Raw genomic sequence first — 70,279 nt, 5'->3', positions numbered from 1 at the left:
GAAAAGGTCATTTGGGGCTAAAAACATACGTTATACCGAAACATGAAAGAACGTATACCTCTAGTAGAATATGCACAGTACAGCGTGTATTTCCCATGAGCTTATTTCTGATGGCCAATAGAAACGACATCTGACGTGCAAGAGAACTAAGTGTCAAATCGTAACGGGCAAGTTTGGCTGTAAAGGCTTTGCACATTTTCAAAATCTAGCATTTCCCTAACGTTATTCAGTTCTAAACATGTTTTGCAGAATTCCTTGCAACATCAAGGTTCCTTTACAAACCTAAACGTATGTCTACAAAGAGATATCTGAAATAGCGTAACACATAAGCACGCAAAGCTCTTTGCTCCGTGTCTTGATTACAGAACTGATGAAGTTAGAGAAGTCATGGCATTACAGCAGCTAAAGCTCTGTCGAGAGGTATTATTATCCGTAGGCACACCACTAGAGCGAAAATGCATCTCTCTCTAGTAGCTATGAGAACTTCTTCCTGGTTAACGATCTTCTTTCAAACCGCGTAAGCTCTTACCAGCTCCTCCTCTAATCTTGCCAGAGACTAATGGGTGAAATATCCCTCAGCTCCTCCACCAAGCACAGCCAACAGCAAAAGCAGAACACAGAGGGGACGTGGGATGCACATGGGCAACGCGTTTAGGATCACAAATTACTACAGAGTCAGCAAACTACTTTGAGATATACAGAAACTCCAGCAGGGTTGTGTTGAACCTCCGATACCACCATTTTCTAAGTAAGCATTAACTGAAATACTGTCTTTCCAAATACAGCATACATTCAAACTGTCTACAATGCAACACATGAATTGTGTGTGTTGTGGACAAACAGCAGCTCTACAATTAAAAAAACCCAACAAGCAAACCACCAAACAAAATCAAAAACCAACAAAAAAACACCACCAAACAAAAACCAACCAAAAATCCATCGTACCGCATTCGACCCAAGTTTCCTAAACTTTCAGAGCTCTAAAATGAACTGGCACGACACAACGCATTCTCATATGATTTGATGTGATACCTCCAATTCACCTAATCTGAGAAGAGACAAGCTTTCTCTCAACCGTTCTAGGAAATGCTACCTATAAATATCGAGACTGGCTTTAAAAAAAAAAAAAAATTCTGACATGACTAAAAAGAAAAATGCTAAATTTTGCTCTGAAGCATGCACAGTTCATTCTATTTTATCAAGTACCTTTGGACATAACAGACACGTGCAGAGTAGATAAGAAAAATCTAAACCGCCTCTTTGAAAAACTAGCATGAAGCCCAAGCAAAGAACCTCATTTTTATTGTAGAAGGAATAATCACTAAAGCCAATTTTAATAAAAGTTGTCCTGAACAAGTCCACCATTCGAAAGACCGCTTCATCAGATGAAGTACTAAAACTCCATAAACCTGTTAGAGGTGAATTTTCACTGCTAGAAATTTCAACTTTTATTCACATAGAAATGTTGGGGGGGAGCCAGTCCCCCCAAGAGCTGGGGCGGAGGGGAAGGGGGAAATAATATCAAACAAGTCCTGCCTAAGACAGCTTCTAAAGCAAACCAGTATAGTTCACATTTTCCACGCGGGGGCAAGCAAATCTCAGTTAAGGAACCCCACTGTATGGAAGATGTTCAGTAACGACTTTATTGACCAGTAAAATACGAAGACACTTCGCAAATGAGGTGCACTGGTCAGACTCTGATACGAAAGTAGGGGCTGTACACTCTGTCCATCCGCAAGCATTGTGTAGGACAAAGGTAAAGATGTGCTCCGTGACCATGACTGGATGCACGAGATTTAGCAGCTGCCGAGGTGGTATAAAAAAGATCTTTGAAAGCACAACTTAAACACACCCTTAGGTTGATTTCTTGAGCACAGACTTAAACCAGCCTTGAAGGCAATGGAGACAGAAGTTTGAGGCTCATTTACAAAAAGACAGTGCCACATGTTCCAAAAGTCCTATTTGTGACCTTTTACCACGACACAAAGTCAAAGATGCGCTGTTTCATAGCCTCAAGTCTGATTCCTGGAAAGTAAAGCACTGCTGTAGTAGAAAAGTCTTTCAAGCTCCCATGAACTCTATTCAATGAACGAGGGTCAACAGTAGTCCTCCTTGTTTACTCAGACTTGGCCTGGCAATTGGGAACACCTCTTAAATTTTCTGCCACGGAAGACAGACAAGAAACTTGACTCAGCCAGTCATGCAGGCAGACAGCCACGTAGTACTGAGCAATCTGTGACTACAAGCAAGTATTCTGAGACCAAAAGTGTCCGCTGTGGAGCACAGATCCTGTCCTAATGCACCTTTTGGGGGTTTGGGGGGGCTGGGAGTTAGTTTTGGGGGTTTTTGGCAGTAGGTGTTATCAGGTCTTGGTATGAAGCTACATGTGTAAGTGGCTCATCCGGAAGCGAGCTGAAGAGCCCGTCTTTTTGCCCCAGAGGGTCCAGCTGTTTAGTTCTCTCTTCAACTACCTCGTAAGATTGGTTCCTGTTTCAGTCTTCCACAACACTCATCACAGGGAAGCAGAAACAGCAGGGGAGTGAAATAGCTCAAATCCAGAGACTGGTGCCTGACACCTCTTATAAGCCTGTGAATGCATTACTGGTTGCATAGTCTGTAGAGGGTTAAAAGCCTCACATTAACTACACCACAGCTTTCTCAGGCCACAAACACAACAACAACAACAGTATTTAATCACTTTGTGTGCTTTTTTAAAAGAGTGGCAACGGGAATTTCTAGGAGATGCATGTTTAGAAGCTGCTTTTAAACATTTCAGCCTTCTGAGGTGGAAGCTGACACTCGTCACATCTTACTCAGGAAAATAAGATGACCAAGAATTGCTGCATAGTAGAAGGTCCCCCATTTTAACATTAAAGTGTTGAGACAGAACAAAGCAGCCACGAGAGAAACGGCTATAGACCAATGGGGTTTTTTCCAAAGAAGCACACAGTACAAGGTACGGTCTTTGCCGCTGCTAAGGCTGTAGCTACAAGTAACTTTAAAAGAGGATAGCCCCGTCTTCTCTTCCTACGTGCCATTAATTTGGTGTTTAAATGAAGAATAATTTTATTTGTAAAAGCTGCTTCCTCTTCAGGAATTGAATTCAGTTGGGCTCTTTGCAGGTGAATCCAGTTGGAACACTCAACACTGCAGTATGAAATTGTACGACTTGTTTTCAAAACCTATGGACAAAGGCCATGCCCAAGAAGACTCAGCAAGAGATTACTTCCTTTTCATTCATCTGTGAATTTTGATGGTAAATATTACCCCTGCCAGCTTAACTGATACTCACTTCGAGAAAATTTAGTACTAGTTTCATCCTTCCACACACATGCACGTCTTACCTCGTACATGACTTGTCCTGATGCCAAGCGTTTTCTGTCACCAAATGCTAACTGCAACAGATGTAAACTCACAACATCACCTTCACTGAAAAAGGTGTAAATTATGACATTTGATTACAAAGCTGCTTTATAGTCCTCATTACCATTTTATTAGATCGAGACTGAAGTTTTCCTAATAGCATGCTCTTGCTGAAAAGAAAAACAGCACTTCCCAAAACATGGCAGTCGGTCACATTTGGACGCTAAAACATAGAGGAGGAAATTTTGACACTAACAGCTTCAGGGGCAAATGCTAACCATACAGTTTGAAAGCTTTTAGATGTTGCATGGACTAAACCTTGTTGGAAAGAGCTCTGCACAGTGAAGAGTTCTCGATCAAAGCTGCTTTAAGGTCAAACCTAAAAAGATTGCCACGCTGTGAACAGCTGAGCTGATGAAATAGCTTGCTGATGCTGAAGGAGGGAGATCTTTCTCCCCTTCCCTTACCACCAAAGTCCCAGTCCCTCTCTTGCATACGCTGCACCCTTCCACACGCTCATGTGATTCATTAGCCCAGCAGGAAACCATTGACTTTTCTGCTGAACAGCGATCGTGCTCTGCCACGTGAGCTGAACTGGCTCATGAAGGCTCCAAAGACTGCTAAAGTTGGCACAAGGTAATCGGCAATACCCTCACCTCCCTCCTTTAGGGGCAGGTTGGCAGGCTGTCACATTGGCACGTCTAGTGTGTCTAGATCTGCAGCCTCAACTACTTTTAATGGTATTTTAATACCACGGTACGAACAGCAAACAAATCGTGAAGCAGTCATCAAGAAACAAGAAGTCATTTAAGAAGACAAGCACAAAACTACAGCCACTGTTGCTTTGCCTTCTGTCAGAAGGTAGGAACTAGGAGGTCCCTCTTCACGTCTGTTAAATCCTGTAAAAAACGGCATCGTAGGCTTAACACCTTCCGTACCCGAGAGAATCTCCTGCACAGCTAAATAAACAAAACAAATACACATGTATTAACTGTATGGGAACAAGTATATATAAAAAAGAAGAATTCAGTGGCTTATACAAAGTTTTTATTCACCTTTCTTGCGTAGACTGGACAGCCCACAAGTAGCAACAATTGCGAGGATCATTCTCAGGCTCTTGAAAAGTAACAGCATAGACAGGAATCCGTCCTCCTTCAAGCTGAGAGTGGTGCCTACGGGTTTAAAAAAGAAAAAGAAAAAAGGTGAGCCTACTGGCCCTAACTGTTTGTAGACGGGTAGAAGCATCTTCTGAGAAAAGAGCACCTTACATGCTTATCCTCAAAGTACAGAAGGTCATACTTGCATCTCAAACAAGTGAGTCAAGGAAGCGACTACTTCTTACGCAACAGTCAAGAGGTGAGGAAATTACTGACCGTCAAATGCAATAACCTGGGCTTATGCCCTCCTCTGCCGGAGGAGGAGGAGGAGAAACATAAACGATCACTTCAGCTGCCAGGCAAAAGATTGTCCAAACTGTTGTAGCCTACTCCAATATCGAACTTAAAATGCAGCATATCTTCTGTGCACAAAGTTAAACCAGCGCCAAACAGAAGTAGTTTCTCGTTGCTTTACTTGGACTATGTAAAGCATTTTTCTTCCAGACTTCTGAACCTTATTTGTACCTTCACAATCTATTCTTGCCACCTAATTACTGCTCCACTCTCTCTCTTTATGCATCCAATAGTTTCTGGAGAGTCACTGCAGATTTGCTCAAGTGAATCCCTATCTCAATTTGGTCAAATATTTCAAGTGAGATTGCTCTTTGGCAGATTTAAAATCATCTCTTAGTTTTTCTGCTGCTTACAAATTCACATGTCCCTTGTGCTCATCTCCAAGTGTCCCAAGCAAACTTTCATTCACATGCATCGTTGCCTGAAACGTAGGAAAGAATATATTTTCCGGCACACATCAGCTATTGATTTTTCATGTCTCACTAGTTTCATCCTGGACACTTTAGAGAATATTGTCACCAAAATCACGTTATTGGCATACTTAAGCCTTCCAATGTATGCCCTAATTGCAGGAACTGGTCCTGAAAAATAGTTTTTAAAACCGGTTTCATCGAAATACGCACATTGCCTGCTTTCACTGAATACCACGGGTAGAACAAACGGTCTCATACAAATCAGCTCTGTCACATCCTCGCTGCTTGACACAACCCAAAGCAGCATGCTTTCCACAATTCCTCAATCCACAGGCACACTAAGGAAAACAGTCCTAGTCCACTGGGGAGAAGGCGGTCCACTTAATCCATGTGTGACTTAATAGTTGTTCCACAAGAGGATTTCTAAACATTCCAAGATTATACTCAAAATTCCAGTCCCTGAAAAAGTTCTCTTGACATTAACATGCTTCCTTAGGCAAAAAATTGAGACGCCGGCACCTCCAGGCATGGCCAAGTGTAAAGGCCTACTTACTCCCTCTCCAAAGTTTTCATATCCCATAGTGACAGGTAGCCGTCCGAAAAACCCACAACGAGCTGATTGCTTCTGCTTATGTAGCACAGGGTTGATATCGCTGTTCCTGAAGGATTTTGTAATTGAAAACAGAGATGTCTCCCTTCTCTGGTCACCGTTTCTCTTCTTTGTGGAACTTCAGCAGGAATTCTGGTGACAACTTCTAGACCTACACACACAAAACCACGCAATAAATGAACGTGTTATGCCATTTAGGTTGCATTTTAAACGTGATAACACGCATAAATTTATGCAACACTTTTTTTCCTATCTCCATTCTGTATGTATTCAAAGAACATAAGAACTCTCCGACTGGACAGGTATTCTCACTCGTCTTTCAAAACCAGGTAAAAGTGTAACCTTCACAGGCAAATTCTTCTTGGACTCTGTAAGTCAGGACTTTGGGCCTCATGACGAAGCTCTCTGAAGTGGCATCAGCTCCTGAAGCCACTGTTGTAATGGCCAAAACAGCGTATGCAAGCTGAATACACAAATTAGAGATCTCATTCACCCGAATGCATGACTTTTGGTAAGTCGGATTTATTTCAAAAAACAAGACTAAAATTTGCCCCGAGCCAATTAACAGAAGCAGAAGAACATTCCCAAGAAATAGGGCACCTCTGACACAACTTCCTATCAGGCAGCTGCACGGACTCAGACGGTAAAATTCCCACACCTCACTGGCAAGAATCAGAGTGACACAGGGATCTTGGTGGCAGGGGGGCATTTCCAGCATTAGAAGGAGTATTAAGCCACTCCCATTTTTAGTCAGTTCAGGACTGTAAGGTGTCAAACCACCACCTGCAATCAGGGGTCATAAATGTCTGCACACTCGTATCTTCAAGGTGGGGGGCATATTGTTTATTTACAAGACACAAGTTTTCTTACTTCTAAATTCAAGTTGAAAAACTGCAGGCTTACCCGATGCTTCTGTTTCATTCTGACTGCAAGCTAAATCATCCAAACAAAGGTCAACCAGAAGTAGGTGACCAACATCTGTAGCCACTGCTGCCACTCCAAAGAGCCATCGCAGACTCTGATGTAGGTGCTGAGTGCTCACACTGGGTCCTCCGTGATTAGTTATGGGTTCTATAGCAGTTACCTACAGGAAAACTACAAGTTACTGTTTAAGCTGCTTGACAAGCCAAAGAGAAATCACTCAAGAGTGGAGCCAGAATTAGCACATCGGAAACAAGAAAGTACATACAGGATCATAAGACATAAAAACAAAGCATTGTTCCCAATTGTATCGAGGCGGGGGCGGGGGCGGGAGGGAAGCCCTGCACAAAAATCTGTTACTGCCTTCCATTTACTAGATTTCCTACAGTTATTTAACTGAACTAACTTCAACTTCAATGGTGCATTCTAGTATTACAGCTTACCAATTTCCATTTCCTACCTAGAAACAATTAGCTCTAAGAAACTTAGAAAACCAGTTATATGCCAGAAACTTTACCATATTTAAGGGACTTAAGTTTAAGAAAGACAAAACTACATCTAGTTCTCCCACTGCTCACAGCCCACCAGCACTGTGATGCAGTCTATGCCTTCTTTGCCAAACAGGTATTAGGATGCGTGGTGGCGGTAAGTCAGGCGGGACAGCGGCCAAGTCGCACGGTAGACACACCACTTCCACGGGGACGAAACATTTTCAGAAAGTGTTGAAGGGACACGCTGCCCTAGTGAAATTTACACTCGTCCTCATTTAGAAGAAAAATAACCACCAGAGAAAGTAAAAAAGGTTTTAAATGCGCACCAGCACTTTTATGAATGTGAACAAAAATTTAAAAAGCCAGCCTAAAACAACCTGTGTCCTGTCTATGCTGATCTAACTAATCTAATAGGAAAAAGATAGGAAGCAAAACGAAAGCAACAGACCAAACGTGCTTGGAATCAAGAGCATTCAGGGCAGAAGAGCAGAAATTCAGGTAAGCTTTGGCTTTATTCCAATATTCATAACCTTTACCACACAACAGCCAACTTCCCCCACCCACCCCCAAGGCTTCTTCATATTTTCTCCTGAACCATCTTTTTGTGGCGTAGAGAAACTCCCCAACACAAGTGATAGTTATAACCACGTTCTATTCCAAATCACTGCTGTAGACACAGATCCAATATGTGACGTGATCCTTCTTAACCTTTCCTTTTCCTATTCCCAGCTTACTTAGATTTAAGAAAGAAAACCTAACAAAGCTATGTCATTTTTCACAGCCACAATTTACTTACTGATTATAGGCTTATGTCAGCACACAGCTTGCCTCTCCGTCTGAAACGCCCAGATTTACCCAGATGATAGGCAAACTAACACAGAGGAGCACCAACCCGGCTCCTATCTTCAGAAATTACCACCGTACAAATGCTTACTACTGGTAACCGCACTGTAGCATTACAAACAAACAAAACTCCACCTGTATGCTAGCAAGTCAAACCAAATCACGTTAGGGAAAGCTGAGTAATAAGTAAGTATTTATTTGTTGCCGATGCTGAGAGGATAAGGATGGAGTGAATCTTGATGTTCTATTAACTTACGCTGGTTCTTGTTTACATGAAGATAATGAGACTAGGGGACATTACATCATTGGAGTTTACGGGTTATAGAAGACAGAAAAAATTAGTAACGTCACACCAGTGTATCCCACCTACACAAACACAGTCGTCAATAAGCAGAGATTCAAGGACTGCAGACTGAAAGTCGATCTTTCAACAGTCTGTCGGATAACTCTCTAAAGGCTCTTTTTTCCTACCCGAACTCAACAGAAAAATGTGTTCTGCTCTCAAGTCACCTGCTTGCTAGCCTGAGATTCATGGGAATGTGTCTAAGTCACGCACAGCTCAGCTACGGAGGTTTGAGATATTTTAAAGAAAGACGGTATTTCCGACAGAAATTAACCGTTTAGGAAAAGTATGTTACAGGCTCTTTAAAGAGTGGGGTCTTCTTCTTTTCACTCTGGCCCAAAAAAGGTATCTTTCAATGCCTTTTTGTGGAAGTGGAGAATTAGGTAACTACGTGCTCTACCACAAAACCAGAAAACTTCTTTTACGATCAGTAAGCTCAAAAGACAATGGTGCCGTTAAGGCCGAGATTTTACATCAAGGCTCTCTTGACTGGATCCTCTGAAGTGGCAGTATGTTAGTGCAATATAGAAAAAATACCTCCTACAAAGAGACGCTCCAAAGCTTTTCCCGAAACAGGATTATGCAGCGCCTAACAACATAAAGGCTTCGTTTCTCCAATTAAAAAGGACGTACCCTTCCTGGAAGAACAACTGCTTTAGCCACTCTTGATATTCCAAGGTCGTACAGACAGAGAACACTTCCCTCTGCTTCTTCCAACCCAACCAGCAGTCCAGTTCTCTTCTGCCAGGAAAACTCCTTTACCACACGAACAGTGGGAGGCTGTTCATTTACTCCACTGAAACGATATGCAGAGCGCCGCTCTCCTGTCACAGAGTTCACTACCTCGAGTTGAGGACCACACGCCAGCCATGCTAGGCCATTTCTCCCTGTAAGAGAAAAGAAAGCTGACTAAAGCAAATTTCCAACAGAAGATGGAAACAACTGAAAAAATCACAGTCACCGCCCCTTCCCTTCAATAAAAGTACCTAACAGAGGAAGACCGACTTACCTAATTCTGGTCCATTATTTAAAATCACCCATTGAAATCCTCAAGCAATACATCTTAAAATTAACAACCTTATTACTTTGCATCTCTACTTGTCATTCCTGCACTGAAGAACTGTGGTGGTTTGGGATAAAGATTACAATACCTTGATCTCTACTCTTATACCGTTATACTCTTATACTCTTATACCGTTTTCGGCTTGTTTTTGCTGGAAATCCTCTCAATCCCTACGGGAATACAAGCATATTTCAAAGCATACTTCAGATATAACCAATCTAAGCCAATTCATTTCTAGTGTATTAATTTTACTTGACACATGCCGACTTTGGGCAGGGATTTGGACTTCAACAGGAAATTATCTTAAAATGGGCACCGTGTTAGTAAATTTAAACTCTTACACGTGCTGATTACAGAAAGAAATTAACACATTTTGTTCCACTGACCTACTTCAAACTCAAAGGAAGTATTAACTCGATCACTGCCCTTACAGTCAGGCAGAGAGACTCTACCTGGTCTCAACAGAAGCCTAGACATCCCGGTAGGCACCCAGCTCTACTTTCAGGTCACCCAGAAAGTCAACTCCCTAACCTGCTTAGCCACCTTCAGCAACTCTCACTGGGTACTCATCTGCATCCTGTCAAATACTTTGGAAATATGGCTGCAGCGCTTAACAGTGCTATCCTCTTCCTTCTGTTTTTAGTCAGACTCAAAAGGAAAAACCAGGGGGGGTTGCCTCTGTAACACTGTAGAAGAACTATTCCTGCGTGCGATGGCATGACGGTCACAGAGCTTGAGCTGGTGCAAATAAATAGGGCCCAAAGCAACGCTTTTACCTTTTTGAAAACTGCCTTTTGTTTCTTTAGAAATTGAGGAGGGCTCACTGACTCAGCATGTTTAAGTAAACTATTTTCATAGCACAAGATTGGTGCGGGTGGTTGTAATTTCAAAGTTCAACTCTACTAACGTTTTAATATTAGCATTTTTAATAGTTAAAACATCCTTTTTGTTCTCTCGATACCTGATGCATCTTAACAGCACCACCCGGACACAGCTGATACTATGACCCTATGCTTCAGGTAACCTCCGGGCAATAACAACTTCATACCAAGACCGAAGTTAAAGGAAAATGCTCACCTCCAGAAAACTTCCCGCGCAGCACAGAGTCGAGGCTTATCTCATCTTCCCCAAGTGCCTGAATAGTCCCCTCTGGAAACCGCAGCAGACTGCTCGTTACCTGCGCCGTTAGGTCTCGCATTCTTCACTGTAAGTAAGGAAACAAATGCAAAAATAGACTCCTGCCAGCCACAAGTATTTCTGAGATTGACAGACGTTCCATCAGTCTGCAGTGAATAATCTCCTATCCATCTCCTGTAGCTCTTTTCCTTAAAAAAGTGGCACTCAGGACGGTTTTTGATCTCACAGCAGAGCAAAAGGAGAATCCTTGGCTTTTCTGATGCCTATGAGATCACCAACAAGAAGTGATGCAGAGGTATCGACAAGACAAATAACAGGGGAAAATAACCCCAATAGACTGGGTTCAAGTCGACTCACATAGGTTAGTAAGAGGCGATCTGAGAAAAACCGTATTTTAAAAAGCTTCTCGGCAACAGGTATAAGTCTCCATTTGTGCTTTCCCTTGATTTTATACTTCATTATTTATTGTCAATTGTCTTCTAGCAGATTTCACACATCATTTACGTCTTGTCCGCTTTTTGCGTGTTTATTTTGCACATTAAGGAATACCGAGTTCTTAACTACCTGCATTCTCAAATTCTTCCAGAAAATGTACTCTTGAGATGTTCACGTTACAAGCAATACAGACTTTCACAGCTCATCAAGCAGAGAGTAGTTTTCCATACACTTATGACGTAAACACCACACAAGCACTTTAAAACACTGATTTTCTTCTATACTTAAACCCTCCTATTCCTTACTCCAGTCCTTTCCTTCCTATTGCCTGTCCTTATCACATCTCTGCAGTCTTCTGCAAAAATTTCTAGGCCTTTCAGCCAGTTTCCACACTTCTGTAGGTGCTCCACAAAGAGGTCACCTTTCAGCATGTCAAGAGAGATGCTTTTTGTGGAAAAACTTAAAAGCTGAAGTGATTTGCAAGACTAAAGAGGTGGCTAAATAAGAGATATTCCATACGCATGGAAATACAAACCACTTTAAGTAGCAGTGTTTTGCAAGTTCTGTGGGTTATTGAAAAAGCCTCTGGAAGACAAGACAGATTTAATTATCTTGTTCAAACAGCACCGCTTTCGTCATGAAGCCTCAAAAGGAAGATAGTAGACGTAGTTCGCTGTTCCTGGGTGTTAGGCATGCCGACCAGCTCAGGCATCAAACAGAACCCTTACCCTGTGCTACAAACCAGTACAGCCAGCCACTTCAATGTGCACACAAAGCCTACTGCATTAACTGTACCATACATGTTCTCCTGCAAAGAAAGTTTTATGATTGTTTCTTCCAGCGTGCACTAATTGGAATTGGCATTGGGATCTGCTGTACTTCAAGTCACAAGCACTCCATTTGAGACTCTGTTCAGTAACTTCTGCCAGCATGGAAACAACGAGCGCGTGAAACGCAGGAAGAGTAAGTCAGGGTCCGCGCTAAGCACAAGTCAACATTTGGAAAAAACTGTTGCCGATGGCAAAGCCAGTATTGCAGGACGCGGCTGCAGCCGGCCAGCCTGACCACTGCCAGCAGCCACAGCTGGCACAGGTCAAGTTCCAAGCGGGACAACTTCTTTGCAGTAGTTTTGCTGGGTTTGCTTTTTGGTACTTGTCATCATTTCAAAGCGACAGCGGGACGAACTTTTGCACTGCCTCTAGGGGCTCCAGAGAGTAAAAAGCCCCACAATTTGACCAGCATGCTGGCTTAGCTTAGTTGGAATGCTTTAATGAATATGTTTTACGAGTAACCCTTAGTACCAAATACTAATACAGATCTATCGGGTTGGTGAAGAGCGTCTTTTAAATGTTTCCGCTTGTGCCCATTGCCTCTGGTCCTGTCACTGGGCACCCCTGGAAAGTACTTGGCTCCGTCTTCTTTACCCCCTCCCTTCGGGTATTTAGATGCATTGATGAGATCCGCCCTGAGCCTCCTCTTCTCCAGGCTGAATAGTCCCAGCTCTCCCAGCCTTTCATCACAGGAGAGATGCTCCAGTCCCCTCTAACCATCTTTGTAGCCCTTCGCTGGGCCCTCTCCAGGACCTCCATCTCTCTCTTGTGAGACTGGGGAGCCCAGGCCTGGACACAGCACTTCAGGTGTGGCCTCACCAGTGCTGACGGGAGGAAGGGTCACCTCCCTCCACCTGCTGGCAACGCTCCTCCTCAGGCAGCCCGGGATACCGTCAGCCGCCTTTGCCGCAAGGGCACGTTGCTGCCTCACGGTCAACTTGGTGTCCACCAGGACGCCCAGGGGCTTTTCTGCCAAGCTGCTTTCCAGCTGGGCAGCCCCCGGCATATACTGGTGCATGGGCTTGTTCTTCCCCAGGTGCAGGACTTTGCACTTCCCCTTGTTGAACTGCACGAGGCTCCCGTCAGCCCGTTTCTCCAGCCTGCCGAAGCCCCTCTGGATGGCAGCACGACCCACTGGTGTACCGCCACTCTTCCCGGTTTCCTATCATCAGCCAGCTTGCTGCGGGTACACTCTGCCCCATCATCCAGATCGTCAATGAAAGCATTGAACAATTAACGCCCCCTCCCTGCCCCCGCCAAAGTAGCCTACTTTCAAATATTCGGTTCGTCAGTCCGGCTTTAAGGGAGAACACTGACTATGACAACGTACATGAAGGAATTTTAGGCAACAGCACAAAATTCCAAAAGGAGCACCTATGATTGCAGTGAATTAAAAACAAATGAACCTTTTTTGTAAATAAGCACGGAGATGTCTGAAAAACAAGTCTGTGTGGTAAGTACTTCATGAGTGCTACTGTAATATATTACAGTAGAAGCAAGAGAGTTTTAAGAAAAAGAGTGAACAAGTATCTTCCCGTAGGGCAGGTCATAGCATTCCCGGAAACTTCTCATCCGCATGCTCCCCAGGAGTCACCCCGAGTCACCCTGCCTTTGCCACTGCCTACCTCAACAGGCCAGGAGCACAGAACTTTGTGTGGCCAAATTGGAAATCAAATTTTAAGACACTCTACTGGGGAGATTTGAGTTTAAAACCAAACCACTCACCACCCCAAAACTCCCCACCAAAGCAGAAGGAATTCTTCTCTGGCGGATTCTGGTTTACAGAATCATACAGAACAAGAGAGATATACACATAGCGATCTGGTTCTTAGGATGTCTGACTTGCATCATTCTGCTAAGTTAAACCAAGGATGAGTGGGAAATCAAAACAGTGGGAAAATAGTTAGATGGCGATAGGTTAAAGGCATGAAGCCTCTCCTTTAAGAGATCTATCCAACACTAACGGCTTTTCTGCTCTCTTTGAAAACAATGACTGCAACCACATTCCTATTCCTGTCTCTTAGACATCAGATTAGTCTAAAGCGCCACAGGCTTACTCCATGTTGAGGGGTAAACCAGAATCCAACCTCCCAGCTGTATCCTATACCAAAGTGGTCTGTGTACAACTTGCCAAAATGACCATTCTTCTTTACCCTAGGTGCTTATGACTTCCAAACATCGTGAACCATTTCCAAAGAAAGGAACATGCCACCACTCGTAGACTGATGATTGACTTTTGGATTAAAAAGCTCCAGGGAAAAAAAAAAATTGAGAAATTACACATTCAAGCAGAATCACGTACAGCCATGACGGTAGTACACGAAAATCAGTTTCAAAGGCCAACAGTGTCATAGGCTCACTGAAGGAAAAGCTAGAAATGTGGTCAGTCGCAGCTGAAGGTATGATTTCACAAAACACGTTGACTTCCCTGCCACCAAAAGAGAGGCCTTGCTGCCGCCTCCCATCTCTCCCTCTGCTCCTTTGTTCTACTACTGTATTCCTGTGGCTTACCTTGCACCGACTTGAACGCTTTTTAGAGCACTTCATGAGCCAAGTTAGCTCCCTAAGCAGGCAGGAAACTAACCCGGAAAAGTAGATCGTTTTCCACCAGCTTAGAGAGTTAAACTGGCTCGCAGAGAGAACTAGCAAGCATAAAAGTTGGCACAAGGAAGGAGGCAGGACAATGCCTTGGGAAGAAGGAGAGGGAATTCGTCCGTCTCCGTTTTGTGGCAGTAAGCCGTTATGCTAGCTCATACACCTGTGAAACTACACACTCGCTTTGCAAGGAGAGCTAAAGCCCCTTTGCTTTTAGAAAGGACGCTGCCCAAGACACGGTCAGTCAACTTTGAACGCCCTCTTGCACGTAGAGACTCACTAAGCTGCAGCTGACAGGCGTCATTCTTTCATTCAGCCAGATGTGGAAGCTAAAGTGATTTCAGGGAAGTGTTACTTGGTGATCAGAGGACAGACAACATTGCGTGACACTCTTCAGATCACACTTTCTAAGGAAACAGGACAAAGAGCGGGAAGAAGCCAAAGAAGAAGCAGCAGAAATGGAAGAAAAGCTAAGTTCTTTTGAGGAAAACGGCATCCCCTTTGTTGAATAACAGGTGAAGGTGACAGTTACAGGGTGTTTTGAATTATTATAAATGACTGGTTCAATGACATCTTCCCCAGAAACACAGGAAGCAACTCACAAGCACTGGAGGAGCAGTAGGTGGAAAAGACACTTTCTGCACCTTAGTAGTCAGGTTCAGTGAATTAGCGCTTTGCCATAGTTTACTCCTGCAGAAGGAGGATGTAGCGAGCGAGTTAGCAGGTGATTGCGTGAGTACCCCTGGGTCCTTCCTTTCTTTCCCGCTTCGGCAGAAAACCTCCCCCCGATGCTTTAGGCAAAAACCCTACATTTAATCCAAAACCTAAGCTGGAGTCTAAAAAGCCACTGGCACAACAGAGACGGTCTGTCTCAGAATTCTACAACCAGGCTTTTCTCACTCAAGTGCAGCCTACAGATTGTCTTGCAGAGTTTGCGCGGGTGCTCCACAAGCTCTCCGAGAAGCACGAACCTACAGCAGAAGGTGAGAAGAAGAAAGAATTTCAGCTCTCTATCCCAACAGCCCCCAACAGCTGAGATCCTGTATCTGATGCAGACCATAGATTTTATTTCCCTTTCAATGGAAACACAAACAGACCCAACACAGATCAGAACTTGACGCTAGAGCCAGTTTCCCCAGCTACCTCCTACGGCCATTCTCTAACACGACTATACTTTCAGTCAAGACTTGCGGTCCCGGTCTAACGTGGTGGCTAAGCTAGCAAAAGTTCCTACAGTCAGTTCTGAAATTATGCTCTTTTTTACATTGCTTGGCGTACCTGGACAGGCAGACGTAGGTGCTAAGTGTCCCAGTACAGAACGCACACGCAGCCTCCCTAATAGAGGGAGACGGGAGTTAGCAAGACATTTCCAGCATACCACACCGGTCTGCCATCACACCGCTTGCCGCTGCCAGCACAAATTCCAGAATCACGGAATCACAATGAAGAGAAAGGCCTTCCAGAATCACTGGAGGTCATCTGGTCCAACCCCCCTGCTCAAGCAGGGTCACCTCGAGCAGGCTGCCCAGGACCATGTCCCGACGGCTTTTGGGTATCTAATTCTGAAACATGCTTTTACAAACAGCAGCCTGACAAGCTGAACTGCAAAAGCGCTTGCAACGCAGGCGACAGGCCCAGGTTTTTGGCGACTCTCTCCTACCAATTTAAGCATTCTCTCCACCACACAAGTAAAACAATACCACACCAGCAAAGGCTTCTCACCATTGTTTCTCTAAAGCTATATCCGACAGCTCACTAGGTAGAAGACACAAAATTAATAGAAGCCTGATTAAGCTCATCTCACTGTCTTAAAAAAGCAAACCCCAGGCAAATCAACGCAGGAGAACGAGTTGATGCGGTAAGTGAATGAGGAGCTGTCCTCAGCAGAACAGGATACAGTACTGTGTGCCCAAGCGCACGTGACAGCTGCCAGCCAAGGCTGATACGATCGTCCAGACCGATGCGCCTAAGGCGGCACTTGAACTACCACCTTTAGCCATACACCCCAAACGGGGTTCAGCATTCCCGACAGAATTAAGTCCCTAAATTTCCCAGCATTTTACCAAACGTGATCAGGAAGCAATTATTAGACCCGGAAGACCGACACCACGCTGCTTTCTCTTGGCAGAAGCTCCAGACCTGGAGTCACGGATCATTAAGGAAGAAATCAAGCACTTTTGGTTAAGTCAGCAACTTTGCTGCGTGATGCATGCTTCATGCAGACATCAAGAGACCCCCACAAAACGCGCTGGATTCCTCTAAAGCTGTGCTCTCCCCGTTAAGCCCAGCCCTCTTCCCGCGGTCGCCGCTCTACGCAGGTAGCGAATTTCCCGCCTCCTCCGTCTGGCAGTTACCCGTGTTGAAGCAAGGAAATGGTTTGCGAAGAGCAGCTGGGAGGGGAGCAGCGTATGGCCTTTCAGTGAAGGTGTGCCTTGAATGGTTTACTAATCAAGTCGCCATCAGACCCCTCCTTTCCCAGGGCAGCCCGTCATGCGCTCCTTGGCTCTTACACGCCACAGCCTCCTCCTGAAATGCTTCTGTCTGGCTAAGTAAGTCCTGTTTAACATTGGTTACTTCCAGCAACGTGCCCAAAATTAAAAGCAGGTTTGTTTGGTTTTGGGGTTTTTTTTTAAAAAAGAAGAAAGAACACGCCTGCCCCAAGATCTGGGGTGTTTATCTCATGGCTGGTTTTAGAGTGAAAATCTTTGGTTCTCCCTGTCAAGGACTTTGAAACGACACAAGTCTGAGCTGCTTTGACGTGGCTCGGTGCCTTCACTGGCATCTTTTATTTCTGTAAGAATTTCTTATAAAAACAAAGTGAAAACAAGAAACTCTAACGTAGTTAGAAGTAGACAGGATATTCTGTCATCTGAACCCATGAGAGCTTTGATATTCTATTGTGGACCCTTAACCAAGGGCTACGTTATTGCCAGTTTACCCAAGCTTAAAAGCCCCTGGAGGGTCTTGTCGGGGCATTGCTGGCAGAGAGGTGTGTGAGTAACAAGTCTTAAAGATGACAAGAAGGGGAAAACATCAGATGCAGAAGGCCAGAGGTTAAGGTGTCTGGCCGCGACGCCCGTTACTGGGAAACTCGCCTGAGCCGCGGCGCCGTACTGCTGCTCCCACTCCTTCCGGGCTTCCTCCAGCCGGGACTCCCACGTCGCCTGCGGACTCCGCATCAGCCAGCAAAAACCGCACCTCTTGTGAACAGAGAGACAGCTTTAACCAGGGTATCGACGTGTAAAAGAGCAAACGCCATGAGAGACGAGGACCAGCAGCGAGGGAGCCGCGCGCTGGGAGGTGGTCTGGCCTCTTGCAGAGCAAGCCCTTCCTAGCTGAACCTCCTAGGGACCGTGTGGCACGCGGGGACATAAACCCACCCTGCTGCCAAACAGCCGAGATGTTTGCTGCTGCTGCTGTCAGCATCCCAAACTGGAAATGAAAGCCGCGCTCTTCCTTGTCCTCTTCTAACCAGAAGGTGATCAATAAAATACTGAGGCCAGAGCGTGCACAGGAACCAACCCAGGTCAATCCTCTTTAAAGGGATTTGCAAATACTTGCCAACTGCAACCGCTTCCACCTCTTTCTTCAGCTCTGATGTTTGCCCGCTCTTGTCCTGTTAGAGCATTCCTTACTTTTAAAGTTGAAACATTTTTCACTCCTGCCTGCAATATCCTTGCTTACACTTGTTTGGGGCTTTTGCCTTGAGCAAACCATCAACACTTGACAAGGGAACTGACTTTGAGCAACTGGATGTGCCCATGCCAGTGCTGCAAACGAGTATAGGGACCATGTCTCAAAGGCAGAGGTTTGGGGTTTTTTTCTTTTTAAGTTTTTAAAAGCAATGTGTCTGGGGAGAAAAAAAAGCCTGTGGAAAAAATCCCAAGTCACAGACTAGTAAGTACTACTCCCATATCGACAGGCAGAAACACAGCAGTGCTGTTAGGCTGCCTTAATAAAGCAGAGCACGAGCTGGCCAGCGGGCGGTAAGGGGAGAGCATCCACCTTCGGGGAGTGCCCACCCGGGACAAGGCTCCTGGAGGCCTTGGTTCTCACGTGCCTCCTCTCAGCGTCAGATGGAGTCCTAATCCAGACAGGGGTGGGGTGGCACAACAAGGCGTGTGCTCCTGCACGTGTGTCAGGGCTGAGCAGGAGCAATGCAGGTCTCCTCTCTCCCTCCCAAGTATTCTGAAATACTTGAAATGGGCATACCGGCGTTAATATTTTGTAAAACACCTCTGATACGAGAGGCTGCATGAGAAATGGAAATGGAAATCTTACGTTCCCGTGCGTATCGCCGTACACAAACAGGGTAACTACAAGGTTTAACTCAGAGATTGTTCAAAATGGTCTCTGCCACCCACTTTGTCAGAAATTCACCTGCGGACCTACCTCAGCTGCATTCCCACCATACTTCTTCAACGTTACAGATTACCAAAAATGCCTCCTGACAACGTTTTGGGAAGTCAAAATCTACTTGCTCTTTGTAGCTATATTCATGCTGAAATACGTACGTGTTTCATCGGCTATTGGTCGCCCCGTGCTCCCGAGCCCAGCCAGTCTGGGCAACACTCTGTTATTTTCAGCCTTCAAGTTCGCTTATAAGCTGCTCACTGGGACTTGCGTTTGCCACTGCTTTGTTCCTGACCTTTTTTGTCCTTTTCAATATGAAAATACACAAAAGACAAAAAAGAAGCTGTTACCCAGACAATCCCAGCAAACAGCAAGATTTCCTGTCGAACATGACTTTTTTTCTCCCCCCCCCCCGCCCCCTCCTGGTATCTTTTGTCACTTTGCCCAGCACCTGACTGCAATTTGCACCAAGACCAGAGAGGGACAAATTATGAAAGTGTACCTGTCAGCGTAGCCTAAGGTTGACAAAGTTTCTTCGTAGCAGGTGTCTGCTGGACTCACGGCCGCAATCTGTAAGCCTATGAAAAGTATTAACTGACATTAGATTTTGAAGGAGGTTTTTCCAAACACTTTTAAACGCTACCAAAAATCAGATAAGGATTAACATGGAAAAATAGGCCATTAAGTCCTTAAACATAAAGGGAGAACCCTAGTGTCTTAGCAATCTGGCTCTTTTTAACACTTTTGCAAGAAACAAGAAAGAAAAAAAGACAGAAAGAAAGATGAGAAGATACAGGTAGTTGTTGCAAAAATTAATACTGAAGGCGCTTGAATCCTGGTAACTCTGGCTTACGCTAGCATCAACGCAAAAAAACCTCCCAAAGACGCTTTGATGGTATTTGTACGAGTAACAGTTGAAGAGTCTGTCCTTAAATTCGTTCAAAACCTCCTCGATGAATTACGGAAGTCAGCACGTGAAGAAACCCAGGTAAGCTGTTTTAAGAATACCGGCATTTCCAGTCGACATTTCCACGTGGGCACATTTTCTACTCATATTCTTCCATCTTTCACTTAATTGCACTGTCTTTGAAAAAGTACCTCTTCAGAGATGCTGGAGTATACCGCTAATTCAGCTGAGACAAAGAAGAACCTATGGGAGTTTCATCTTCTTGAGGAATGCAACATCTGGTGCACAGCACAAACAATACTCTCAGAATGCAGGAAAAACAATAGTTGTTTCGTAATACTGCCTAGTTTCATGTAAAGAACATGGCTTTTATATAAAACAGGTGCTTATGAGTTTCAGAGCTACATTTACCTATATCTAGATAAATTTTTACAAATACGCAGAAAACTCTTTCAGAAGAAATGGGGTTCCTATCTCTAATGGGGGGAGAGAGAGAGAGATTTTGTGCCAGCCACCTGTCTGTTCCGAAAAGAGAAGTGCCCTCCATTTGAGTAACGCGTTTAATAGGGGCAAGAAACTTTTGGCCAGCAGAAGGGTTCTCACCTTTATGTTGCATAGAAAGCAATCTTCACTTTTAAACTACACCCACTTTCACCCATGTCAGAGCCATGCAATTCTATTTCAACAGGTAAACTGGGTTATAAATTCAAGAACCCATTGACCATGATGGTCCTGCTCTTTCCCCCCAGAGCAGACCGCAGGAGTTTCGTCAGGACCGAGCCCCTGTGTGGGATATGCAGCACTTTCTTTCCTGTAGCAACCTCAGCCAGAGCACTAAGGGAAAATAAAGTGAACCGATGTGAACGATATAAGCGTAACTATCAAAATCAAATTTACATTCATTTCTAAATAAATCTAAATCGAAAAAAAAGCTACCGGATTAGATACTTCAGTATATTCGTGCGTATGTACACGCTTCAGTATATTCGTGCCTACCTACATCCCAGGCTTCATTCATTTAAGTAATTTCATTAACCACACAGCAAGGAATCCTGAATGGAGGAAAGGTGGGTGGGTTTTTATATAGATAAAATATATATATAAAAAATATATTTTTATATATATGTATTTTTTTATATATATATATATATAAAAAATGTATTTTTTACTTCACAGGAAAGGATTTTAAAAACAATACCTGATGACACTGCCTAACGTGGTTAGACTTAGATTTACACGCGTTCCTTCCTTCAGTCTGTCTCTTTCAGATCCTGAGGATTTTTGCCTTTCGCTTCCTGCCAAGTCCACCAGATTGGTAACTGACTGACTGGTGATCGCTTCATCGAGAAAAATCCATTAACATACGGTATCAACAGCAGGAAAGATTGCCAAATCAATAGCTCAGACATTATCAAGTAAGACAGAGAAAACGACGCTCTGCAGAAACGCAGAGGAAATAGGTTGTGAGAGTTACCAGTATTGGTAACGCCAATCCTGGTCTCACAACTTCCTTCCCGGTGGGATTCGGGCGCACGTGGCCCTCTGGCCTCATGTCTTTGCAGCTGCCCCACTGCAGCGCTCCCTGACGCGGGTCGGGGATAAGTCTGTGCCACAGGCTGCCCCACACTTGCGCCGCGCTGTATGAGCTTGCTCGCTATAGGGCCGCTTGTTATACCCAGCCCAGGAGTTCTGCATAGCGCTAACGGGCAAGCAGCAGCTACCAGAGACAAACGGTGACCGTAGGTTGTTTCTGGACACCAGTGAGAGATTTTCAAAGACCACTTGTAATATTTGGGACATGGAGAATCATAGAATCATAGATCATAGAATCATTAAGGTTGGAAAAGACCTCTAAGATCATCGAGTCCAACCGTCAACCCAACACCACCAGGCCCACTAAACCATGTCCCTAAGCGCCTCATCTACACGTCTTTGAAATACGGCCAGGGATGGTGACTCCACCACTTCCCTGGGCAGCCTGTTCCAATGTTTCACCACTCTTTCAGTAAAGAAATTTGCGGAAAGTGAAGGATCTTACACACGGAGTCAACCTGCAAGCAGGCAGTGGTTTAGGACACCTCTGCCTCTGGCGAGCCTCACTCCGAGAGCAGCAGTGGTGGACAGGGCACGAGCGCCAAAAATGTGGGCTGGCAAGGCTGACCCTGCAGCCCAGGGTGAGGAAACCCAACTTGCTCTCATCCGCTCGCTGTCACGGAGGTGGCAATAAACAACGATGGGTCTAGGTAAATCAGAGCCACCCTGGATTTTGTGCCTGCATAAACTTCCACGAGTTCGTTTTATGCTGCACCTAACGGGACTAAATTCATTAAGAGCGCTAAACAGCTATACTGAACAGTGGAAACAGTGCCTGCGCGCTACACCTGTTTGAATTGGATGGTGATGACCGTGTGAGACCGACTGCTCACCACTGGTGGCATTGATGGCAGTCGTAGCTGTTGTTCTCGTCTTCTTCCCTTGTTCCACCAACCTCTCGATCTGTGCGTAATTATCTACAAGGCACCAGCTTCAAACCGTCCACATAAAAACCTTGCTGCTGGTCTTCTCTAATCTTGAGCCCGCCAGGCTTCCTGGTTTTAGAGAGTGAGTCTGTTACCTGGGGAGAGACATCGGTAGTCAAAATTTTTTACTAAAATAAGAAAAAAATTGCGACACTGAGTAAGGATAGAACAAAAATTAAGATAGACTGCGGCTGAGCACGGGGTAGTTACTCTGGCTTCACCGTGTTCAGAAACTCATTCCCAGAGAGTTCCACTTTCCAGGTAAACTTAATCTACATGGAGAGCTCACATGTGTAGACTTAAGACGCTTGCACAATTCAGGATACAGGCGCTATTTCCCTCTGCTTCTGTTACCGTCATTGGATGAGGAGTTTAACAAAGCTTATTCCGTGAGCTGCTAAAACTAATGAAGTTTGTTCTCCTGAGTATTCATTTTTTTCCTATCATCTCTCCCGCCCATTTGTCACGCCCCACCTGTGGGAAGGGGAGAGTGACTAAGATCCGCAAATCCCCTCGGTGTGGATTAAGGTGAAATAACACTCAAGGTCCAAAAAACGAACTCCAACTTTAATGGCACAAACACTTCTATAAGCATCAACCCTCTATGTCTTAATATATAACACAAGCTAAGCGGCTTTGTGGTGAGTTGAGGTAGGCCTTGTATTACTTAACAACATCAAAAACGGAGAGCAAGAAGGAGAAGGAAAAGGAAAAAGAGAAAGAGAGAGCTGAGCAGCAGGAAAGAAGGGGAGAGAGAGAGAGACAAAGAAATCACCAGTCCTGGATCCAGCGTCGGACCTGCCAACTGGGGGGGTCGGTGCAGAGAGAGAGTGCCCCCGGGGGCTCACGTGTGCCCCTATTTATTGGCTCCAGCCCAAGGTTTCTAGAGTCTTCTCTCACCCCAGCTCCAGGACTGGTTGAGACATTAGTCAGTCAAGGAGAGTGACACCGGGCCCCTCCCCGTGGCTGGCTTCCGGAGCTTTTCCTGGGGCATTGTCTGTGCTTACAGCACAGACACGTGGGCCTCGTCCCTTACACCATTGCATCAAATTTGTCTGAAACTGGCCACATGGCTCAAAACCAGCGAGGAGCAAGGTACAGGGGAAAGGAGTTCACAAACAAGTGGCAAACTGTATAAACCTTAGAAGGAAAGCTAAAAACTCCACCCTCTGAGACACAGACCACCTTCAAAATCCCCTCCCAGCTTAAGAGAAACAGATTCCCCGTTTTCAATTAGTAATGAGTCCTGTGTCTGCCGACACAGGAGACAAACAAGAAGAGGAACACGGGGGCGGGGGCGGGGGGGGGAGTGAATAAACCCGCTAACTTTCTTCTTCACCCCTTTTTTCTTCAAAAAGGAGCAAAACACAGAAAGGAGAAAGAGGAAAAGTACTACAAGGGATGAAACAACTTAGCCAGCGGTACGGCAGAGCAGCCGGGTAGCTCAAGCAGCAAAAAGATGCTGTTAGGTCCAGACAGCACCCACACACTTCAGCCAACATGCCCAGAAGGATCACGTGAAGACAGCATAAAGGATGATTTTCAAATTACAGTAAGCAAAAAAGAAATAAATGTACACAGAAAACTACGATTTATTAATACTGAAACAAAGCGAGTTCGTTACCTGCTTGTTATAAATTTCCAGCATACTGCAAGCAATCTGTAAAGACAAGAAGTAACTCAAAGGTAAAACGCCTTTGAAAAAACCCCACAAACTTAATGGACTGTCATCCCACTGCAAAAATAACGCAGGTTGCACGGATCAAAACTTCCCTTCCTCCCAAGCCATTACATAAGCTTAATGCATGCAGGTATTTATCAGATCCATCCTGTTTCATCACAACTCTCTTTCTTCTCCAGCATTTCGTCAGCCTACCCTTACGTGCATAATCCTTACTGCTGCCTAGGTACACTCCATTAGAAGGTTAGACTCCTAAAAACTAACATTTTCGGTTCTCGTGTTAGGGATCCATTAACTACACCTGCGACAAATTATCATTTTAGGGTTTATCTGTAAATCGAGCTGTACTACATCAACTTTTTATTCAACGCTGTTTTATAGGATCCACTACGGCTCGTACTGTAAGTTGCTCCATATAGCCACAGTTTCTGGTTCCGCTGATTTGAAATTAACTGAGTCTTTTCAAGTACAACCTGGAAAGATCTTGGAAGTAAATGACACTTTGTGCCAATCCCACCTGGTACTGCTTGTTCTTGGCCCGATTCCGGGTGGCTTTGAAGAGCTCTTCGCACACAACGGGCACCAGGCCTCTGTTTGCACCGTACCCGATCATCGAATAGCTCTTCCCTCAGCCGGTCTGACCGTACGCCAGCAGAGTAGCATTATAACCTTGCCAGGCGTTCTCCAGCACTCCTTGACCAAGATCACGAGGGACCTCTCTCTCAAAAACGATCAAGTGCACCCTCTTCATAGATGAGCAAGCAAATGCATACGCAAGCACCGCTGTCCGGTAGGAGCGCCCCCACTAATAGTTTAAATTAGGAATCAAGATTTGCAAGCACGCTTGCAAGTAATACTGACTTCCAGGATGACAGAAACGTAGAAAAAATCCAGGTAACGCTTCAAACCCGTAAACTGATAAATGCCAGTCATTGGCATTACACTACACTGACATGACTGCTAATAATGGGAGACAAACAAACTGACCAGACTACAACTGTGTATTAGCTAAGACTGCTTTTAGCTGGTTCTTTGAATAAAATCTTACCTGGCCTGCATAACTGTTGGATGCGGCTGAGACGAGCATACCATTCTCGTCCTTTAGGAAGCTACTGTGAGACCAGTAGGCTAGATCAAAAGTAAAGGTTTTCCTGTGCCCTGGGTTCCTAGGGACATATACGCTTGTGCTGTTGGTGTTCATAGAAATCACACACCTGCTTCCTGCATCCTTCTCTCTCTCTCTCCCTGTATCAAAATTACAGTTGGTGTACCAAAATACAAGCAGTCAGTCATTCGCTAATAATTCATGCTTTAGTCTGGATTTAAACCAAGTTCAACAGCAATGCACACCACACCAATGACTGCTGCGGGATAAGCCCCCTCTTGAACCATGCCAGGTGATACACAGCCAAGGAGTAAGTGACCTGAACGAACGGACACATCAGTGACTGTAACTTGCGTTGTTCCCTCTATGTCACACCTTGGTCATCCGCACAGCACAGTGCATTGGAAAATGCATTTTATTTTAGGAACAGCTTTAATGCAAAAGGAACCACAGTACCTTTGGTACCAAGCATACCAAAGAGACTCATTGTCTTGACTGCTTTGGTGAAAAAAGCATTCCTGGAATGGAAAGCTGGAAGTTTTGCACAGAAGACAAAAGCACAAACAAAATAAGAAACAAATGCTATCTTATTACTGGAAATTCTGTTATTTCATAGTATTTTCAGATTGGCCTAGACTAATAGGTTACAAGCATTGCCGAACAACTCACGAGAAACTATGGATTGGCTTCTGCCTGCAGCTTGTTTCTTCCCCACCAGACATCAACAACTTAGTTGTTGATTAGTTACACGGGAACCGATGAAATTGCAGCAAATAAATTTGTTGCGCTGACAACCCTGAGAGTAGTCTTCCATGAGAGGAAGTTCTGACGGGGGATTAAACTACTTTGTTATCTGCGGCCTTGTTTGCACACTGGGCATGTTCTTGTAATATCATCTGTTAAAATTTTAAGCAAAGGACTGCCACCAGGTCCTTGGGGGAAGGCCTCCTCCCCGGTGCTCTCCTCAAATATCGATCGTCTCTTTCTGCCCCGACGTCCTGTCCTTACTGTAGTCCCGGCTGTGGCTGATTCCTCGTTTGGCTGCGCAGGTGTTGGCTCATGAGTACCCGTTTTTCCTGGTTTAGCGTGTGGAGCTCTTCTTGTTCTTCTCCCAGCAGTATCAAGGACTTCCACTTTGTCCTGGTTTCAGCAGGGATAGAGTTAATTTCCTTCCTAGTAGCTGGTACAGTGCTGTGTTTTGGATTTAGGGTGAGAACAATGTTGATAACACACCAATGTTTTAGTTGTTGCTAGGTAGTGTTTACACTAGTCAAGGACTTTTCAGCTTCCCATGCTCTACTGACTGAGAAGGCTGGGGGTGCACAAGAAGCTGGGAGGGGGCACAGCCAGGACAGCTGACCGAAACTGGCCAAAGGGATATTCCATACCATGTGACGTCATGCTCAGTATATAAAGCTGGGGGAAGAAGAAGGAAGGGGGGGACATTTGGAGTGATGGCGTTTGTCTTCCCAAGTAACCGTTACGCGTGATGGAGCCCTGCTTTCCTGGAGATGGCTGAACACCTGCCTGCCCATGGGAAGTAGTGAATGAATTCCTTGTTTTGCTTTGCTTGCATGTGTGGCTTTTGCTTTCCCTATTAAACTGCCTTTATCTCAACCCATGAGTTTTCTCACTTTTACCCTTCCGATTCTCTCCCCCATCCCACCGGGGGGGAGTGAGCGAGCGGCTGCGTGGTGCTTAGTTGCCAGCTGAGGTTAAACCACGACAGTCCTTTTTGGCACCCAACGTGGGGCTCGAAGGGTTCGAGATAATGACAGGTTTGATTGGAATGTGCTAGATCGAATTTATACCTGTTATAGCTGTTTAGCTATTAATTGGCAGGCTCCTGTGCTTGCCACGGGGCTTGCTTGCCTTACTGTATATTAGAGTCCAATGCTCGTTAGTGGCTGTTTTTTGCTTTCACTGCTTGCTGTACCGCTGTACTGCTTATCATCGTATTCTGCTGTGCCTGGGAACATTTTGATAACGCAATGGCGATGTGCCTGGGCTGGCAGATGGCCAGGGCATCGCTGCTGTTTCTGTGCTGCTGTACTGGACAGGCTGGAACTCCAGTGTGAACTCGAGTCGAAGGGACTGTGACCTGTGGATGAGTCCATGCGGGAGCAGGACACCCCAAAGCGTCTGTGGCCGTGGATAAGCCCATGCCAGAGCAGGTACATCTCGAAGCGTCTGTGGCCGCGGTTACGTTTGTGCTACAGCAGGTTTACTTCTGAAGGGACTGTGGCTGCGAGTAAGGCCACGCTGGAGCAGGTATATCTCTGAAGACATTGTGGCCCATGGAGAAGGCCGTGCTGGAACAGGTGCATCTCAAAGTGACTGTGGATAAGTCTATGCCGCAGCAGGCGTACCCCTGGAGAGACTGTGGCTCATAGATAAGGCTCCACTTGGAGCAGGTACTACCCTAAGGGACTGCAGTCTGTGGATAAGTCCAAGCCAGAGCAGGGGCAAGGGGAGGAGTTTATTGCAATGTTAAACCCTATGGTTTAATCTGAAGGGACCAGGGGTGGAGATTGTAATGGAAACACCTTTAAATTGTTGTAACCCATGATTTGAGTTGCATGTTATAGGAATTACTATAGCAGAAACCCCTTGTTGCTAGCCAGGCTAGGAGCAAGGGGAGGAGTTCATTGCAATGTTAAACCCTATAACCTGGCCCAAAGGGACCAGGGGTGGAGATTGTAATGGAAATACCTTTAAATTGTTGTAACCCATGATTTGAGTTGCGTGTTATAGGAATTACTATAGCAGGAACCACCCGAACAAGTGGAGGACAAGCCTTACAAGAAGCAGTGCAAGTGCAGCAGTGACCTGACCTGAGCTGGCTTTGGTACCCAGTAACTCCACGCAACACACCACCTCTTCTGTCCTGAGTGACCACCATCACAGATGGAGCCCAAAGTCACGGACTAAATGAACTCAATGGATATTTCATGGACATTTCTGGACATTTTACAGACATTCCACAAGGGTGGTCCATAGACTAAGGGAATGATATCTGTGTGTTATATCAAAGGACGGAAAGCGGGGTGGTTGGTTAATGAGGTTGCACTGGAAAATATGGGACTTGAGCATGACGTAGATGGTATAGAATAAGGGGTGGATACTGTCCTGGTTTCAGCAGGGATAGAGTTAATTTCCTTCCTAGTAGCTGGTACAGTGCTGTGTTTTGGATTTAGGGTGAGAACAATGTTGATAACACACCAATGTTTTAGTTGTTGCTAGGTAGTGTTTACACTAGTCAAGGACTTTTCAGCTTCCCATGCTCTACTGACTGAGAAGGCTGGGGGTGCACAAGAAGCTGGGAGGGGGCACAGCCAGGACAGCTGACCGAAACTGGCCAAAGGGATATTCCATACCATGTGACGTCATGCTCAGTATATAAAGCTGGGGGAAGAAGAAGGAAGGGGGGGACATTTGGAGTGATGGCGTTTGTCTTCCCAAGTAACCGTTACGCGTGATGGAGCCCTGCTTTCCTGGAGATGGCTGAACACCTGCCTGCCCATGGGAAGTAGTGAATGAATTCCTTGTTTTGCTTTGCTTGCATGTGTGGCTTTTGCTTTCCCTATTAAACTGCCTTTATCTCAACCCATGAGTTTTCTCACTTTTACCCTTCCGATTCTCTCCCCCATCCCACCGGGGGGGAGTGAGCGAGCGGCTGCGTGGTGCTTAGTTGCCAGCTGAGGTTAAACCACGACACACTTTCCCACCCGAATGTATGTCTTCCTGCGTAGCGACAGATTCTGCGTCTGCCAAGAGATTTTGTGCCCCCTTCCTCGCACTTCTTCTAGGAGTGACAGGAAGTTTAAATCCTGTTGGAGGAAGCGATGGTTTAGACAGATCAAGGCCAGAATTTTCTGAAACTTCTGAGGAACTCATCTTTCTCCTTCTGCCTCTTTTAGTTGGCACAGGTAAGAGGAGTTGGTCACTAGGCTGCACCTCTTGATCCTTGACCATATTTTCAGTAAATTGTAAATTAATGCCTTTCAGTTTTCTTGCACTTCTACTGGGACTGACTGCCGCTTTTACCTTATGATCAGTGCCAGTCTGGCCGGTTTCTCCGTCTCCTGCTGACCTTTTTCCTCCTCTAGTCCTTTTGGAAGTAGCAGAAGCAATAATGCTACCTTCAGCCAGAGGCGTTTCCTCATTAGCCCCTTCCAAGAGTTCAGATGCAGCTTCCTTTGCTCTCCTTAATCCTCTTCTTGGAGTAACGGCTATGGACTGCGCACTGACGGACAACGGTTGTCCATCAGAATGGCTGCTTTCTACTTTCTCTAAATTAGTCTGTTCAGGCTTCCTACCTCTCCTAGGAGTAACAGGCATCACAGGTATTTGCTCATCTTGAGCATTTTCTTCTGCCTGAAGACTAGAAGTCTCAGACGCTTCTTTTCTTCGCCTGGTACTTCTCCTAGGAGACACTCCTAACAAAACTGGTTTGTCTGTCTTCAGTAGTTGCTGATCGCCTGCCGAGGGAATACTTTGACTTCTGCTCAGCCGTCCCCTTGCGCGTGTTCTAGGAGTGATGACATACTCTACTTGATGCATGCTGGTTTCATCTTCCGCTCCTTCTGGCACAGCTGTTACGGGAGCTTTTGCCTTCTGGAATCTAGTTACCTTCTTACCTATGGTTTCATGAATAGATTGCTCTACAGCTTCAGATGTAAATTCTTTACTTCTTGTGCCTTTGATTACATCCAGTGAGTTCTCAGCAATAGCCACCTTAATGGGTTCAGGCACGTATGGGAGCGACTCTGCAGTACTTTGAGATTCCTGATCACTAGTTACAGTGGACACTGAGGTTGTAACATGTTCCTGGCTTTCAGTATTTCCCAAACTGTTCACAGGCTTTTCCTCTCCTGTTGTGCCAGCCAGATTAGAAGCATCGACTAACGGAGGGTCTCCCACTTCCGTTTCACCTTCTTCACCTTCCAAGACTAAAGTAAAATTACTCTGAGATGTAAAAAGCTCTCCATCTCCCTCAGCCGCATCACATTCACCATCTTCATTATCAGGCAAATCACATGCAAACTGTTGCTCGATAGTATCATAGCTGTATTGAAGAGCGCCCGATGGCTGCAGTTCACTATATGGTGATGGTTCAGGTGCCTCCTCTGAGGTTTGTGCCTTAACCGCACTATCTTCAATAACCTGAAGTTAAAAAGTGTCTGTTAATGCACTATTAATTACCAAACAGACTAACTTCAAACTGAGGACAGTGAAATGCTGCTTCTCCTTTCAGATCACCACTGCATGTGAAGTTAGAAACCTGCGATGGACTCTCTACTACAGATGAAAGTTAATGCGTTTAAGGGACAGAGAAGAGAGCATTCAGTGTATGCAATCCCATGCTCCATTTCTGATACTTCTGTTCACGACTAACGATTTGCCACCACCCGTGAGCAAAGGGAGCAGTTTTACAGTACAAGCTGTGTACACAACTGGCAGTAATCACCACACTGCAGTGCTTTCTGGACTGACTGCAGATCCACACAGAGTGACCGGCTCTGCATCTAACAGGCTAAAATACAGTTATGTCCCCAAAGTTTAACGTTTCAGTCACGACAGTTGTGACGGCAACAGGTAGTCAAAGTGGCCACGTATCACACGCGACAACTCAGCGCTGCACTTTAAGGAATCACTTGGATTGCATGAGACAGCACATACACTCTAAATACCTCCATCTCATGTTTTGTAGTTCCCTGTACGGAGCAATTATTCTTGCCTTCTAGATCCACATGAGATACTCAAGCTCTTACGCTGAGCACAAAAGTAGTATCTGTTACGTCTGCCAAGTGACTCAAACGGTCAAGCTAATTTAATCAATGCGTAAAGACCTTCGCCCAGCCCTCTAAGTTCTAGTGCTAGCCAACGATGGCAGAAGGAAGAAGCCACTCAACAGGAGTCTCCGTAGAATCTGCTCATTTTCTTGCCTCCTGCCTTGTCAAAAGTTGCTGAGCACCATAGTATAGCAACGTGTCATGCCTCAAAACTCAGTTCAAGAAATACTAGTCTCCATAAACTTTCCCTTTATGCTTACAAAGCTACGAACAAGAGAGCAGTAAGAAGTTTGTCCCAAATTCAGTGAAGGTAGACAAGCCAAAACCAGATGTTTACATACAAATCCGTAAGAACCAGTTACAACGAAAGCAGAAAAACCTTCACTGTACTGCTACCTGAATGACTGCAGAAGCTTTGTGACCGTCTCCTGTCCCTGCTCCCTTCTTCCCATCACAAATTTTCCACTTACTCCCTCCCATAAGTGATTTATGTATTCCCAAGTCTAGAAGCATCTTCTCTACAGCGTTGTCCTAAATCCCAAAGCTGAGACGAGCTAAAGAAGTGACTGCCTATTTAACTTCACTGGAAATCTGGAACGCTGAAAAGCGTTTTCTCTTCCTTAAGACCAACCAATTTGTGGTACGCCTACCTTTCACTTTGTGTTTCACTCCAACTACTGTTGATTCCTGTGAGTATAAGCCTACAGGAAATTGACAGTATGCTCTATATGGTACTTAGAGGACATCCACAAAGAATCCAGATAACTCACCAGCCCCAGTAGAAGAAAGAACAATGGGGGAAAACCTGGGACACCTGGAGAACCTCTAGTTCCAATTTTCAGTCCATGTCAACAAGCTTTTAACAGTCGTATTTTACAAAGTTTAGATGTTAAAAAAACATGGTCTTAGCAAAAAAAAAAAAAAAAAAAAAAGTTTTAAGTACCTGGAAATATCTTGACACTGAAATTAACTCATTATTGGGAATTCTGTTTATGTTAATAAGGAACAAAGAGGAAAGGATCTAAGCACCTAAATCATTCTGAAAACAACTTTGGTTCCCACATCATTTTGTCATTTGGTAAATGGCCCCAGTATCGAAAGCTGCACTCCCCAACTTTTCTTACTGTCTTTAACATTAAAACTATTTCTTTTTTGAGTCAAATAAGAAACGTCTAAGTTCTAGTAAACCAAATGAATGCATGGTTATTTTAAAAAATAGGTTAGGCTTTTTTTTTTTTTTTTGTGTGCTACTACAGCTCTCAAAGGCCGAAGTCTTGACAGGTTCTATTCTGTGTTATAGGTACAGAAAATGCATAGGAGAAAAACGTATCTGCCCGTACGTAATGAGGTTTTAACTTGTGTTAACCAGCTAAAGAAACCGAGACGTTTATGTGTGCCTTCTAATTGTCAGTAAGACAGGACTGTCCTCAATTTGCAAAGTGGTTTCTATTTTGTAGAACATGAGAAAATAGTTTACTTACATTAATTTCCTCAGTTTTGGGAAGATTGTTAGAAACAGTTATTTCTTCCTGCAGAAAAGGAACATTTTCTTCAACTTCAGCTGCTTCTAGGTTATGTTCTTTAGGTAAATCCACACACTTCCCCTCAAGGGGATTTTCTGAATGAGTATTGACCACATCCTCACTGTCAAGGATACTTATCACAGCTGGAAGAGAATTACACAATTTTAACTACTGTAGCAATGACACGGGCTTAAGCCACAGGAAGTAACAGAGGGAGCAGCAGCCAACAATACAGTTCTCTATCCTGCCACATACATTGGGCTTTCTCCAAAACCCAGAAGCCAGAACTATCCATCTGGTAAAGGAGGCAGCCCCACAATAAAAAAAAAATTAAAAAAAAAAAAAAAAAAGGAGGAAGGGGAAAATCAGCTGGCAAGTCCATAGAGAAAAAGAACAACAGAGGAAAGGGTGGCTGCAAAGGCACACTGATAGCTAGTTATTCTTCACAGCCTGAATACTGAGAATGCATCATCTTTTAAAATAGTAACTCAAGCAGCAGATCCCATAGCACACAAATTAGTGGTGGTGTGCAACATTAAAATAAATACTCTCCTTCTAATTTCTCAATATCTTTACCAAGAACAGGAACACTCACCATGCATTTTCTACAAGGACTTCCTCTGAGGAGGGTATTCTCTCCACAGTTTAATGAAAGTTAGCAGTGACGTGCTAGTACTACTTTAATCTGAGACACCTGTAGTGGTACGGCAAACTACACATTTTAGTTCAGGAGTTCAGCTACCTTAACTCACATAACATCTCCAACGTTCACTGTCTGCCTCCGGGGATTCGGAAAGCTGTGGATTTGTTGCAGCTGGTATGGCTTTTCCTTCTGATGCAGAGGACGTTTTGGACTCCTGGTGGTTTGTTTCACTTCATGAACAGAAAGAGAGAAATTCATCATAAAGCTTCAAAACAAACCTTGAAGAGCTTTACAAATTACTTTCTCACTGTAAAATCTTCAAGTTTCAAACCAGAAAAAAATTAAGAAAAATTAGAAATTCCTTTACCAACTTACCTACATTCAATTTGTGACACTCATTTTATGCAATGAAACAAGTACGTCACTTCTTCCCAGCTATTTAACACTAGATATTAACATAACAACAGAGTTCTATTAAAGAATAATATACTCTTTGTCTTCTGTAGAAAGAGTGCAACTGCTGTACTGGAGGTTTAGAACAAACCGAACAAAAGTTGCTACCAGTGTATGTTACCACGTGAAATTAAGGGTTATTTCATTGCTAACATTCTGTCTTTATCACTAAGCAGTTGCAGCTTTTAAAGTACCTGGTGAGAAAACTGCTTCCCTTTCCATAAACCAACAGATGCTAGCTGAGCATACACAGAAAATAGAAATTAAGTGTATAAAATACTGCCAGAAAGTATTCAAACCCCAAAATAAACTCCCTGACTTTACAGGAATCTCAGGTGTAATTTTTAGCTACACAATTTTCAGACAAAAGCAGGGCTTATGTTCATAGTATCTGCTTAGTAACCCTCAAACGGTAAAGAGGTTTATATAGCCTGTTGAATGAAGTCTTTATCACCATACCTTGGGGTCTGCAATGATTTGAGGAAAAAAGACTCAAATTGGCAGCTAGTCCATTTGACTTACATTCATGCCAAGTTAGTTCTGTTCACAGACAGAAAGGAATAGAAAAGCCGTTAGATAGAAGAACACAGGAAAGAACGAACACCAGGTCAAAATCATAGTTTCCAAACACAGGAAAGCCAGCAGTTACATGTTGCGTGAACCCCAAGATCTATCTATTCCATAAACTTACCCTTCACTTGCAGTCCCAAACGTAGCAGCCTCAGCAGCTTTAAACACCAATTTACCATCCTCGGGAAGGGTAAGACATTCAGCATTTGATTCTGCCACAAATCCTACAAAAACAGACAGATGGACAACTTCTCTATTGCACTTAACATCGTTTCTTTTAAAACGCTCCTATGATTTTAAAGTGAGCCTTTATGCATTTCATCTAGGATAGCGATCTAACAAAATAATGCTACCAAGGCTTCTAATGCACAGAAGGTCTGAATTCTTCTTTCCAGTAAAACAAGAAGTCTGATGCATAGTTTCAGACAACAAAAGAAAATGGCCATAGATACTCTGTTTACAAACTAAACTTGATGTTACTGACCTAATACATAAAAACTTCAGGAAACATCCCTCCTTCTTAAAATCGGGCAGTAAGTTTTCTTATTTCTCATTCCAGCAATGCTTCTTTCCTTTCTTGACTCCATTGCCCCTCTGCTGCAAGAGCGCATCTAGGGTCTTTTCTTGTTCTTTTCTCTAGTGATTGACTGGTGGTGTTGAAACCCAACTGCTTGCTAACCTGTGTTTATCTCAACAGCTTCAATTTTAGAAACATCCTTCTTTTCTTCTTTGTTTCTACTGCCTGCTTCCTCCAGATCCAGCAATTACCTTTGCAGACAGGATGCAGGACTGGGATAATTTTGCTAGCTCAGGCCAAACAAGAGCTATACTGCCTGCCCTCTAATGTTTCCAGAGTACTGAAATTGTATGGAGCGGCTTGTATCATAGTCCAGCAAGAACAAAGTTTCTTTATAAGGTTATTCTTTAGTGATTAGTACCTTATCATTGTTTTTAATGAAAAGCACCTTTGATTTCTTCTCCAAATACAAGACATCTAAAATAGGACGGGCAAATGTTTTGACCTGCCTTACTAGAAGCACTCAGATCTGGAGAATCCCTTTTACCCATGTACACGGAGTCTGTATCTGGGCACTCCTGTTATTTAAAAAGGCGCTAAGGAACTCCAATAGCAACAATCACTCTCTAGGATCCCCCAGAATCATCTCAGACTTAGGACTGAACCAGGACGCATATGATGCACTGATACCGGAGCACACACTCACTGCTACGAACTGTTTCAAGACCTCAGGCACAGACCTCTGACACTTGCATGCATGTCCCAGGAATAGCAAACTTTTTTTCTAGAGAGTTGAACAGACTGAGCTCTGTTTGTCAAACACTGATTGTAGCTGTGTTGGCACATCTTCTCCCTGTTCCTGCACTACTTTCATTCCCAGCTCTTCATCACTGCTCACCAGCTAGCGAGCTACACCTCTTCTAATCTGCCAGCAGACCTGTTCATATGAACACATCCTCGGCAGCTGGACTGGCTTGAAGCAGTTGAATTGAGCTGAATTACCAAAGACCAACTGAAATAGGTTTGGAAAAGGCTGCATAAGCTGTTGAGCCAGAAAAATGAGCAGGCATAGCTGTAATGAGAAGCAGATACACAAGCAGACTCACTTCCAGAAGAACACTATTTAACTGAGCACTAATGAGGCTGTCGGATTTTTTTTTTTCCTTTCTTTTTTTCCTATCTAGTCAAAGCACGCCATACACTAAGCTTGCTGTAAAATCCTGCAGCCTACAGAAGTACCCCTAAAACATAACCAGAAGCCTAAGTTTTCGACTTGAATCCCTCTCAAAACTCCCACAAGTCACTGCTGCCTCCCAGCTGCAATTACACACAAGAAATGCCAGCCAAAAGCAGTATACGTACTAATGTCCAGGATACCTAAAAAAGGACTCGAAACAGAGTGGCAATTTTAAAAGCCTAGGACAAGGAAGTGCCTGGGACACTTGTGAACGCTCATTGTTAACTGTTGCACTCATCAGTACTTTAACTTTTTGAAAACATTTGAAAAACTCAGAAACTTAAGTTATCATAGGATGAAACACACCAACTTCTTTTCTTAGGTCTGATGAATCTGGTTGTTCCATCTGGAAAGGTTTATCTTCAACAATTTCACTGTCTTCTCCGTTCTCCGATTCTTGAAAATCAGCAGTTTCTTCAGTGGAAGAATTAGCTGGTTTAGCAGCTATAAAGATAACATCATCTTCAAAATCACCAGGTGATTTTGCATCATGATACTCCAAAGTAGTTTGGTCTGACCTGGCAGAGAAGTTACTGTTTTCTCTGCTGACATCCATTTTCTCCAAACTCTCCCCAGGTATGCTTTCTGAAGACTCTTCCATTTCAGCACAATCATCCACAGGATTGCCCAGACTAAACAGAGTGGGTTTAGCTCTACTTTCAGACCAAGCATCCTCCCCCACTCCATGATGATGCTCAGACGAAGCTCCAGAGAGTGATTTATCATCTCCTGTTACCTTTTTCTTTTTTAAACAAAAAAAAATTCACGATCAATAACATGCATATGCTTTTTGTCAAACCAAGACAAAAAAAGAAGAAACATATACCTGTATTTGTAAGTCTTACAAGTGTCACCTTAAGCAAGGCACTACAAAATTAGTTCTCATTCTAGCACTATCTTAGCTTTTAAAGCTGAGTGTAAAAATTAACCACACTTCTGACTGCGTATTGAGTTTCCACGACTTGGAGAATTCAGATGAAGTGGGTCTTTTAAGTGCCTGCTTATACTGTCATCTCAAGGCTGTTCACTGGGTTCACTACTGTGTTTTCAAGAAGAGGGAGCTTTGCATACCTAAAATCATAACTCAAGCATTCTCTTTGTTATGCTTGCCTTTTCAACTTGTATGCACTACTAAAGTCTTTTAGTGTTCACGATGCCTGTAGCAGAAGCGTTCAGGTCTGCTTACCTCAGCTCAAGAAAGATTTTACAGTATTGACAGGGTTTAAAAGGAGGAGGATGAAACTAGCTTAATGATACGGACAGTATTTGATAAGAAGAAAGAGGTTACGACTCAGAGAGATCACAACTATGTTGTTCAGGTAGGCAACGGCAAAAAGGTCGGCACCAAGAAGATGATAGGCCCAACGTTACTTCCTTGCATGATAAGAGTTTGATGGCAGTGAATGGAAATACAGTTTAACACAAACAATCAGTAACTAAAATTACTGCAAAAAGCCATCACGGAATTTGACAGAGACTGATGCCACTTAGCTGACATCACTTAGTTGTCATTCACTTAACTGGATGAAGAAACTGAAGCATACACGTTCTTGCTTGTAGGTATGCAAGTCAAACTATAGAGAGGGATTGAGCACTTAAACAATGAGATGGTTAAGCTGCAAATCGCATCTTTACGTACCTAAGCATATTGAAAAGTCCAATTTTAACTGACTTTGTTCCGTGCAATAAACACAAGTGTATTTCACAAAGCTATGGGACAACGTGCGTCCTGCAATTAACTTAGAACTAAACTTGCCCTCTTCAAGACTGTTCCCGACGTACTGCTTCCAAACGGACACTGTATACAAGAACCACACGCAGGCTGAAAACATTCCACAATTCGCATCCAACGCTGCTTGTGTTAACTACTTGGGTGGTTTCATTTTCAACGACGTTTACAGGCTTTTGGTTTGGTTGGTTCTTAACTGATTCTTAAAAATACAAACCTTAACCACAAGAGGAGTCTCCAGTAAATTCAGCTCCGATGCTCTTGCAAAAGTCGTTTGTGAGACGGAACCATGCGTATTTGATTTCAGTGGGCTGGATGCCGTGAATGAAGTAGAAGCTCTGCATGGTGACTGCGCTGCAGAACATGAAGGAACCGGGTGAACCACCAAATCCAGCGACCTGTTAAGACACACAATTTAAAATATGAACATAAATAAAGAAATGAAAAAAAAAAAAAAAATCACGCTGCGTTCAAGAAATCTGAGGCAGAACAAAAACATTCCATGAACAAGAAATACAGGGGAACCCTCACTGGTGGGGTGATGTATCAGGCCCATGAACAAGTTGCAGGCATTTTCTTTTTTTTCATGATTTCTTCACATTTCCTACTTAGTTTCCTAAATCGCTGCCTCGGAGGCAAGAGTAATCCAATTTTAAGTTGCACTAGTGATGTAATTCTCACGGCAGAAGAACATTTGTCTACGTTTCAATGCTGGGACCACTTCAAGTTCTCCACTTAGTTGTGTCCCTAAGTTGACCTTGTCTTTAACAGATACAAAACTAAATGCAAACAGAACACTTTGCAAACACAGAAAGGATACACACACAAACACACGTATACACACATGTGAGAAGCAACACCTTTGTGGAGTACTCATTCTGTAGGTCTACTATACCTGGAACATTTTTGTGAAAATTTTGTAACTGGTGTCCCAACAAATGCATCGGGCAACTCTGCATCAGGGAGAGGACGCATTGTGCCTGGAGGTTCTGTAACTCTAGGACTAGAATTAAAAGAAAAATGTAACTGACTTTCATTCGCCTAAAGTCCAAACATACCAGAATTCAAGTTTATTTCACCATACCACCTGTAGGAAAATCATCTGACAACTACTAGCCTCTTTGCTGCTCTTTTTAACTCTGCCTGTTTTTAAGTAAAGAGGGAAGGAGCAAATCAGAAACTGGGCAGGAAGTGGAAAAAGATTACTATTTGATCACACAACCAAGTCTATGAAAATCTGTACACCAATAGCTTGATGGTAATCACAGTTTTGGTTTCAGCTATCTTAAATTCTGTAAACACGTTGACCGTAACGTAAACACGTGTATTTGCATGAATAACATTATCACAGCAGAAAAACTCTCTCTCCAAATACTACTTACGATGTATGGATCCTTAAATGTTATCTACTGCGTGCGCAAAAAAGCCAAACAAGGCTTTATTCAGGTGCACCTTCCCTCCAAAACACTGTCATAAGTCAAACGGATTTCTCTCTCTCTCTCTTGCCAAACATGCAGCTCAACACTAAGCTTTGTTAAAAGGCTGCTTACCTATCATATTGTGAGACACTCGTTTTCTGCTCGTTTGCTACCCGTACTTCTCCAATTGTGGACAACACGTTCCTGATGAAAGTTGCTCTTGTATGCACATTTCCTGCATTAGCTTGTTTTGTTACTGTTGATAATGGCTTTGGTCTTGCGACTGTAAAGCAAGAGGGAAAGCATATCAGCCTTGTGTAACCAAAGTGATGGTTAGCTGTCCATTACATTTCTCCCCCCTAAAAATTACCTTCTCTTAAGACCGATGAAGGCAAATGGTAAGGCTTGGCTCTCTCTACAGCCAGCGTCCTTTGAACTCTAGGAAGGATCTTGCCGTATTGGTCTAATCCAGAATTTCTGGCAACTGCTCTCTCTCTCAAGCGAGGATCACGGTCATTCTGAGGAATGAAAAGCGTAAAGCAAAGCGTTAACTCCTTTCAAGAAGTTCACTGCACAGAACTGTCTGCGCCGTTTCTAATTAGTGACTAAATTTCCTCTACAGACACAGGAAAAACCATCCACTGCACAGAGCAGCAGCAAGTTCCACCCATCAGCACACGCCAATTTCACCCGGTATTTTTAGCAAAGCGGAAGGAAGACTAGAATAACAACAGAACCTACACCTTGGAGGTAAAACAATTCTGGCACCCTGCAGAACCTCATTCTGATGTGCTTGTTGCCACCTGCAATTTCCAAATGGCTTACAAAATAGCAGGCCTTCCCTTGTTTTTCCTGAAACACCAGTGTCCGAGATGACTGAATATACAGGGCAACTGCAAATTACGTTGGACAAAAGGATGCCAATTTTAATACGAGTAAGCAGCAGCTACCTACACACGCCTTCTGGCTGCATGAAAGCTTTCAAATGCAGGCTCTAAAACTTCCCAAACCACCTGATAAGTTTCATTCACTGGAAAACTGTGGTCCCGGAAAAGAGCAACTGCATCACAGATTCATAACAGAAGTCCACATAAGACAAAATTTAGGCTGGCTATTTTGAGAAACGGAAGTTAGAGAAGAATTTCTGCCATGAAAGTGGGAAAATGAAAGCTGTGGAATACATCCGCGTGTGAATAACTGAATGATAAGCTTGGCTGAGGGAAAAGATATCTTTTTATTGCTCAGATGCAAACAAAGTATTTTAAGTGGAGTCAACAATGGCCTGTAACATTTGATTTACAACTTCACAGAGTACCTTTGGAGTAGTGAAATAGTTTGTTCAACTTTTAGGTTCAGCTGCGACTTAAGGTGTAGGAACTTATTCCTAGTATTTCAAAGAGTGGAACAAAAAAGAAAGCAGGGGTTTTATTGAGTACTATCAAAAGCGGTTGGTAACACCTAACAGAAACTTGCACACTTGGCAGAACTTCTGCGCTTACCGTAAGATTAACCTTCATCGACCGATTCAACTGTAGGGCTGGGATATAGCTGGCACGCTGCAGGTGGTGGACTAAAAGAAATTCATGATTCTGAACACCCGCATTGGTCTGTAAAAACTTCTCCAAACACTCCTATGAGAAATAACACATTTCAAAAATCTATTATGATTCTGCCTCTTCTCTTTTCAAAGGGACGATTAAGATTTTTCTTCTCGTCCACACTTACTTGTTCAGTGTCTGTGAAAGGCAGCTTCAGTAAGTCTTCCATTAGTCCCATCTCCTGACAGATTTCATACATGTGCTTTAGCAGCTCTTCTATATTTGACCTAGTGGTATGTCGCTGCAACAGACCCCAAGCCTCCACCACGCACCTGCAATTAGTTTTTTTGAGATGTGAAGGAATAGTAATAGTATAACCAAAAAGATGCCCCAAAAGTATTGCATTCAAAGTTGAAAGGGAATTTAGGGAATCGTGATTTATATTATTTGTTCTCCACCTTTCACAACATTTGAATGCCAAAATGGTGGCATATCTTCCTTTACCTATTGGACAGCAACACAGTGAGGAAAAGCCGCACTTCACTACTGCTTGACGTGGATGGCTTCATCACCTGTATGTATCTGAGGGCTCGCCTATGCTCTCCTTGGCACATGAGGGACTGAAGAATTCTCCGATGTTGCCATGACACAGTTTTGACTGTAGCTGGATGAAAGAGCAGGGCCAGTGAACTCTGTGGGAGGTAGAGATCGGGTTTATTAAGATACATACATACATACATACACGCAGGCAACAAAAATATTCAAAAGCCTCTTAAGTAAGGGTGAATGTGTGTTAAATACGCTTAGATGACTAACTAATGAAACGCTTGATACAGGACATGTAAATAACAACGCTTAAGTATTTGCAGGAAAAAAAATTCAGTTAGCCATACTGAACAAAGCGAGTGCTTTAGAAGGAGTAATTCACACTTTCCTAGGTTAACCAAGTCGCTGTATACAAACACCACTTTTTATAAACACATTACTAAATCATAAGCTACTCTCCCAGACAAACAGATAACATCAACATCGTGACAGGCAAAGAGCAACCTTCAGCATCCAAAAGAACGTGAATTGGGCTGAACAGTCACTTTTGCGGTCTTCTGTCTCAAATCCTGCTGCTATGATCATAGTTTTAATATTTAAAGTACCTAAACCACTGTTTTTGAGAAAGCGCTCGACTGGTCTGCTGAAAACAACCTAAACGGATGGCTTTGAAAGTTCAAATATCAAGCATTCTTAAAGTTGATGTCTTCTTTTTTAATCAAATTCCTGTCAAAGTAATTAAACCAACATTTCAAATCTTAATTTATTGCTGAAGATGTCGTAGCAGTATTACAAAGAAGCTTCTAGTGTTTTATCACCTGTTATTAGCCAAGCACCAAATTTTAAAATCCTTTTCTAGATTATAGCTTTGTACTGCAATGTATGTCTAACTAAGCGGTAACTTACGTACTTCATAATCATTGTGATCGAGAAGCCAAAAACCTTGAATAAGCCTAACAAGACCCCAAGGGATAGCAAAGGCAGTTGGGAAGGAGCCGACTGAAGTTTCCGTTTTCTTCGGAAAGGAATGCATGATATCCAGCAGCAAGTAAATTGTCTGATATCAAGTACCGAATTAAGGCTAATAGATTTCTAAGACCAAAAATTTATCACACCGCATTTAGAAAAACATAATGAAGCAAGACTATAAAAGCGGTAGGAAGCAGAAGAGACTAATGCGTTAGTTTTACCATTTTAAGCTATTATAACCTGAAGATAGTCAGGTCCTAACCACAGAACTGCACTCCGAATAAATAACCCAAAAGAAAGACTCTTTGGTTTCTGTAAGGCATTCAGAAAGGTTAACTTTAGGTATGTAAATACTTCAGTTATAAACTCGGGCTCCCTCTTTAGTCAGTGGAGCTACCTGTCGGACATTCAAAGCATTTGAACATCCAATGCGTAGTTATTAAAGCAAAGAAATGCTACAGTTGGTTTTTTCCAGAGGATATAAAACGATGTAAATTATGGCGTCCTTACAATACAACTTCGCTCTGAATGACTAAAACTGGATTTAAAGCAGTATGTGGATCACCCATCGGTAGTGTCATTTTCTCTTTCCGACATCCGTTCTCAGGGACACGTTCTAAGAAGGCAGCTCTGGGGTACAACAGCTAGCAAACCCCTTGCCCTCTAGGCTCCCCTCTCAGGTTAGGCAACAAACAGCAAAAGCAGTTCTGTCCGTTTCGGCAGCTTAAAAATTAAGTTTCTGCCCAGTGACTTTTCTCTTCTCTCTGCCTATTATTCTGTGTGCCTGCACTTTTAAGAGAACAAAAGCAAGCACTGCTGGAAAACGGATGATTTTGGCAAAAATCAGGTCCTGGTAAACCACCGTTAGAAACCCTTTTGCTCTGAAGCAGCACGTTTTAGCGCATCATGCTAGTAAGTAGCCATTTGCTACGGGTACGGGTGCTTTAAAAAATTAAAACCTGTGTTTAAGCTTTGAGAAAAACTACAGAGGCTTTTTATCTTTAACGTTTCGTAGTAAACCTGCTTTCTCACATCAGAAGAGACTTTGCAACAAAACATTAAAAAAAAACCAACGTAAAAAATCCGCAGTCCAAAGAAATAAAACAATGCTTCTGCCTACGACTTAATTCTAAACTAACTGTTTTCGCTTGCATTGTGTTTGAAGCATAAATTCAAAAGTGTCATTAAACACGTAGGCGACAAACATTTAAGAACATTTATGTGCATATACTGAAGGTGTAGTAAAAACAACTGGAAAGGATACAATTGCATGTTTGTAGCTTTCTTCAATGTTTTCTAGCAAATAGAGATCCAGCAGTGCCTGAAATAAAAAATTAGGTGGTCTTTAAAAACCCCTGTCTTGCATAAATCACTGGCTCTTGGGTGGGGTTGGGGGGGGGGGCGTTGTTGTTGTTGTTGTTGTTGTTGTTGTTTTCAGTGAACACCACACTCACATGTAAAGTAGCAGGTGGATATTTCCCAGTTCCTCCTTCATCTCTCCGCCACAACTTCTCAACTTGGTCTCCTAACTGGGAAACCATTCCATCAATCATCAAGCAGTCAGAATCCCATTTTCCTCTGGAACAAAAGGTAGCAAGGGTTTGGACAGAGTAAAACACTAATTCCAGCCTCTCCGTGTAACAAATTTCCTCCAGTCAAAACAAAAAATGAGCCAGTCAAAGAAAGGAACAAACATACAAAGGCGTGATTACGACTCGAAATGCACATGGAAAAAATTTCTGAGTCAGATGGAAGACAGAGGTCCCTTCCAACCCAAACTATTCTATGATTCCATGATTCAACGACCGTTAGGAGACATTCAGCTATTAAAGGAGTTCAAAATAGAACTACAATTACGGATGGCTGAACTTTTAAGAATTACGCTCTTCAAAAGCCCTTCACAGTCTTCTGCCGACTGCGACGCTACCCTTTACTTTCCCGCCGATAAAAAGCAGAAAAAGCACGCTAGAGGCTGTATGCTTCTAAGGAACACATGAGCCTGTAGGTAAGTTACTTGCGACGTAAGCTAAGTCAGAGGAACTTTCAAGTCAATACCTAATCCACTGCAGCTTCCACCTTAACTCACCTGGCAGCATCTTGTTCACAGTGCCATAGCCTAAGCTTGTTTAGGTCTTTATTTAGCTCTCAGTACAACTGCCAAAGAAAAATCTATTATCATCTAATCCAAGGCATATCACCTATATGCCAGCAAGCTAGTCCAGGAAAGAGAGTTTACAGTAGGAAGCGACTTCTAGCCAATAGCCAGTAGAGTGCTAGGTGTGCCAACGACGTGTAACTCTGACTATCTTATTAAATCACACAAAGGTACTTGTGAGTAGGGGATTTAGGCCAATACAATTTTTACCATCCATTACTAGTCAAGAAGAGAGAGGATTTTTTTTCACAACACGCTTTCTTCTGTGCCCAGAACAACTGTTCTGTGAACGCCGTGCTTTGCTGAGCTGGAGATGACTGAGCCTCTCCTAATCACACGATCTTCTTCAGGAGTAACAAATTATACAGATTAGCCAATGAGTTAAGTACGCCACAAAAAACTGATGATACCAGCAAATGGTACTAAGCAGAGGTGTGTGTAAACATTTTAACACAGGAGAGTAAGCTCTGCGTTCAACAGAACACACGCATCACCGCAGTCAAGAGTATTGCCGGCAAAGGCATTAAGCGTGGCAAATACAACCGTCGATACAAAAGCCATTCACTTCCACTTCCGAATTGGCAGTGGAAGCGTTCTAGAGTTTTCCAGTAAGTCCTACCTCGATAAACGCTCAAGTTTCTGCCGATGACCAGTATAGTAGCTCTGAATCAGAGGATAATTGTAGAAAGGTCTAGCCAAACGCGTCTCGTCATCTACAGGCAATAAAGTAAAAGCAAGTTAAAGAAGCAATATCACATTTTTAATCTAAAATTTTTGACTAAAAAGACAGACGATCGTACAAGCTAAGCATCAAGAAGCCTCCAACTCTGAAAGCAGCCAGTCCTGTTTCTGCCTTTGCTAAAGGAGACGTAAGACACGAGACTCAATTCCTTCCTGTCTCAAGTGCCATTTCAAGTTTACAGTTGACGCCGCATTCAGAACATGTGGTGTAAGCTGGAGTTCACTATAAGAAAAAACAGTTCTCCGAGGGAATGGTTTTTTCAACGTGTCACGTGAGCGTTTGTAAGACAGTTAAGGCTGGCAACAGAATTTATAATCCATCCAAGGAAAGAAGTATTTCCGAGGTGTAGATTTCCCTCAAGCAATAAAGACAAAGTTCAAAACATGCAGGTAATGCTTTTACTGTAAAAACAAGCACTCCAGTATTGGTTGTTCCACAGTTATTTGTTTCAAATCCCAAGTATTTCAAGCTGTGGACATAAGCAACTCCTTGAATAGCAACAGAGGCTTGTTGCTATTTCCAAAACACATCCCGGAAAGAAACCGCTTGCATTACGCTACACTAGGTACCTGAAAAACCTGTAAAATCTCCGTTTCACCAACGGAACGTCAGCACACGCTGTCGCTGGACCGACACGACGTGTTACGGACAAAACATTTACCAAAGCATGGCTAAGCATGTGTTCGTAGGAATCACTTCCTGGAGAGTCTCCTCGTTACAAACGTGTTACAGTTTATGCTTACCTAAACCCTCTGGAAGGAGGCTGGATCGACAGAACCAGGTGACCACTTGTGCATACAAAGAAATGAGGCTAGTTACCACCTGCTTGTTTGTCAAGTCTGCAAAACCTGAAAAAAGGCATAGAAGATGATTCTTGTGATGCAATTCCTCCCATTTTTACAAAACTCCCTTCATCATACTGAACAGAAAGTATAAAAATAACACGGTAGAAATCTTTGCCTTTGCAGTTTTCACTCTCTGTCACTTCCTCCTTTGAAGAAAAACCCCACACAATCGCCACCAAAACAAAAAGCAACCCCTACAAAGAAGCACATTCACTAAAGGTTAGAGTAACAAAAATAAAGCCTGAACTAATAAATGCACTCACGAACAAGACCTCTGGTTTTCACGTAGCAGAGATTTGTACTACAGCAAAGGGATACGCCTCTTTTTTCTCAACATGCCAAGGACAGTTTATAATATAAAAAGCTACAGAAACCCAAGTAACTTACAACTTACTCATTTCTGCTTCCTTCATACGTTTCAGTCATTTGCAATACCAGACTTGCATGCAATTACAAATTGCTAGCTAAGAATTAAAGAGAATACTTTTCGGCATTAGCACATTCAGTTGCTGTAATGTCGACCCAGTTGCTTACATCGCTTCTTGCTGAATGTAGCCTCCCCTAGCCACTTGCATGAACTCCACAACAAACTGTTTCCCTGAACTCAGGGCATGTTAAGTGGTCCTCCCAGCTTCTCAGATTTAAGCCCCTTCTCCCAGCTAAATTTGGCTTTGGCTGTCTTCCAACCATCAAAAACAACAAAAGCTCATGCTTCCACAACTGCAACCCAAGCATAATTCCAAACCTTAATAAAACGTGCCAAAGGCTTAGTAATACTCTTACACACCTTTTTCAGTAAGCTCCTGTGCTTCCGTTAGAAAACAGTTTAAGACTGTGCTAAGGTTGCTCAGGAGCAACTGGCAGTGCTGAAGAGACTGTAATGTCTGTGGGTCAATGAAGTTGCAAGAGCCATCAAACAGCGGAACACCTTTTTGAGAACGAATATTAAAGCGTTAGCCGGCAGAGCAATTTCAGAGTTTCAAAGTACACTTAAAGAACCGCGTGCAATATCCTATACCAGCAGATTACTGAACAAGCTCAGTTAGAAAGAATGGTTTTATGTTTGCAGAATGACTACACTAGGACTCACATGTTTGGTCCAGTTCGTCTTTTGTATAGATCACTTTGTTCCACGTCCACTCAAGAACAAACCGTAAATTAGCAGCAGAACTTGGCTGCTCTTTAAAAAAAGAGAACAAAAAAGAACTGAATCAACAATTTCAAACCAAAAAATACGTAACATCAAAACAACATAAGAAGCGTTACCTTCAGATGTCCAATGCTTAATGCATCCAGTCAGAAGTTCTAAAGAACCTGCCTGGACAGCAGCTGACAATACCGCTTCTAACTGCTCCCCCTAAACGTAACAGACAAACTAAAATGAGCATCTCACATGCTGTCAATACCTGAACCATCAACAGGACGTGTTTGCTTCTAACCGTATACTCATTCAGACGTCACAAAGGCAGTGAGTACACATGCAACTAATTCCACATTCTTTTTCTTAATTCTAGCCACGGGCTGGACTGCTGCTTGGTCTGAGGAACACATTAAACTTTTCCTCTGCCAGTTCAACTTACTGAAGGCTGATTCTAACCTTTATTTGCATGCCTCTGCATTGTAGTCTCAGTTTACTGAGTTCCAACTAACTGTTGTCGGTAACATCCTCTGCTAGACCCACTACGCGTTTTGTGCGTGAAGCTTGCCATCAGGAATGCATGAAGGGGACAGACCAAATACACTCTTTGCGTGGAAACAGTGAAGCTAAGGGCAAGCAGCTTTCTAGACTATGAAGGCGTCAAGCAGTTCTGACGCCCAAAACGTTAAGTTACAGTTTTCTAAAATGACAGGAAAGAAGTGAGACATTTAAAGTCTAATAGGTTTACATTTTAGGCCGTTCCAACACTGTATTACAGCGTAGCGGTAATCCTTTAGAAGGATAATGCACAGGTGTGCACAGACATGCGATGTTAAGTAGCAGCTTATTTCAGCTGGTGTTCTGATACTTCTTTCAGGTGAAACGATCCTTCATAAAATTTTACTTGCTTGCTTGTTTGCTTGTTTGGTTTTTTTAAACACATTCAAAAGTATCTTTCCCTTCTAGGTAAAATCATTCCAGTCAAAGCCATTTCTACACATTGGAATACACATGTGATAGTTCCACCTTTGTCTGAAAAGTGGTTGCAGACAAGGAAACACACCAAATGCTACTTACGGTGGCAAACAAAACTCCAAAGCAAGCTTCTTGACCCGAACCCTGAAATTTGTCTTACTGACATGCAAACGAAATCCCTGCTCAAATGCCTAACAAGTCTCTGAACGAGATAGTCCCAGTTCAGCAAAGGTTATTAGAAAAACTTCTTGATTTCCCAAGTTATTTCCAAACTGGAGTTGACGCCAGAACATCTAATCTGAATGCAAGAGTCTACATCAGGCTTGCAAAATAAACAGTCTATGGGCTAGGCCAACTTGCCAAGAAATTTACTTTAGCTACCGCACTGTGCAGAAGCGTTACTTGCCCTAACACGCTTCCACAAATCCGGTGAAGAATCCAGTAGACAGGAAGATGAGGGCAGTGGGAAGACTGCTCTCCCCTCCCCACTAACCGCTCCACTGTGGGATGACTAGCTAGCTGATCCCTTAGCTTAGATCCTGCCTGGGTGAAGACGCTCCATCTCTCACAAAACTCTTTGCATGAGAGAGAGAGGTTGGTGCACTGCAAATGGGAAACCTACGAAAGAGGCGGGTGAAGTCACTATGGTGGGATAAAGCAGGTAGAAGGTAGTGGGTGTCATGAGATAAAGGCGATTAAGGTGTTGCAGCAACAAGAGGGCACTCTAAGAGGAGTAAATTGGGCTACTGTAGCACAAGGCAAAGGCTACAGAGGTGAAGATCTGCTTTGAGAGGATGCAGAAGCGCCTACTGATGAAGGGAAAATGAGCGGAAGCGGTGATGAAAGTCTCAGGTAGAGCTGACCACAGTAATTGTTTACCACAGCCCACTTCCTTGGAAGCAAATGGTCACGTATCGTGCAGCAAGCTGATGTCTGCAATAGCTCGCATCCGAGCGAGACACCCCCTTCGTCAGCTACTGCACTGAACCTCGTGCTTTGAGAAGCTGACGGGGATGAAGGTTGTTCTGAGGGAAGGGTGCTTTCTGCTGCGCATGACCAGCACTGACTGCACGCGTCCTTGTGCGTATCTGGGGCACAGAATGAAGAGAGGGGTCTCTAAAGACTGTTCCCAGTCAACCTCAGTAGTTTGGATCGAAGACTACTACTACTTCTGCTAACTAAAGTCAAGCCCTGCATTTCAGTGCAGCTTGCAAATAACAGGAAAATCAGATCATCATGTCCTGTAGCCTCTACAGCCCCGTCAGACAAGAGGGATGTATTTCCCCCTTGATTCCCTGATACGCACTCACCTGGCTCAAACTGGATGGCTGGGCATCAACTAGCCTTGGAGACAGCAAGCCAGCTACAAGACACCTATTGTAGCTGTCATGAATGGCTTCGCTTATCGAAGGACCAGATTTCTTTAAAAAATTCAAGGTCTGAAACACCAATCAAAAACTACAGGTTAAGACAGCATTATTAGGCAGTCGCTAAGGTTCTGGATAACCACTAAGAGAACTAATACAAACGTTCACTTAAACTGTCAGAAAGCTTGCATCAATAATGTGCTTTAGGTTGGCAATCTGAGCAAGCGTTACTAGGGAGAGTCTTAAAGACGGCAGCCAAACTAACAGTTACAGTTTCTAAACCAAATCCTGTAAAACACAATAGCAGCCCTTGCAATGCTTAAGTATTTTCGAGCTGCTCTGTCACGACACAGGCCTTTCTCTTTCCCTGAACACTGACGCAAAATACATTCTCTACAAGCTAGAACTAACACACAACTTCAAATCACACTTCGGAAGACCCTTTCTGTGCTTCTTTGTGCAGAAGCTGGTTTATGTTGGAAATATTTGGCGAGCTGAAACTTACTTCAAAATTATTTGTTACAATCCGTGCAGTGGCTCGGAAGTTACAATTTGGCCAAGTTTGGGAGAAAAAACAAATTCATTTCTTCTTAAACAGTTAAGCAATTTCTCATTTTCTCCACTCTGTCCTCCTCTTTCAAGTTAATCAGGGGTCAAAACCCTAAAACTCGGGACTATGCAGGCAGTTCGACTGATGGGTAATAAAGCAGTAACAGCTTTCCCCGACTTCCACAACATTTTTGTTCTTGCCCTACAGCAACGTTCTACTCCTTTCTAGACATTCAATCCCTGATCGTGCTTCAACAGGAGACAATGGTAGTTTTACAGTCCCGAGAGTGGACCTGAAACATGACCGTTTGCATAAAACTGGCAGGATACGATTGCAATTATGCGTGCGGATGGGCAGGATGAGCGTAAAACGGTCTCTGACACCGAAAGCAGTGCCATGGAAAACTTAGAAGAGGTACATCTCTTGACAGTCTCAATAAAGACACAGTAAAAGATCACCTCCTTCTGGAAGCCGGTGCAAGTCATGCGAACGACTCCGGAGTTCAGCAAGCACGTACCATCTGCAGAAACAACGAACGTTTGACAGCACTCCGTACTCTCACAGTTATGTTATGACCAGTTCACATTTTCGAAATAGCAATATCGGGAAAGATATAACTGAGTACCTGTTTTCTTCATCACATCACTTACAAACTTGTTAAAAAAAATTACTGCGTGTAGGAATTTTCTCTCTAGCGCTGCCGAGGTGCTGTGCTTTCAGCTTCAGTTCAAAGTCGTTTCATTTTATAACCATCGCCACTTCACAGGCTACGTTACAAAAGCACCCAAACCCAAAACGCAGCAGACCGTCAGATATGTTTCACAACACTAAATGCTTTCTTAGTACAACGTCATTAGAGTTGGGTTTGTGGGGTGTTTTGGCTTGGTTTGGGTTTTGAGTGACAAACAACGAACAAGAGAACCAATAAATGGCATTTGACCTCCGTTTAAGCTTATCGCTATTAAAAGCGGTGAAATACCTACCAAAATTATAGGTGCTTGGATGAAAAAACTGCTCAGGTGGTGGATAAGAAGGAGGAACTCCCCGGCTTAGACTCCGCTCACGTACCAGAATATCCAAAATGAGGTTTGGAGAAGTCACGCTTACCACAGTATCCAGCGACCACAATGCGAAATAGGGGCAATCGTGAAGGAATTCTTCTGGCCTTAAAGAAAACAAGCGCATAAGCTGAACGCCCACTTTCAAACGAATTGTTTGTAGGGATATTGAAAACAACTTAACAAAAATCTACCTTAGCGAATCTGGCATTTGAGCATGGTACCAGCGATTAATGTCAAATACACCCAAATAAGTAGATGGTCTTCCCTGACCATGTGTATTCACTTGCCAACTGAAGATTGATACGCTGGTCTCAGGAGACACTACTGTAAAAGACAAGACGTGGTTTCTTATTTGTAGAAAAGACGATACACCTGATAGTTTTAAACACCGCTTTCTGTTTGGGCTTGATTCTGTTCCATCACTCATGAAACACAGCACTTACTAAGAATAATAAAAAAAAAAAAGTACAGAATAGCAAACAGCTCCGTGATAGCTTTCAGTCATACTGCCCCTTTTTCTTGATCCAATTGTATCAGTTCCAAGCCAAACCAAACACACAGTTACCAGCTAATTAAGTTTTCCATCCATCAAGAGCGGATCAAGACGTTTAGCTAGATGAATAGTTTAGCAAAAAAACTATGCTAGGGACACGTACATTGCTACTTTTAGAAAGCATACCAGTCATTATCGTATACACTTGTATCACTCAGCTGGCATTATTAATTTCCAGATTTGACGCAATTACAAGTCTTAAGAATAGCTCCTTTCCAGCACATTCAGAGGGAAAGAACACAATTAGCACACAAAATACGTAATAAAAACCCCAAAACCAACAAAGAGGAAATTGGAATGAAGTCTTTAACTTAAGACGTTCACAATGGTATACTCCGGTTCTCTCAACGAGTGGCATGGTCTGTCTTCTCTGGGGAGAGTGCCTTCTCCAGGTGGAAGCAAAGAATGTGGTATACCATTTGCCCTAACAGAGTAAGGAAGAAGGAGACAGCTTGTTTGGCAAAATGTTTCTCTGTTCTCTGTTGAATTCATCATTACCGTTTAGGGATCCTCACACACTTTACTATGTTTCATTGTGAGCTCCTGTGCCATTTCACTTTTGTTAGCCGCTGAATCTGCCTTTGAAGATATCCATTATTTTCACAATTCAGAAGACAGCTTCATTGCCAGCCTCAACCCACATCCAACAGAAGCTCACGTATGCCTAGAACTTAACTTGAACAGAACCTGAAGAAAAGCTAATTAGAAACCATCCGAAAAATCACAGGTATTTCTCCATGCCTCATACTTGGTAAAAAGGAGACAGAAAGGCATTTTTGTTGTTGTTGTTGTTGTTGTTTTGGGTTTGGGGTTTTTTTTCTTTGGGGGTGGGGGGTGTTGCTTGTTTGTTTTTAACAAGTTTTTAGAAGGCACTCTCCTCAGAAACATGACACAAGTGGAGAAAATCCAAAGGCGTTTTTATTAGATTTTGACACACGGTTGATAGAGGATGGCATCACAGAAGAGGTGGAAGTTGCCACTTCAGGACTAAATCAAAGACAATAAACAGAAATAGCCTAGAATGATCATGCAAGTGTCTTCCTTCCAACATCAGACATACGTTAAGGCCGGAGAGGGAAGGTGAATAACGCAGTCAAAACAAAAGGCTATGAAAGTTCTCGCTGCAGCAGGCTCAAAGATATGGTCAGAGCATAACTGAATTTGTAAACCCAGAGATGTATGTTGACTTATTGCAAGGTAAGGAAAGACGTCGTAAGAGTTTTAACTGTGTATATGGACAAGGAAAGCTGCTGCTTTAAGAACTCGTGTACTCCTAATAGGTGCAGGAACCTATTAGGTTTAGAGAGGACAAACTGGACAGGCAGATCATAGAACTATACAACGATTCAGGTTGGAAAAGACCCTTAAGATCATCAAGCCCAACCGTAAACCTAACGCTGCCAAGTCCACCACTAAACCATGTCCCTAAGCGCCACGTCTCCACGTCTTTTAAATACCTCCAGGGGTGGTGACTCCACCACTTCCCTGGGCAGCCTGTTCCAATGTTTAACCACTCTTTCAGTGAAGAATTTTTTCCTCATGTCCAATCTAAACCTCCCCTGGCGCAACTTCAGGCCATTTCCTCTCGTCCTATCGCTTGTTACCTGGGAGAAGGGACTGACACCCACCTCGCCACAACCTCCTTTCGGGTAGTTGTAGAGAGCGACAAGGTCTCCCCTCAGCCTCCTTTTCTCCAGGCTAAACAACCCCAGGTCCCTCAGCCACTCCTCATAAGACTTGTTCTCCAGACCCTTCACCAGCTTCATTGCTCTTCTTTGGACACGCTCCAGCACCTCGACGTCCTCCTTGTAGTGAGGGGCCCAAAACTGAACACAGTATTCGAGGTGCGGCCTCACCAGTGCCGAGTACAGGGGCACGATCACTTCCCTACTCCTGCTGGCCCCACTGTTTCTGATACAAGCATACTGATGCCATTGGCCTTCTTGGCCACCCGGGCACACTGCCGGCTCACATTCAGCCGGCTGTTGACCAACACCCCCAGGTCCTTTTCCACCAGGCAGCTTTCCAGCCACTCTTCCCCAAGCCTCTAGCGTTGCATGGGGTTCTTGTGACCCAAGTGCAGGACCCGGCACTTCGCCTTGCTGACCCTCATGCAGTTGGCCTCGGCCCATCGATCCAGCCTCTCCAGATCCCTCTGCAGAGCCTTCCTACCCTCGAGCAGATCAACACTCCCGCCCAACTTGGTGTCGTCTGCAAACTTACTGAGGGTGCACTCGATCCCCTCATCCAGATCACCGATAATTATTTCAAACAGAAACTGACCGGCCACCAACTGGATGCAGATGCAGACATAGGTTTGCACAGGAAAAAAAACATTCAGGTAACATTCCTAAGCAATGGAGAGGATGATCTTATTGCTCAAAGAAGACAGCTGGAGGAATAAAACGACTGACAAGCATTACACAGATGACCCCACCATACGTCGCTGTAGCGTGTCAGCAAGCATAAAATAAAACCTATTTTGTCCTTTAAAGCAGCCCCACGTAACTTAAGCACCCAATTTGCCTTTTTCAAGAAGCCCAACAAGCTAGTCTATACAGATATTTAAGACTTTCACACTGCGGGTACAGAACAGCGTTCATTGCTTGGATTCTAAAACCGTTTCTTTTAGAATAGCCAAACACGGACATCAGAACAAACCTTCATTAACGCTATCCTCTCTGTCAACGTGGTTGCGAAATTTTTCTACAGTCTGGCAGCTGAGTAATTTGGCATTGCTGGTCTGCCCTCTCAAGGGAAAGACTCCACCCGTGAGATCTAAACTGTACCTTTCATCACAGTATTCCAAACCCTGCAGAAAAAATAAAAGGAGAGAGAAAAGGTCATTTGGGGCTAAAAACATACGTTATACCGAAACATGAAAGAACGTATACCTCTAGTAGAATATGCACAGTACAGCGTGTATTTCCCATGAGCTTATTTCTGATGGCCAATAGAAACGACATCTGACGTGCAAGAGAACTAAGTGTCAAATCGTAACGGGCAAGTTTGGCTGTAAAGGCTTTGCACATTTTCAAAATCTAGCATTTCCCTAACGTTATTCAGTTCTAAACATGTTTTGCAGAATTCCTTGCAACATCAAGGTTCCTTTACAAACCTAAACGTATGTCTACAAAGAGATATCTGAAATAGCGTAACACATAAGCACGCAAAGCTCTTTGCTCCGTGTCTTGATTACAGAACTGATGAAGTTAGAGAAGTCATGGCATTACAGCAGCTAAAGCTCTGTCGAGAGGTATTATTATCCGTAGGCACACCACTAGAGCGAAAATGCATCTCTCTGTAGTAGCTATGAGAACTTCTTCCTGGTTAACGATCTTCTTTCAAACCGCGTAAGCTCTTACCAGCTCCTCCTCTAATCTTGCCAGAGACTAATGGGTGAAATATCCCTCAGCTCCTCCACCAAGCACAGCCAACAGCAAAAGCAGAACACAGAGGGGACGTGGGATGCACATGGGCAACGCGTTTAGGATCACAAATTACTACAGAGTCAGCAAACTACTTTGAGATATACAGAAACTCCAGCAGGGTTGTGTTGAACCTCCGATACCACCATTTTCTAAGTAAGCATTAACTGAAATACTGTCTTTCCAAATACAGCATACATTCAAACTGTCTACAATGCAACACATGAATTGTGTGTATTGTGGACAAATAGCAGCTCTACAATTAAAAAAACCCAACAAGCAAACCACCAAACAAAATCAAAAACCAACAAAAAAACACCACCAAACAAAAACCAACCAAAAATCCATCATACCACATTCGACCCAAGTTTCCCAAACTTTCAGAGCTCTAAAATGAACTGGCACGACACAACGCATTCTCATATGATTTGATGTGATACCTCCAATTCACCTAATCTGAGAAGAGACAAGCTTTCTCTCAACCGTTCTAGGAAATGCTACCTATAAATATCGAGACTGGCTTTAAAAAAAAAAAAAAAAAAAAAATCTGACATGACTAAAAAGAAAAATGCTAAATTTTGCTCTGAAGCATGCACAGTTCATTCTATTTTATCAAGTACCTTTGGACATAACAGAGACGTGCAGAGTAGATAAGAAAAATCTAAACCGCCTCTTTGAAAAACTAGCATGAAGCCCAAGCAAAGAACCTCATTTTTATTGTAGAAGGAATAATCACTAAAGCCAATTTTAATAAAAGTTGTCCTGAACAAGTCCACCATTCGAAAGACCGCTTCATCAGATGAAGTACTAAAACTCCATAAACCTGTTAGAGGTGAATTTTCACTGCTAGAAATTTCAACTTTTATTCACATAGAAATGTTGGGGGGGAGCCAGTCCCCCCCAGAGTTGGGGCGGAGGGGAAGGGGGAAATAATATCAAACAAGTCCTGCCTAAGACAGCTTCTAAAGCAAACCAGTATAGTTCACATTTTCCACGCTGGGGCAAGCAAATCTCAGTTAAGGAACCCCACTGTATGGAAGATGTTCAGTAACAACTTTATTGACCAGTAAAATACGAAGACACTTCTCAAATGAGGTGCACTGGTCAGACTCTGATACGAAAGTAGAGGCTGTACACTCTGTCCATCCGCAAGCATTGTGTAGGACAAAGGTAAAGATGTGCTCCGTGACCATGACTGGATGCACGAGATTTAGCAGCTGCCGAGGTGGTATAAAAAAGATCTTTGAAAGCACAACTTAAACACACCCTTAGGTTGATTTCTTGAGCACAGACTTAAACCAGCCTTGAAGGCAATGGAGACAGAAGTTTGAGGCTCATTTACAAAAAGACAGTGCCACATGTTCCAAAAGTCCTATTTGTGACCTTTTACCACGACACAAAGTCAAAGATGCGCTGTTTCATAGCCTCAAGACTGATTCCTGGAAAGTAAAGCACTGCTGTAGTAGAAAAGTCTTTCAAGCTCCCATGAACTCTATTCAATGAACGAGGGTCAACAGTAGTCCTCCTTGTTTACTCAGACTTGGCCTGGCAATTGGGAACACCTCTTAAATTTTCTGCCACGGAAGACAGACAAGAAACTTGACTCAGCCAGTCACGCAGGCAGACAGCCACGTAGTACTGAGCAATCTGTGACTACAAGCAAGTATTCTGAGACCAAAAGTGTCCGCTGTGGAGCACAGATCCTGTCCTAATGCACCTTTTGGGGGTTTGGGGGGGCTGGGAGTTAGTTTTGGGGGTTTTTGGCAGTAGGTGTTATCAGGTCTTGGCATGAAGCTACATGTGTAAGTGGCTCATCCGGAAGCGAGCTGAAGAGCCCGTCTTTTTGCCCCAGAGGGTCCAGCTGTTTAGTTCTCTCTTCAGCTACCTCGTAAGATTGGTTCCTGTTTCAGTCTTCCACAACACTCATCACAGGGAAGCAGAAACAGCAGGGGAGTGAAATATCTCACATCCAGAGACTGGTGCCTGACACCTCTTATAAGCCTGTGAATGCATTACTGGTTGCATAGTCTGTAGAGGGTTAAAAGCCTCACATTAACTACACCACAGCTTTCTCAGGTCACAAACACAACAACAACAACAGTATTTAATCACTTTGTGTGCTTTTTTAAAAGAGTGGCAACGGGAATTTCTAGGAGACGCATGTTTAGAAGCTGCTTTTAAACATTTCAGCCTTCTGAGGTGGAAGCTGACACTCGTCACGTCTTACTCAGGAAAATAAGATGACCAAGAATTGCTGCATAGTAAAAGGTCCCCCATTTTAACATTAAAGTGTTGAGACAGAACAAAGCAGCCACGAGAGAAACGGCTATAGACCAATGGGGTTTTTTCCAAAGAAGCACACAGTACAAGGTACGGTCTTTGCCGCTGCTAAGGCTGTAGCTACAAGTAACTTTAAAAGAGGATAGCCCCGTCTTCTCTTCCTACGTGCCATTAATTTGGTGTTTAAATGAAGAATAATTTTATTTGTAAAAGCTGCTTCCTCTTCAGGAATTGAATTCAGTTGGGCTCTTTGCAGGTGAATCCAGTTGGAACACTCAACACTGCAGTATGAAATTGTACGACTTGTTTTCAAAACCTATGGACAAAGGCCATGCCCAAGAAGACTCAGCAAGAGATTACTTCCTTTTCATTCATCTGTGAATTTTGATGGTAAATATTACCCCTGCCAGCTTAACTGATACTCACTTCGAGAAAATTTAGTACTAGTTTCATCCTTCCACACACATGCACGTCTTACCTCGTACATGACTTGTCCTGATGCCAAGCGTTTTCTGTCACCAAATGCTAACTGCAACAGATGTAAACTCACAACATCACCTTCACTGAAAAAGGTATAAATTATGACATTTGATTACAAAGCTGCTTTATAGTCCTCATTACCATTTTATTAGATCAAGACTGAAGTTTTCCTAATAGCATGCTCTTGCTGAAAAGAAAAACAGCACTTCCCAAAACATGGCAGTCGGTCACATTTGGACGCTAAAACATAGAGGAGGAAATTTTGACACTAACAGCTTCAGGGGCAAATGCTAACCATACAGTTTGAAAGCTTTTAGATGTTGTATGGACTAAACCTTGTTGGAAAGAGCTCTGCACAGTGAAGAGTTCTCGATCAAAGCTGCTTTAAGGTCAAACCTAAAAAGATTGCCACGCTATGAACAGCTGAGCTGATGAAATAGCTTGCTGATGCTGAAGGAGGGAGATCTTTCTCCCCTTCCCTTACCACCAAAGTCCCAGTCCCTCTCTTGCATACGCTGCACCCTTCCACACGCTCATGTGATTCATCAGCCCAGCAGGAAACCATTGACTTTTCTGCTGAACAGCGATCGTGCTCTGCCACGTGAGCTGAACTGGCTCATGAAGGCTCCAAAGACTGCTAAAGTTGGCACAAGGTAATCGGCAATACCCTCACCTCCCTCCTTTAGGGGCAGGTTGGCAGGCTGTCACATTGGCACGTCTAGTGTGTCTAGATCTGCAGCCTCAACTACTTTTAATGGTATTTTAATACCATGGTACGAACAGCAAACAAATCGTGAAGCAGTCATCAAGAAACAAGAAGTCATTTAAGAAGGCAAGCACAAAACTACAGCCACTGTTGCTTTGCCTTCTGTCAGAAGGTAGGAACTAGGAGGTCCCTCTTCACGTCTGTTAAATCCTGTAAAAAACGGCATCGTAGGCTTAACACCTTCCGTACCCGAGAGAATCTCCTGCACAGCTAAATAAACAAAACAAATACACATGTATTAACTGTATGGGAACAAGTATATGTAAAAAAGAAGAATTCAGTGGCTTATACGAAGTTTTTATTCACCTTTCTTGCGTAGACTGGACAGCCCACAAGTAGCAACAATTGCGAGGATCATTCTCAGGCTCTTGAAAAGTAACAGCATAGACAGGAACCCGTCCTCCTTCAAGCTGAGAGTGGTGCCTACGGGTTTAAAAAAGAAAAAGAAAAAAGGTGAGCCTACTGGCCCTAACTGTTTGTAGACGGGTAGAAGCATCTTCTGAGAAAAGAGCACCTTACATGCTTATCCTCAAAGTACAGAAGGTCATACTTGCATCTCAAACAAGTGAGTCAAGGAAGCGACTACTTCTTACGCAACAGCCAAGAGGTGAGGAAATTACTGACCGTCAAATGCAATAACCTGGGCTTATGCCCTCCTCTGCCGGAGGAGGAGGAGGAGAAACATAAACGATCACTTCAGCTGCCAGGCAAAAGATTGTCCAAACTGTTGTAGCCTACTCCAATATCGAACTTAAAATGCAGCATATCTTCTGTGCACAAAGTTAAACCAGCGCCAAACAGAAGTAGTTTCTCGTTGCTTTACTTGGACTATGTAAAGCATTTTTCTTCCAGACTTCTGAACCTTATTTGTACCTTCACAATCTATTCTTGCCACCTAATTACTGCTCCACTCTCTCTCTTTATGCATCCAATAGTTTCTGGAGAGTCACTGCAGATTTGCTCAAGTGAATCCCTATCTCAATTTGGTCAAATATTTCAAGTGAGATTGCTCTTTGGCAGATTTAAAATCGTCTCTTAGTTTTTCTGCTGCTTACAAATTCACATGTCCCTTGTGCTCATCTCCAAGTGTCCCAAGCAAACTTTCATTCACATGCATCGTTGCCTGAAACGTAGGAAAGAATATATTTTCCGGCACACATCAGCTATTGATTTTTCATGTCTCACTAGTTTCATCCTGGACACTTTAGAGAATATTGTCACCAAAATCACATTATTGACATACTTAAGCCTTCCAATGTATGCCCTAATTGCAGGAACTGGTCCTGAAAAATAGTTTTTAAAACCGGTTTCATCGAAATACACACATTGCCTGCTTTCACTGAATACCACGGGTAGAACAAACGGTCTCATACAAATCAGCTCTGTCACATCCTCGCTGCTTGACACAACCCAAAGCAGCATGCTTTCCACAATTCCTCAATCCACAGGCACACTAAGGAAAACAGTCCTAGTCCACTGGGGAGAAGGCGGTCCACTTAATCCATGTGTGACTTAATAGTTGTTCCACAAGAGGATTTCTAAACATTCCAAGATTATACTCAAAATTCCAGTCCCTGAAAAAGTTCTCTTGACATTAACATGCTTCCTTAGGCAAAAAATTGAGACGCCGGCACCTCCAGGCATGGCCAAGTGTAAAGGCCTACTTACTCCCTCTCCAAAGTTTTCATATCCCATAGTGACAGGTAGCCGTCCGAAAAACCCACAACGAGCTGATTGCTTCTGCTTATGTAGCACAGGGTTGATATCGCTGTTCCTGAAGGATTTTGTAATTGAAAACAGAGATGTCTCCCTTCTCTGGTCACCGTTTCTCTTCTTTGTGGAACTTCAGCAGGAATTCTGGTGACAACTTCTAGGCCTACACACACAAAACCACGCAATAAATGAACGTGTTATGCCATTTAGGTTGCATTTTAAACGTGACATAATCTAATTCTACCGTCCCAGGCAGAATACCCACTTATGCAACACTTTTTTTCCTATCTCCATTTTGTATGTATTCAAAGACCATAAGAACTCTCCGACTGGACAGGTATTCTCACTCGTCTTTCAAAACCAGGTAAAAGTGTAACCTTCACAGGCAAATTCTTCTTGGACTCTGTAAGTCAGGACTTTGGGCCTCATGACGAAGCTCTCTGAAGTGGCATCAGCTCCTGAAGCCACTGTTGTAATGGCCAAAACAGCGTATGCAAGCTGAATACACAAATTAGAGATCTCATTCACCCGAATGCATGACTTTTGGTAAGTCGGATTTATTTCAAAAAACAAGACTAAAATTTGCCCCGAGCCAATTAACAGAAGCAGAAGAACATTCCCAAGAAATAGGGCACCTCTGACACAACTTCCTATCAGGCAGCTGCACGGACTCAGACGGTAAAATTCCCACACCTCACTGGCAAGAATCAGAGTGACACAGGGATCTTGGTGGCAGGGGGGCATTTCCAGCATTAGAAGGAGTATTAAGCCACTCCCATTTTTAGTCAGTTCAGGACTGTAAGGTGTCAAACCGCCACCTGCAATCAGGGGTCATAAATGTCTGCACACTCGTATCTTCAAGGTGGGGGGCATATTGTTTATTTACAAGACACAAGTTTTCTTACTTCTAAATTCAAGTTGAAAAACTGCAGGCTTACCCGATGCTTCTGTTTCATTCTGACTGCAAGCTAAATCATCCAAACAAAGGTCAACCAGAAGTAGGTGACCAACATCTGTAGCCACTGCTGCCACTCCAAAGAGCCATCGCAGACTCTGATGTAGGTGCTGAGTGCTCACACTGGGTCCTCCGTGATTAGTTATGGGTTCTATAGCAGTTACCTACAGGAAAACTACAAGTTACTGTTTAAGCTGCTTGACAAGCCAAAGAGAAATCACTCAAGAGTGGAGCCAGAATTAGCACATCGGAAACAAGAAAGTACATACAGGATCATAAGACATAAAAACAAAGCATTGTTCCCAATTGTATCGAGGCGGGGGCGGGGGCGGGAGGGAAGCCCTGCACAAAAATCTGTTACTGCCTTCCATTTACTAGATTTCCTACAGTTATTTAACTGAACTAACTTCAACTTCAATGGTGCATTCTAGTATTACAGCTTACCAATTTCCATTTCCTACCTAGAAACAATTAGCTCTAAGAAACTTAGAAAACCAGTTATATGCCAGAAACTTTACCATATTTAAGGGACTTAAGTTTAAGAAAGACAAAACTACATCTAGTTCTCCCACCGCTCACAGCCCACCAGCACTGTGATGCAGTCTATGCCTTCTTTGCCAAACAGGTATTAGGATGCGTGGTGGCGGTAAGTCAGGCGGGACAGCGGCCAAGTCGCACGGTAGACACACCACTTCCACGGGGACGAAACATTTTCAGAAAGTGTTGAAGGGACACGCTGCCCTAGTGAAATTTACACTCGTCCTCATTTAGAAGAAAAATAACCACCAGAGAAAGTAAAAAAGGTTTTAAATGCGCACCAGCACTTTTATGAATGTGAACAAAAATTTAAAAAGCCAGCCTAAAACAACCTGTGTCCTGTCTATGCTGATCTAACTAATCTAATAGGAAAAAGATAGGAAGCAAAATGAAAGCAACAGACCAAACGTGCTTGGAATCAAGAGCATTCAGGGCAGAAGAGCAGAAATTCAGGTAAGCTTTGGCTTTATTCCAATATTCATAACCTTTACCACACAACAGCCAACTTCCCCCCCCCACCCCCAAGGCTTCTTCATATTTTCTCCTGAACCATCTTTTTGTGGTGTAGACAAACTCCCCAACACAAGTGATAGTTATAACCACGTTCTATTCCAAATCACTGCTGCAGACACAGATCCAATATGTGACGTGATCCTTCTTAACCTTTCCTTTTCCTATTCCCAGCTTACTTAGATTTAAGAAAGAAAACCTAACAAAGCTATGTCATTTTTCACAGCCACAATTTACTTACTGATTATAGGCTTATGTCAGCACACAGCTTGCCTCTCCGTCTGAAACGCCCAGATTTACCCAGATGATAGGCAAACTAACACAGAGGAGCACCAACCCGGCTCCTATCTTCAGAAATTACCACCGTACAAATGCTTACTACTGGTAACCGCACTGTAGCATTACAAACAAACAAAACTCCACCTGTATGCTAGCAAGTCAAACCAAATCACGTTAGGGAAAGCTGAGTAATAAGTAAGTATTTATTTGTTGCCGATGCTGAGAGGATAAAGATGGAGTGAATCTTGATGTTCTATTAACTTACGCTGGTTCTTGTTTACATGAAGATAATGAGACTAGGGGACATTACATCATTGGAGTTTACGGGTTATAGAAGACAGAAAAAATTAGTAACGTCACACCAGTGTATCCCACCTACACAAACACAGTCGTCAATAAGCAGAGATTCAAGGACTGCAGACTGAAAGTCGATCTTTCAACAGTCTGTCGGATAACTCTCTAAAGGCTCTTTTTTCCTACCCGAACTCAACAGAAAAATGTGTTCTGCTCTCAAGTCACCTGCTTGCTAGCCTGAGATTCATGGGAATGTGTCTAAGTCACGCACAGCTCAGCTACGGAGGTTTGAGATATTTTAAAGAAAGACGGTATTTCTGACAGAAATTAACCGTTTAGGAAAAGTATGTTACAGGCTCTTTAAAGAGTGGGGTCTTCTTCTTTTCACTCTGGCCCAAAAAAGGTATCTTTCAATGCCTTTTTGTGGAAGTGGAGAATTAGGTAACTACGTGCTCTACCACAAAACCAGAAAACTTCTTTTACGATCAGTAAGCTCAAAAGACAATGGTGCCGTTAAGGCCGAGATTTTACATCAAGGCTCTCTTGACTGGATCCTCTGAAGTGGCAGTATGTTAGTGCAACATAGAAAAAATACCTCCTACAAAGAGACGCTCCAAAGCTTTTCCCGAAACAGGATTATGCAGCGCCTAACAACATAAAGGCTTTGTTTCTCCAATTAAAAAGGACGTACCCTTCCTGGAAGAACAACTGCTTTAGCCACTCTTGATATTCCAAGGTCGTACAGACAGAGAACACTTCCCTCTGCTTCTTCCAACCCAACCAGCAGTCCAGTTCTCTTCTGCCAGGAAAACTCCTTTACCACACGAACAGTGGGAGGCTGTTCATTTACTCCACTGAAACGATATGCAGAGCGCCGCTCTCCTGTCACAGAGTTCACTACCTCGAGTTGAGGACCACGCGCCAGCCATGCTAGGCCATTTCTCCCTGTAAGAGAAAAGAAAGCTGACTAAAGCAAATTTCCAACAGAAGATGGAAACAACTGAAAAAATCACAGTCACCGCCCCTTCCCTTCAATAAAAGTACCTAACAGAGGAAGACCGACTTACCTAATTCTGGTCCATTATTTAAAATCACCCATTGAAATCCTCAAGCAATACATCTTAAAATTAACAACCTTATTACTTTGCATCTCTACTTGTCATTCCTGCACTGAAGAACTGTGGTGGTTTGGGATAAAGATTACAATACCTTGATCTATACTCTTTATACCGTTTTCAGCTTGGTTTTGCTGGAAATCCTCTCAATCCCTACGGGAATACAAGCATATTTCAAAGCATACTTCAGATATAACCAATCTAAGCCAATTCATTTCTAGTGTATTAATTTTACTTGACACATGCCGACTTTGGGCAGGGATTTGGACTTCAACAGGAAATTATCTTAAAATGGGCACCGTGTTAGTAAATTTAAACTCTTACACGTGCTGATTACAGAAAGAAATTAACACATTTTGTTCCACTGACCTACTTCAAACTCAAAGGAAGTATTAACTCGATCACTGCCCTTACAGTCAGGCAGAGAGACTCTACCTGGTCTCAACAGAAGCCTAGACATCCCGGTAGGCACCCAGCTCTACTTTCAGGTCACCCAGAAAGTCAACTCCCTAACCTGCTTAGCCACCTTCAGCAACTCTCACTGGGTACTCATCTGCATCCTGTCAAATACTTTGGAAATATGGCTGCAGCGCTTAACAGTGCTATCCTCTTCCTTCTGTTTTTAGTCAGACTCAAAAGGAAAAACCAGGGGGGGTTGCCTCTGTAACACTGTAGAAGAACTATTCCTGCGTGCGATGGCATGACGGTCACAGAGCTTGAGCTGGTGCAAATAAATAGGGCCCAAAGCAACGCTTTTACCTTTTTGAAAACTGCCTTTTGTTTCTTTAGAAATTGAGGAGGGCTCACTGACTCAGCATGTTTAAGTAAACTATTTTCATAGCACAAGATTGGTGCGGGTGGTTGTAATGTCAAAGTTTAACTCTACTAACGTTTTAATTTTAGCATTTTTAATAGTTAAAACATCCTTTTTGTTCTCTCGATACCTGATGCATCTTAACAGCACCACCCGGACACAGCTGATACTATGACCCTATGCTTCAGGTAACCTCCGGGCAATAACAACTTCATACCAAGACCGAAGTTAAAGGAAAATGCTCACCTCCAGAAAACTTCCCGCGCAGCACAGAGTCGAGGCTTATCTCATCTTCCCCAAGTGCCTGAATAGTCCCCTCTGGAAACCGCAGCAGACTGCTCGTTACCTGCGCCGTTAGGTCTCGCATTCTTCACTGTAAATAAGGAAACAAATGCAAAAATAGACTCCTGCCAGCCACAACTATTTCTGAGATTGACAGACGTTCCATCAGTCTGCAGTGAATAATCTCCTATCCATCTCCTGTAGCTCTTTTCCTTAAAAAAGTGGCACTCAGGACGGTTTTTGATCTCACAGCAGAGCAAAAGGAGAATCCTTGGCTTTTCTGATGCCTATGAGATCACCAACAAGAAGTGATGCAGAGGTATCGACAAGACAAATAACAGGGGAAAATAACCCCAATAGACTGGGTTCAAGTCGACTCACATAGGTTAGTAAGAGGCGATCTGAGAAAAACCGTATTTTAAAAAGCTTCTCGGCAACAGGTATAAGTCTCCATTTGTGCTTTCCCTTGATTTTATACTTCATTATTTATTGTCAATTGTCTTCTAGCAGATTTCACGCATCATTTACGTCTTGTCCGCTTTTTGCGTGTTTATTTTGCACATTAAGGAATACCGAGTTCTTAACTACCTGCATTCTCAAATTCTTCCAGAAAATGTACTCTTGAGATGTTCACATTACAAGCGATACAGACTTTCACAGCTCATCAAGCAGAGAGTAGTTTTCCACACACTTATGACGTAAACACCACACAAGCACTTTAAAACACTGATTTTCTTCTATACTTAAACCCTCCTATTCCTTACTCCAGTCCTTTCCTTCCTATTGCCTGTCCTTATCACATCTCTGCAGTCTTCTGCAAAAATTTCTAGGCCTTTCAGCCAGTTTCCACACTTCTGTAGGTGCTCCACAAAGAGGTCACCTTTCAGCATGTCAAGAGAGATGCTTTTTGTGGAAAAACTTAAAAGCTGAAGTGATTTGCAAGACTAAAGAGGTGGCTAAATAAGAGATATTCCATACGCATGGAAATACAAACCACTTTAAGTAGCAGTGTTTTGCAAGTTCTGTGGGTTATTGAAAAAGCCTCTGGAAGACAAGACAGATTTAGTTATCTTGTTCAAACAGCACCGCTTTCGTCATGAAGCCTCAAAAGGAAGATAGTAGACGTAGTTCGCTGTTCCTGGGTGTTAGGCATGCCGACCAGCTCAGGCATCAAACAGAACCCTTACCCTGTGCTACAAACCAGTACAGCCAGCCACTTCAATGTGCACACAAAGCCTACTGCATTAACTGTACCATACATGTTCTCCTGCAAAGAAAGTTTTATGATTGTTTCTTCCAGCGTGCACTAATTGGAATTGGCATTGGGATCTGCTGTACTTCAAGTCACAAGCACTCCATTTGAGACTCTGTTCAGTAACTTCTGCCAGCATGGAAACAACGAGCGCGTGAAACGCAGGAAGAGTAAGTCAGGGTCCGCGCTAAGCACAAGTCAACATTTGGAAAAAACTGTTGCCGATGGCAAAGCCAGTATTGCAGGACGCGGCTGCAGCCGGCCAGCCTGACCACTGCCAGCAGCCACAGCTGGCACAGGTCAAGTTCCAAGCGGGACAACTTCTTTGCAGTAGTTTTGCTGGGTTTGCTTTTTGGTACTTGTCATCATTTCAAAGCGACAGCGGGACGAACTTTTGCACTGCCTCTAGGGGCTCCAGAGAGTAAAAAGCCCCACAATTTGACCAGCATGCTGGCTTAGCTTAGTTGGAATGCTTCAATGAATATGTTTTACGAGTAACCCTTAGTACCAAATACTAATACAGATCTATCGGGTTGGTGAAGAGCGTCTTTTAAATGTTTCCGCTTGTGCCCATTGCCTCTGGTCCTGTCACTGGGCACCCCTGGAAAGTACTTGGCTCCGTCTTCTTTACCCCCTCCCTTCGGGTATTTAGATGCATTGATGAGATCCGCCCTGAGCCTCCTCTTCTCCAGGCTGAATAGTCCCAGCTCTCCCAGCCTTTCATCACAGGAGAGATGCTCCAGTCCCCTCTAACCATCTTTGTAGCCCTTCGCTGGGCCCTCTCCAGGACCTCCATCTCTCTCTTGTGAGACTGGGGAGCCCAGGCCTGGACACAGCACTTCAGGTGTGGCCTCACCAGTGCTGACGGGAGGAAGGGTCACCTCCCTCCACCTGCTGGCAACGCTCCTCCTCAGGCAGCCCGGGATACCGTCAGCCGCCTTTGCCGCAAGGGCACGTTGCTGCCTCACGGTCAACTTGGTGTCCACCAGGACGCCCAGGGGCTTTTCTGCCAAGCTGCTTTCCAGCTGGGCAGCCCCCGGCATATACTGGTGCATGGGCTTGTTCTTCCCCAGGTGCAGGACTTTGCACTTCCCCTTGTTGAACTGCACGAGGCTCCCGTCAGCCCGTTTCTCCAGCCTGCCGAAGCCCCTCTGGATGGCAGCACGACCCACTGGTGTACCGCCACTCTTCCCGGTTTCCTATCATCAGCCAGCTTGCTGCGGGTACACTCTGCCCCATCATCCAGATCGTCAATGAAAACACTGAACAATTAACGCCCCCTCCCCGCCCCCGCCAAAGTAGCCTACTTTCAAATATTCGGTTCGTCAGTCCGGCTTTAAGGGAGAACACTGACTATGACAACGTACATGAAGGAATTTTAGGCAACAGCACAAAATTCCACAAAGAGCACCTATGATTGCAGTGAATTAAAAACAAATGAACCTTTTTTGTAAATAAGCACGGAGATGTCTGAAAAACAAGTCTGTGTGGTAAGTACTTCATGAGTGCTACTGTAATATATTACAGTAGAAGCAAGAGAGTTTTAAGAAAAAGAGTGAACAAGTATCTTCCCGTAGGGCAGGTCATAGCATTCCCGGAAACTTCTCATCCGCATGCTCCCCAGGAGTCACCCCGAGTCACCCTGCCTTTGCCACTGCCTACCTCAACAGGCCAGGAGCACAGAACTTTGTGTGGCCAAATTGGAAATCAAATTTTAAGACACTCTACTGGGGAGATTTGAGTTTAAAACCAAACCACTCACCACCCCAAACTCCCCACCAAAGCAGAAAGAATTCTTCTCTGGCGGATTCTGGTTTACTCCTGAACACAGCTCGCACCTTGACACAGCGTAGTCCCGTCTACAGTGCACGTCAAATGTGCTTATCAGTCCAATACCACCGCTAAGAACCATCAAATAAGTAACACTCCAACACCTGGACCATTCACGTCACTTTACATTTAATCATGCTGCAGTTATTAACTGCGTATAAAAGCGTGTGAAAGTATAAAAGCTGGAGCATCAGGCACGCCCAGGCTTCCGAAGCTAGTAAGCCAACGGGCGTTTTAAACATTTTTTCTCTGGACACCTGGCTTGGCAATAGGGAGCCGGGAAGGTAAAATCCATGACAAATTATGAACAATAGAGATATACATATAGCAATCTGGTTCTTAGGATGTCTGACTTGCATCATTCTGCTAAGTTAAACCAAGGATGAGTGGGAAATCAAAACAGTGGGAAAATAGTTAGATGGCGATAGGTTAAAGGCATGAAGCCTCTCCTTTAAGAGATCTATCCAACACTAACGGCTTTTCTGCTCTCTTTGAAAACAATGACTGCAACCACATTCCTATTCCTGTCTCTTAGACATCAGATTAGTCTAAAACGCCACAGGCTTACTCCATGTTGAGGGGTAAACCAGAATCCAACCTCCCAGCTGTATCCTATACCAAAGTGGTCTGTGTACAACTTGCCAAAATGACCATTCTTCTTTACCCTAGGTGCTTATGACTTCCAAACATCGTGAACCATTTCCAAAGAAGGGAACATGCCACCGCTCGTAGACTGATGATTGACTTTTGGATTAAAAAGCTCCAGGGAAAAAAAAAAAATTGAGAAATTACACATTCAAGCAGAATCACGTACAGCCATGACGGTAGTACACGAAAATCAGTTTCAAAGGCCAACAGTGTCATAGGCTCACTGAAGGAAAAGCTAGAAATGTGGTCAGTCGCAGCTGAAGGTATGATTTCACAAAACACGTTGACTTCCCTGCCACCAAAAGAGAGGCCTTGCTGCCGCCTCCCATCTCTCCCTCTGCTCCTTTGTTCTACTACTGTATTCCTGTGGCTTACCTTGCACCGACTTGAACGCTTTTTAGAGCACTTCATGAGCCAAGTTAGCTCCCTAAGCAGGCAGGAAACTAACCCGGAAAAGTAGATCGTTTTCCACCAGCTTAGAGAGTTAAACTGGCTCGCAGAGAGAACTAGCAAGCATAAAAGTTGGCACAAGGAAGGAGGCAGGACAATGCCTTGGGAAGAAGGAGAGGGAATTCGTCCGTCTCCGTTTTGTGGCAGTAAGCCGTTATGCTAGCTCATACACCTGTGAAACTACACACTCGCTTTGCAAGGAGAGCTAAAGCCCCTTTGCTTTTAGAAAGGACGCTGCCCAAGACACGGTCAGTCAACTTTGAACGCCCTCTTGCACGTAGAGACTCACTAAGCTGCAGCTGACAGGCGTCATTCTTTCATTCAGCCAGATGTGGAAGCTAAAGTGATTTCAGGGAAGTGTTACTTGGTGATCAGAGGACAGACAACATTGCGTGACACTCTTCAGATCACACTTTCTAAGGAAACAGGACAAAGAGCGGGAAGAAGCCAAAGAAGAAGCAGCAGAAATGGAAGAAAAGCTAAGTTCTTTTGAGGAAAACGGCATCCCCTTTGTTGAATAACAGGTGAAGATGACAGTTACAGGGTGTTTTGAATTATTATAAATGACTGGTTCAATGACATCTTCCCCAGAAACACAGGAAGCAACTCACAAGCACTGGAGGAGCAGTAGGTGGAAAAGACACTTTCTGCACCTTAGTAGTCAGGTTCAGTGAATTAGCGCTTTGCCATAGCTTACTCCTGCAGAAGGAGGATGTAGCGAGCGAGTTAGCAGGTGATTGTGTGAGTACCCCTGGGTCCTTCCTTTCTTTCCCGCTTCGGCAGAAAACCTCCCCCCGATGCTTTAGGCAAAAACCCTACATTTAATCCAAAACCTAAGCTGGAGTCTAAAAAGCCACTGGCACAACAGAGACGGTCTGTCTCAGAATTCTACAACCAGGCTTTTCTCACTCAAGTGCAGCCTACAGATTGTCTTGCAGAGTTTGCGCGGGTGCTCCACAAGCTCTCCGAGAAGCACGAACCTACAGCAGAAGGTGAGAAGAAGAAAGAATTTCAGCTCTCTATCCCAACAGCCCCCAACAGCTGAGATCCTGTATCTGATGCAGACCATAGATTTGATTTCCCTTTCAATGGAAACACAAACAGACCCAACACAGATCAGAACTTGACGCTAGAGCCAGTTTCCCCAGCTACCTCCTACGGCCATTCTCTAACACGACTATACTTTCAGTCAAGACTTGCGGTCCCGGTCTAACGTGGTGGCTAAGCTAGCAAAAGTTCCTACAGTCAGTTCTGAAATTATG

At 43.6% G+C, this 70,279-nt stretch overlaps 1 protein-coding gene and 2 long non-coding RNA genes across 3 annotated transcripts; all 3 read right to left on the bottom strand.

Annotated features, from left to right (window-relative positions):
- Window positions 1-3,350: 3,350 nt before the first annotated feature.
- On the bottom strand, window positions 3,351-5,980 carry LOC143173770 (uncharacterized). The gene is made up of 3 exons (XR_012997764.1): window positions 5,781-5,980; window positions 4,419-4,535; window positions 3,351-3,429 (listed from the first exon to the last, which is right to left on the bottom strand). It is a non-coding gene; the product is annotated as an uncharacterized LOC143173770 (long non-coding RNA).
- Window positions 5,981-6,746: 766 nt separating this feature from the next.
- Window positions 6,747-10,696, bottom strand: LOC143173769 (uncharacterized). Its single transcript, XR_012997763.1, has 3 exons — window positions 10,576-10,696; window positions 9,069-9,322; window positions 6,747-6,921 (listed from the first exon to the last, which is right to left on the bottom strand). It is a non-coding gene; the product is annotated as an uncharacterized LOC143173769 (long non-coding RNA).
- An 18,051-nt stretch (window positions 10,697-28,747) lies between these two features.
- On the bottom strand, window positions 28,748-64,922 carry LOC143173768 (protein ELYS-like). Its single transcript, XM_076363920.1, has 31 exons — window positions 64,802-64,922; window positions 63,318-63,571; window positions 60,990-61,170; window positions 60,007-60,214; window positions 58,645-58,761; window positions 57,571-57,655; window positions 54,046-54,196; window positions 51,023-51,155; window positions 50,754-50,935; window positions 50,229-50,290; window positions 49,164-49,292; window positions 47,007-47,097; window positions 46,831-46,920; window positions 46,528-46,668; window positions 45,639-45,743; window positions 44,773-44,866; window positions 43,453-43,576; window positions 43,263-43,319; window positions 41,940-42,086; window positions 40,988-41,175; window positions 40,671-40,815; window positions 40,445-40,576; window positions 39,316-39,463; window positions 39,078-39,228; window positions 38,423-38,530; window positions 37,745-37,925; window positions 36,105-36,540; window positions 34,166-34,268; window positions 33,145-33,251; window positions 32,337-32,521; window positions 28,748-30,226 (listed from the first exon to the last, which is right to left on the bottom strand). The coding sequence occupies exons 1-31, from the start codon at window positions 64,920-64,922 to the stop codon at window positions 28,748-28,750; spliced, it is 5,835 nt and encodes a 1,944-aa protein (XP_076220035.1).
- Between the last annotated feature and the right edge of the window lie 5,357 nt (window positions 64,923-70,279).

The sequence above is a fragment of the Aptenodytes patagonicus genome, unplaced genomic scaffold (genome assembly GCF_965638725.1).
Source record: "Aptenodytes patagonicus unplaced genomic scaffold, bAptPat1.pri.cur scaffold_250, whole genome shotgun sequence".
In the NCBI taxonomy this organism is placed as follows: Eukaryota; Metazoa; Chordata; class Aves; order Sphenisciformes; family Spheniscidae; genus Aptenodytes; species Aptenodytes patagonicus.
Note: the sequence above shows the minus strand (reverse complement) of the source record. Positions and strands in the feature narration are given on the sequence as shown.

Bases quoted from the DNA above. Each gene is read 5' to 3' on its own strand.
- LOC143173768 (XM_076363920.1), bottom strand. From the start codon at position 64,922: ATGCGAGACCTAACGGCGCAGGTAACGAGCAGTCTGCTGCGGTTTCCA. The intron at 42,087-43,262 runs GTATCCTTTCCA...ACTTGATATCAG, and splicing joins AAAGCTACAAACATGCAATT to ACAATTTACTTGCTGCTGGA. The intron at 33,252-34,165 runs GTAAGTTTATGG...CTGTTCATGAAG, and splicing joins TTTGGGACTGCAAGTGAAGG to TGAAACAAACCACCAGGAGT.